The sequence below is a fragment of the Harpia harpyja genome, chromosome 1, assembly GCF_026419915.1.
Source record: "Harpia harpyja isolate bHarHar1 chromosome 1, bHarHar1 primary haplotype, whole genome shotgun sequence".
Taxonomy (NCBI): Eukaryota; Metazoa; Chordata; class Aves; order Accipitriformes; family Accipitridae; genus Harpia; species Harpia harpyja.
The window spans coordinates 19,407,342-19,479,430 of NC_068940.1; the positions used below are offsets into that span (position 1 = coordinate 19,407,342).

At 37.2% G+C, this 72,089-nt stretch overlaps 1 long non-coding RNA gene across 1 annotated transcript; it reads left to right on the forward strand.

Moving 5' to 3' along the window:
- Positions 1–13,348: 13,348 nt before the first annotated feature.
- Positions 13,349–46,542, forward strand: LOC128140161 (uncharacterized). Its single transcript, XR_008234640.1, has 4 exons — positions 13,349–13,430; positions 24,292–24,417; positions 39,976–40,131; positions 45,664–46,542. It is a non-coding gene; the product is annotated as an uncharacterized LOC128140161 (long non-coding RNA).
- The last annotated feature ends 25,547 nt before the right edge of the window (positions 46,543–72,089 follow it).

Consider the following 72,089-nt stretch of genomic DNA (forward strand, 5'->3'; position numbering starts at 1 on the left):
AAGCATTGCTAACCATGGTACTAATTATGAAGAAGGGTCATTTTGCTTCCTTCATTTTAGAGGCAGCTTTGTACAAGTTATTTGCAATGACAGCAAATGAATTCTTAATACAGCAAAATTTTTGCAGGATTATTCATAGAAGCAATGATTAATAAATATGGCACTTGTTTTTATGGAGTCTCTTTTCAGATCAGAATTGTATTTCATACTGTTAAAGAAAACTCAAGGACTATGATCTACTAATTAAGCTAGGGTGAGGATTTGACTGTCATTTGTATTGATACCCTGTTTGAACTTAGACAAATCACTTACAATCTTTGTCCTTCAGAGTATTCACTTTGAAGATATTTATAACAATTCATAGCTGCTCTACAAAGGTTTTGTAAACTTTAATTCATGTTTGTAAAGCAGTTTGATGTCATTGCAAGAGAAATCACTGTAATCATTTTAAAAGTGCGAAGTATTTTTAGCTACAGTACACACATTTTCACAGGACATACCTTCATAAAAAGTGAGCTTGATGAAATGAATACTAACCATTGACATTCAATAAATCAGAAAGTGTATATGAATATTTAGTGACAAAAATGTACTAGCAGAGAGAAATCTTTGAAGCTGTCGATCTATCACTGTGCAGAGAATATCCAGCCAAGTTTAAAATCAACAAATAATCAACATGATAGAATATGTACCTTAGTAAAATGACACTTCTCTTTTGGGGGAAGAAAAGAAAGAGAATTGATTAAGTATTGTTCAGCACATCCATTCTAATATAACCACATACTTTGCAATCATATTAACTAAAGCTAAAATTAAAAGTTTAGCTGCATTGGAGCAAATCACATAAGGAAAGATGACTTTTAAGTCATTAACATAAAATCAGTCAGTTTAATGAAAGGAGGCCAGATAATTCAATATTATTCTATTTATTACTTTTTAACCTTGTTAGCTTTTCTAAGGATAAAATACACTGAACTTCCTGAAACCAGCTACTCAATTTCAGAAGATCCTAAGATTTTCTTTTGGCAGCCATTATAATTCAGGCTACCAACAGTAAAATCTAAATAAGCTCAGGAATTTTAAAGGCATTATCAGATGTCAAGCATTCTATACTTAACTGACCTCAAATCCTTTATAAAACTTAGACCAGCAATGTGTCCCAAACAGTAAAATATATCCCAATATTTAATTAAGCCTGGAATTAGGCTGTGGCGAAGACCATGGTGAGGCAGGCTGTCCCCCTGCAGCCCAGGGAGGTCCACAGTGGAGCAGATACCCACCTGCAGCCCGGAGAGGACCCCACGCCGGAGCAGGGGGATGCCGGAAGGAGGCTGTGACCCTGTGGGAAGCCCGCGCTGGAGCAGGCTCCTGGCAGGACCTGTGGCCCCATGGAGAGAGGAGCCCACACTGGAGCAGGTTTGCTGGCAGGACTTGTGACCCCACAGGGGACTCACGCTGGAGCAGTCTGTGCCTGAAGGACTGCAGCCCATGGGAGGGACCCACGCGGGAGCAGTTTGTGAAGAACTGCAGCCCATGGGAAGGATTCATGCTGGAGAAGTTTGTGGAGGACTGCCTCCTGTGGGAGGGACCCCATGGTGGAGCAGTGGAAGAGTGAGGAGTCCTCCCCCTGAGGAGGAAGGAATGGCAGAGACATGTGAGGAACCAACCACAAGCCCCATTCCCCATCTCCCTGTGCCACCAGGGAGGAGGAGGTAGAGAAAATCGGGAGTGGAGTTGAGCCTGGGAAGAAGGGAGAGGTGGGGGGAAGGTGTTTTTAAGATTTGTCTTTCTTTCTCATTACCCTACTCTGATTTCATTGGTTATAAATGAAACTAATTTCACAAGGTTGGGTCTGTTTTGCCTGTGACGGTAATTGGTGAGTGATCTCTCCCTGTCCTCATCTCAACCGACGAGCTTTTCATTATATGTTCTCTCCCCTGTCCAGTTGAGGAGGGAGAGTGATAGAGCGGCTTTGGTGGGCACCAGGAGCGCCCACCACATTACATCAACCCACCACAATGATGATCAGGAGAGGGGCCGTGATACTTCTATGGTAAAGGTGAAAGAAAGAATGTTTGGCTGAAAGTCAACAGCATTGGCCAAGCAAAGAGAATTACTTTTTTACATCTTTCCTTCTGTAATTGAGTTTGGGCTTGTAATGTCATCTAACCACTTCTGACAACCTGCCAAAATGGGGATGGCAAGGTCTTATAATAAGTTGCTACAGAAATCATCCTTCATCTACTCAGTTCAACGCCACAGCAACTTTCAGTGTGCACAATATACCCTTCTTATTTTTCCTAAACAGCTGAGATAGACTTGATTGTTTCCACAAATAAATAAATAAATAAACAAACAAGCCAAGAAAAAAACACAGTTTTTTCAAACCACAAATAGGTATGTAATTGAAAGCTACGGGCAAGCCGCTGCCTATGAACTTCAATATTGCCTTCATGTGTTAAGAGAGCACAAAACACCTAGGAATCCTGTTATTCGTGTTACAACATGCCATAGGCTACCCAAATAAAAGAAGTCCTGGCTGGAGAACTGTTTGGAATTACCATCCAGTAATCAAGTAATTACAGTGTCTACTATAGAGGCAACCTCCAGAAGCAACTCTTAGCAGTAAGCATCTCAAAATTCTCTCAGTCAGGCTCCAGTCCAAAGCATGGAAGTAGGGCTGATTTTTCTTGTTTGTTCTGTTTGTTGTTCACTGGTAAGGGAAAGGAAATGCATCCATTTTCATCCCTGATTTTGATACTGTTGCTCATCCAGTACAACCCCATCTACAGGAAACTACAATGATGAGAAGAAACACCTTCCAGTGACTTGGATTATTCTTGTCAGACTGGATAAATTTTGCATAAGCAAAATGCTTCTTTCAATCCAGAAGTCTTATTTAAAAGAGCTTTTTTACACTTTCTACCATGATTCTTGAAGCTGAATATTTTCATTACTATTTTGTCTCATACCAGAGAACTTTCCTAGTTGCTACTCATCATTCCATGCCTATTCTTTGCTTGAAGTTTTTAAATAAGCCTGCTCACTGATACACAGACTTGCAACTTCAAGATGCTGGAAAAATAGGTTGTGGCACAGGGCACATGCTACAATCCTGATTTTTTAAGGATCATCATCCCCAAAGATACCTGTTGTTTGCTAGACTTCTTGAAATTATACACAGTTCAAATTAGATTATCATAATACAAATAAACTGGTCTATTTATAATTCCTGAAATAAACAACACAGTTATGAAACTTGTAAGAGATTAAGGTGAGAACATTTATTTACACAATGACTACGTATGTATATGTCTTTGTTCCTCCCTCTGTAGTTATTCAATCAGCTATGGACGCTAACTCAAAAACTGTGATTAGGGACTTTTTATCATCCTGCTTGCCTCTCAGTTTCCATTCATAGCTAGCTGTTACAGCCTTTTTTTCCCCTTGAATCCTCTCATTCTCTGCTCTGTACTCACTTTGTGTTTATTAACTCAAGCAAGAGGAGAACGACTGCTTCTCTCACAGACAAATGAAAGATATTTTCCATGTCTGTTGATTCACTGCATAAATTGTAGCATGAAATGTACCTTTCAGCTGAAACTTTTATTTTATACTCACCTGTATTTTGGGCATTAACACAGTGAAAGGGACAGAACAGTTGCCTCACAGGGTGACACTGAAAAGGTTCAGACTCTTCAATGTATGAATGAGAAGGCTGAGGGGATTTTGAGGCTGATAAAATCATGAGTGCATTGGAAAAGAAAGTGCAGAATTATTACCAAATTTCAATAAAACTACTAAGCAATTGGTTTAAAACAGATAACAGCAAGTTTTTCTTAAAGCAGTGAGTAGGTTTGGATTAGCAACTGGTTGCCCCAGGAAATAGTAGAAGCAGATAGTACTATCGGGTTTGAAAAATATAAGACAAATTCACGCACAATAGGTCCATTAAAAAGTACTGAATGGAATAGGTAGCTACCCTAATTCAACAATTGTGGATCCTGTGGTGCCACAAGGAGAACACTGCTCTGTTCACGTTGTTTAAACCAGATGAGAATGAAAGTCATTTATTGATTTACTAATGATATGTAATTAACCAGCAATCACTGAACTATACAGTCAAGATCAATCACAGCAATACAACAGATAAACCACAACACTAGGTACCTACAAAATGCATTTACATTCCTTACCTCAGACACTAGGACTTGCTAGAAGTTTCTACTTCTCTTTAGCACAAGAGGCAGCTGATTAAAGAAAATTCACAGCTGAATGTTCTAACTTGATTCTTTAAATTTTTTGTATTGAGGAATCTGCACTGTCATAAGCAGTTTTTCATCTTGGCATACCAAAAGGGCGTATCAAAGCTTAGGAATCCATCTAAAAATCAGTAATGTTTTGAGTTCTGTTTTAGGTTGGGCATTCAGCTTTTTTTATCATGATGCATCTTTAAAACTGTAAGTGATCAATAGTTAAGATAGATACACTTAATTAAAATTATCTCAATGAAGAGCCTTAAATGAACATTTAGCTTAGAAAGTCTAAGCCATTAAAGGCCTTAAAAAGGTAAAGCAATTCTACATGGTAACTGAAACTATTTATCTCCAGGTTGCAGGAAAAATATATGCAAGAGCTAATGCATATGGCATGAATTGAAAAGTTCCACAACTTCAAAGATATTGATCCCATCTTCTGAAATTTATTTTTCTTTGTCTGTGTGAATATATCAAAATTTTCATTTATAATTTACAGCACTAGCTGCTTTGTTTTATGCATGATATCAAAATGCAGCAAGACAGAAAATTGTGTCAGCTTTTGTATCCCAAAACCAAATAACTAAATTCTCAGATTTTATAAAACAAAAATACACCAAAATGAGCCTTAAACCGTGGAACAAAACTAGGAACTGCAAAAGGAAATACGTGTTAGAAAATTTTGATCAGCTGAGAAAGCAACTGCATTGTGGTGTGATGAAAATTAGAACTCACAGAAAACAATGTGTCTCTGATTTCAAATCTACTAAAATCAATGGCATTGCTCCCAATGAAATCCATCAGCTTATGGCAGGGGTATATAATGAAACAACCTTCTAGGTGTAAAGAAGCACTAAATCCCAAACTCCTGCATAAGGCTTCTGATCAGATTTCATTTTTATGATTGATAGTGCAAGTGAGAAAATGACTATTTCCTAACAGTACCAATACAGAAAGAATATAAATTCTCGTTTGCATTTTCACATTTTTAATGAATGAAATATGTTTCATAACTGTTACAAAAATTTATGTTTACACTAAAAGAGCCCATTAGCTTGGAGAAAAGATGCATAAATTGAGAACTTGCTCTACAGGCAGCTCTTCCCAAGCTTTCCTAGACTTGCTACAGATTATAACCTCATTATAAAGATACGTCAGTCCTGCAAGTCTTTCTGTTTCAGCCACTTGCAAATAATAAAAAGCTGTAAAACTGCTATTGTCACTTGATATTTAATTATTTATTTGGCCAACTCACCTTCCCTTCCCTTCCCTCTATACAATTTTTGCACTAGATACAGCCAAAAGAGTTATTTTAAAGGAAAATGAGTCTGCCCATAACACAGTGGTTACGAAAGAGCACATATGTTTAGTTCGGTCTGTTTCAAAGCGTCATTTACCCTCCAAAACTAATGTACCTCCCAAGCCTAGGTAGTTGCTGGGTTTTGGACATTTCACTAGAGCTGGAGCTTCTCATAAATTTAGAGCTAAGAAATGTCAAAATTGCTTTAAGGTAGTCAGAAACATTCAGTTTTTTCAGCTTAGCCTGATCTGCTTATTTCATATATTAATTGCAACTTTATGCAGAAGCCCCAAACCTGAAAATGCTTAAAAATTTGTATTATTATGCATAACTGACTATCTTGAAGTTAATGGGACTGTGATTTCCAAACATTAGGTGGCCGCATATATTAATATACTATTTTTCTTTATGATTTTTTAAAATATAAATTTTTCAAATAAACCAGACTTTCAAAGCAAACAAACAAGAACTTCCTAACAGCATGTAACCCAGGTTCCAAACAAATTTCCTATCTTGAATATGTAATTGGAAAAACAGATATAAGCGGTTGACATCAGATATAAAATATTAATTACAGATACTCATATATTTATATGCTATCCTTTGATAGAAAGTAAAAGTTTCAAAGTGAAGTAATCAGAGGGAAGTAAATTCAAAGTAAAGATACCCTTTAACAATTATATCACAAAACAGATATTTAACTGCATGTATGATCCCATACTACCTTCCACAGTAACTTTGCTCTATTTAGCTTATATCACTGATGATACTTTCTGGGTTTTTTCTCCCTTCCCTGCTGCAGGTGTATCTGCAGGTCTTGTTACTCCAGCTTACTGAAACTTTGCTGTAAGGACAGCATCATAAGATTCCTCAGAGCAACCATCTCATTCCTATCTGCTCCCTTGTACTGTGAACAGCTTCAGTCCTTCTCACAACTTCCTTGGGCCTCATGTCTCATTCTAGCTTACTTAACTCTGTGTAGAGTGGATGTCCAGAACTATATCAAAGTGAATACGTATTTTAGTTTTGCCCATCGCTTGTCCTTATCAGTCCACTTTGCCCAAGACTTACCTGAACACTCTAATCTAAAGCTACTAGAATAGCTGTCCTTTTTTAAAATCATCTAGAAATGAATTAAAAAAATCCCTCCTTCTATGAATGTCTAGAATTTCACTCCCTCCAAAAGTCAAGTCTGTCCTGTGTTCAAGAGGAATCTGATTTTTTTCTATATAAATCTTTTGGTTTATGGTTAATGGAAATTCAAATGTTGAAGGTTTTCTATCTTATGGCTTTGCTAGACTACAAAAAGGAATCTAGCATCTCTGAAACAAGAATTTGGCTTCTTAATGGTACAGGCAGTAACTGCTTCAAGGTCCCAGAAAACTTTGAAATCCTGTCATTAAAAATAGAAGAAGTAGATCTGACTTCTTGTTTTTCTTTTATATAGCACGGTGTAGATCTTTTTAATACATGCACGCCTACTACCAATTTTATTTTCTTAATGTCAGAGCCTGAATGATGTTGAAGTTTGATTGTGAGAAGTTGGATTTACATTAAAATATTGGATCTTTAAATGTCAGTGGTACACGTACATGTATGTATTTATTATTTGTTGTAACATACAGGTTGAAAGCATGTAATTCCAAGACTTTGATGATTACATTGAATTAGACCATATTTTCTGAATATTAATTTCATTTTGAAATACAAGCTGCTATAAACAGAGAAGTACTTTATCCTTTTGTTAATTTATAGTTTTGCTTATAGTGGACTGTCTATTGAATAAGCCTATATAAGTTGCTCCTCTAGCAGTGGGGAGAAGTGGTGTCAGACTGGACTGGGTAACAGTGAGGGTCATTGCAGGAGTCGGTCAGAAAATCAGCATTGTCTCAACATTGTCATCAGGAACATGAACAGTACATTTTCTGACAACGGCCTGTTTGGAGCGCAGTGACCGATCCCAAGAACGGAACGCGCGGTACAAGGCTCCTGGAAGGTACCTGGCTAGAGCCGTTAGAGATAACCGCATAGCTACTGTCAAAAAGGATGGATTGCAACTGTTGCCATAACATCGATGAAGAAATCATGAACTTTAGACGAACTTTGCTTCATTATAATACTAAAACACACCTCCTGGTCGAAGGCTACCCGCCTCCAAGACTTACCACGCCTCGGATACTGACCCTGCGCCTGTGTGATAGCCTCGCTCGAGAAGGGCGGAGACTCCTGAGGCAGAGGTGGAGCAAGGTGTGTTACTAAGCATAAAAGATGACTTCTGAACAAGGGAAATTTGAAGCTTCCCCACCAAGGACCACAACGATCGACGACGCAGCATTAGCTGGACCCGGGACCGTTAGGACGTCTTGAGATCAGCGGTGGTAGCTATAACTTCTCTTTCTCCTCTCTCTAAACTTAACTTTACTTTTCTCCTTTCTTTCACCCATCTCTAACTATTGCGTGCCTCTTCACAGGCAATACAATAAAGTTTTACTGTGTGATTATTGCTATCCCCTTTGGTGTTGGTCACCCTAATTTTGCACTTTTGAGATTGTAGCAAATGAACCATCACGAGTCCACCGAGTGGACCGTGACAGTCATGCAAAGGAGCAAGCTTTTCTCCCATCAGCCCAGCTGAAGTTCACATTCTTTAAAGAACTGGTAACTACGGAGTACTGGGAGTTGTTCCTAGAAAAATAAGGGTTCAAAGAAATGAAGACCAAGAAGGCCAGAGCAAGAAAATAAAGGAGCAAAAAGGAAGACAGACCCAGCTGAAAGCCCCTAAAAAGCTGCAATTCATTACAGTTCATGAAAAAGATCTAAGCAAAACCTTGACACCTATGTGGAAAGAACTCAACTGAGTGGTAAGGAGACTTGTGAAGAGTAACCATTTTCTTGAGTATTGTCAGACTTGAAGATAGAGATGTCTTAAATGGTTTGTAACTACACCTGGATAAAAGGGCAAGCTGCCAAACCATCATTAGGAAGTTGAAAAAGTATGGAATACCTATGAAAGGTAAAACTCCTAAAGGATGGAGAGTTTCATATGGAGCTACAAATACTGGGAAAAGACCTCAGAAAAAAACTGTGACTAATCTTAAATTAATGAGTCAGATATGTAATACGGAACAATAAAGTATGATCACAGATCATGCTGCTATTGACTCAAAGATCCAAATCCACAAAGAATCGTGGAAGGTACAGACTTGGGAAAAGCTACCAGACTATGCAAGGCTGAAGTCACCCAGGTCAGAAAGTAAATGCTTGGACACTGTGTTACTGTGCTTATACTGATCCACAAGAGAAGAAAAGGCACAAATAAATAAGTCAAAATACTCTGCAAAGGAAAGTGGGAAAAAAAAAATCAAATAAAAAGAAGATCATGATATATTGAAACGTTGCACAAATGCAAGCAGGACACATGTTTGGAAAGCACTGTAACTGCTGCAAAAAATATACCTACTTTGAAAGGACCTGATAACCAGGGGCAGTAGAAAGAAAGGTGACTCATTCTGATGCATTACAAGGGAAAAAATGATTGAGAGAAATGCTCTGTAGATTGTCAGCAAAAGCAAAAACAAAGGAATGGACATTTCTTTGGAAACCGTAGAAGTCATATACAAACATTTGGACACTGGTGCCCAGGCAAATACTGCCTCTGAAGATTCTGCAAAAATGTGAGAAAGAAACCACAATACACAGGGGAAAGCTGATTTAAATTGTGAATATATAATATTTAACTAATTCCTATTAAAAAAAAAAAGTATGATCTTGAAAGTTAAGAATAAAATGGAATTAGTTAGGTTTGTTATAGCTGAACGGAAAGAGTCAACACTGAATTTTAAAACAAGCTAAGCCTTATGTTTACTTCAGAGGATCCTTGTTTCACAGGGGAGTAGAAAACAGAAAAGGAGAGCCTGTGGCCACAAATGAATATAAAGATAGAAAAAAAAATGCAACCCCCCCCAAACTTCTAAAAAATCAGATTTAGATAAATGGAAGAACTATACTGATACTGTTGGTGTATGGACATTTCTGTCCTCTCCTGTATGAGGGGAACTTGTTTTTCCCAAAGTGGGAGATGGTGATCAGCAAATGGGTAATGCTCAGGAGATTGATGGCTGGCAAGCTATGAGAAACTGCATCTCCCTCTGCAGCTACCTGTCCCATAGACAGTGATTTATTGCAGAGGGAGAGAGAGTGAGGAAAAACATACAGGAGTAGGAACTGGGTGCTTTGGCACCCTGCCGAAATCAAGTGTCTATCTGCGACCATGTGTGGGGATCCCAGAGTCCAGGCACTTTCCCTTCACTGCTCCAGCCCCTAGAGAGAGTCTTCCCAGAGAAAGCAGAGGAAACGTTAGCTCCAGGACCAGCCTCCCCAGCCTGAGCTCACAGAGCTGGTCTTGGAGGACTCACCTCTCTGCTGATCTGCAGACTTAGCATTAAACAGGCATTTCCAAAGGAAAGCAAATACCGACATTAAGCAAGAAAGCAAATGCCTTCTTGCACAAAACCAGATGTTTTTCCCCTGGGTAACAGTGGCACATACCGCTCCAGTGACATGTATTTTGAGGAATACGTTTTCCCTGCTATTTCCCTTAGGCTAGCTGGTGGTCCTGCTGCTGAACATTGCTGTCAGAGTATCTTGCCCAATGCTCATTTTGGCTGAAATCTGAGTCTCTTCAAGACAGATTCAGAACATGAATAAAATCTGTCCTGTGGAAAGAGTAAAATGACACGTGTCATGTTACAACTGGCTCATCACACATGCTCAGCTGCTCACATAGCAGAGAACCTGTCTTGACTGACGTGGCCCTTGTGACAAAAAGCTGAAAAGCGCACTTGTTAAAAAGGTTTCCAAGCCAGCAGGTGAACTTAAATAGCAATTTCTTATATTTATTTTATGATCTTATGATTTAAAACGTTATTTCAGGACTTTGGATATGTCAGAGGGCTCAGCTTTCTCAGTCTAGGCAAATATTGTGGTAATCAGACTGGTCAGGTCTTTCCACTCAGGAATTTCAAAGGAATGACAAGTACAAATCCAACTTCAGGGAGAGGAAGGATGCAGGCGTGAGAAGCAGAGCAGGAAAAAGAGAGCATAAATCTTTTTTTCCTACTGTTGCACAGGAAGGGCAGAGAAGAGGGGCTTCTTCATAAGGTGGGTTTCTAAAAACACCAAGGAGACCACTGCAAAATAGCAGTAACTTCCTCATCATATGGACTAGAGGGACAATGCTTTTGCATGCAAAGGGCCTAAAATATTTTGTTTAGGCTTCAGCTGCAGGATGATATACATGCAAGGAAGGGTCAGTGGATTTGGTCAAGACATCAGACAGGGCTGCACCTGTGAAAATTGCCCCTCAGGTGCTTGCAATGAGGGCTCTCACCTGGATACCCCAGGAAAGCGGCCGGGATGCCTATAAGTAGCTTCCCGGGAGACAGGGAAGGCTTTTTCGGTTATGCTGCGGTGTGGTGTGGGAGAGCTGAGAGGTGCTGGAAGGGTTCCCGACGCGCTCAGGCTTAGCGCTTCAGAGGAACGGGCAGACACAGGTACTGGGCAGCAGACCGGGCGGATTGGTGTGAGGAGACGCTTTGCAGCGCCGAGATGCTGTGTCGCTTTGCGGGGGGCGGCTGTGTACCTGAGGGTCCCTGTGTGTCCCGGTGTCCCAGTGAGGGGGTCCGGGGGTGCCCTGCTCTCCCCGCGCAGCACCGCCACATCTCCCAGCGGCTGGCGCAGCCCCTCTGCTGTGAGGTGGGGGCGCGCGGCGTTTCCCGCCGCTGCTGGCCCGCGAGCCGCTCGTGCGCAGCTACTTGAAAGCCGCGCTCGCGCCCGCGCAGCTACGCCGGCGTTAAGCGAGAAGGAGCCCCCCGGGTGAAGTGAGCACCTGCGGCTAGGGCGCGCTTTGCGGGGTTCGGTAGTAACCTTTGGAGCAGTCCTGAGGCAGAGCTGATGCAGGGGAGGTGTACCGGGTAGGGACTGCGCAGTTACCATCATTTCAGGGGAATTGAGGGGGGAAAAGCTGAGGTAACTTAGAAGGGACACAGGTGATGTTTTGGGGGAAAAGCTGAGGTAACTTGGAGGTCACAAAAAGCATTTTTGAGGGAAAAGCTGAGGTAACTTAGAAGGGAGAGAGGTGATGTTTTGAGGGAAAAGTGGAGGTAATTTGGAGAGGACAGGTGATTTGGGGGGGAAGCTGATCTAACTTGGGGAGAGAGCTGATGTTTTGGGGGAAAAGCTGAGGTAACTTGGAGGTGACAAACCAAGCATTTTTGAGGGAAAAGCTGCAGCAACTTGGAGGGGACAGGTGATTCTTGGGGGGGAAAGCTGAGGTAACTTGGGGAGAGAGCTGATGTTTTTGGGGAAAAGCTGAGGTAACTTGGGGGGGACAGGTGTTGCTTTGAGGGCAAAAGCTGAGGTGACTTGCAGGTGACAAAAAGCATTTTTGAGAGAAAAGCTGAGGTAACTTAGAAGGGAGAGAGGTTATGTTTTGTGGGAAAAGCTGAGGTAACTTGGAGGGGACAGGTGATTTTGGGGTAAGCTGAGGTAACTTGGAGGTGGCAAAATGAGCATGTTTGAGGGAAAAGCTGAGGTAACTTGGGGGTGAGAGGTTTTGCTTTGAGGGGAAAAGCTGAGGTGACTTGGAGGGGACAGGTGATTTTTTGGGGGGGCAAAGCTGAGGTAACATGGATGCGAAAAAATGAGCATTTTTGAGGGAAAAGCTGAGGTAACTTGGGGGGGAGAGGTGTTGCTTTGAGGGGAAAGCTGAGGTGACTTGGATTTGACAAAATGAGCATTTTTGAGAGAACAGCTCAGGTAACCTGGGGGGAAAGGTGGTTTTTTGGGGGGAAAGCTGAGGTAACTTGGATGTGACAAATTGAGTATTTGTGAGGGAAAAGCTGAGCTCATTTGGAGGGGACAGGTGATTTTTTGGGGGAAAGCTGGTGTAACTTAGAAGGGAGAGAGCTGATGTTTTGGGGGAAAATCTGAGGTAACTTGGGGAGGAGAGGTGTTGCTTTGAGGGGAAAAGCTGAGGTGACTTGGAGGTGACAAAAAGCTTTTTTGAGAGAAAAGCTGAGGTATCTTAGAAGGGAGAGAGGTGATGTTTTGGGGGGAAAGCTGAGGTAACTTGGAATAAAATGATATTTTTGAGGGAAAAGCTGTGGAAATTTAGAGGGCTTAGTTGTGACAGAGAAAATCTGAGGTACTTGTGAGAAAATGAGCCTTTTTAGGGGGAGGAAATAGGAAGTAACAGGAGAGAGTGAGCAGGTTTTAGGAAAAGTCTGAAGTACTGTATAGGGATAGAGGATATGCTTTGGAGGGGAAATGTGAGGTAAATTAGAGGGGGGGAGAGTTTTCAAAGATGTGTTATCTCAGAGGGTACAGGGTAAGTATTTTGGAGAGAAAGCATTAGGTTTCTTAAAGGGGTAATCAGCATTTTGGAGGAGAGAGTTTGAGATAACTGAGGGGACTGACAATGCATTGGGAAAGAGTGCTGTCACTGATGAGAGTAGTTTTGAGGTTACTTAGGACAGGGTGAGCATTTTAAGGGTGAAATCCGAGGTACATTAGGGAATACATTAGAAGTGATGTTGCAAGATATGGAAAGGATGAAGCTTTAAGGAGGATATGCTGAACAAGTTGTCTGTGTGAGGATGTTCTGGCTCTAGGCATTAAAGTGCAGGAGGGATGAACAGAGGGTCATACAGTGGGATTTTAATGGGGAAACAAAAAAAGAATCTTTGTAGGGATTGGCTGAATTTAACAAAGCTATGGTATTTTACTTAATTTACAGTTCTGAAGCCCAGGTTCAAGAGAAAATCATGTACACATTGTCTACAGAAGGAGGCAGAAAAGAATCACCAGAACTCCTGGTGAGTTGAGCAAGATATTTTCATACAGTGAAGGGGTTAAGGGGTACGGAGTGAGAGTGACACTGGGGAAAAAACAGATGAGGAGGATGCCAGGATGGAAAATTACACTTGAGCCAGAAGAGGAGTGGAGGGCTGAGGAGAGGGCAGGAGTAAAGTGCCCTGGGCAAAGGGACCACTCTGCCCTCAGGGCTGGGGTCACTGAAGAGTACCACTGTCACCCTTGGTGCCCTGGCTTGCTTTGCACTGGGTGACCTCCCTGTCAGGGTTTGGGTCTTTGCTTGTGTTGGCCTTTTGTTGTGTTGTTCCTTTGGCTGCCTGGGGAGACTGACAACCCTGTAAGGAGGGTCACTGAGAGTCACCATCTCTGCACACAAGGGGGAAATGGAACTTTCTGGACCCCAAGCCCACCCTGTAAGCAGGGGAGGGCCATTTGCCTGCCCCCCTCCTTCTCTGGCCACAGTGGTGGCATCTTTCTGCCTGCTGGCAGCCTGGCCAGTGTGACCCCCTGTAGCTGATCTTTGCCCACCTGTGAAGCCCTGTGGTGTGTTGAGTGCTCTGGCCTCTATGCTGCCTGGGAGGCAGGTCTGAGGCTCTCCTTTCCAGCTTGTGGCTAGGGCTTGGTCCCCAGAGGTTGGCTGCATAGAGCTCTCTTTCTTCTCTAGAAAGTCATGTTTGCCCCCGTCCTTGTCTATGTCTTTGTCCCTGTGGGGTGAATGAGTGGGTTTGTCCTTTAGGCCTCCTAAACTTACTGCAGCTTAGCTTGAACTTCCCAGGAGAGCAAGAAGGGCTCTGTCCGGCAACAGGGGGGTCCCCTCTCAGACAGTGAGTGGAGGGAGAGTCCAGGCTTGCCCCTTTTTTCTCTGGATGAAGTGAAGCCACTTGGTAGTAGTGCAGGCAAGGTGACCTGCCTGTAGTCAGGGCCAGGGTCCCCGTCTGTGTGGCCACCTGTCCTGCTCGGAAGCTGCCAGTGTGACAGCCCCATATTTGGGATGTATCCACTGACCCAGAAGAGTTACTGATGGGTAGTCAGTACAATGCATTTTCAGACAATGTTCCATGTGTAGCAGCACTCCTACTCCACTTGGCTGTAGCTCCTGCCAATCAAATTGCATTGCACATGTTATTTTACCCTTGCAACAACTGCTGCAGTTCTTGCAGTGGTGAGGAGTTGTGTGTTTGACTAAGGGCTACCACGTGGAAGCTCAAGGATCATGGTTTTTTTTGTCCCCAAACTCCTGTCTGCAGTCCTGATCGGGGTTTGGTGACATTGCAGTATGACAGAGGAGGTTCTGTGGTAGGCAGGAGTCTGGTGGTACTGCAGTGTCTCTGGAGGGGAGGGGGAGCAGGGAGGTTTTCCAGTTCAAGTTTGGTGCTATTGCACTCTGCTAGGCATGAATTTGAAGTCAGGATGGGGGTCTGCAGGTGTGTTTGGCTCTGTGGGGCTGAAGGCAGGGGAGTTGGAAGCTGGACAGGGGCTCACAGCCCTGTGGGGCTGAAATGGGGGTTTGGGCTGTGGGCAGGGTGGGGACAGCCCCATGGGGGGCTTAAATTGGGTTCCATGTCATGGGACCAGGAGGAAATGTTATGGATTTCCCCATGCAAGATGCTATTGCAGGTGTTTTCAAGCTAATACAGAGTGCATTCTTGGGAATGGAGACAGGATGTTTAAAAGCTGATTGACAAAGAGTATAGAGTCTAGAATAATTCCATTTTTACCTCTGAAATTGAGATCAGCATCTACTAAACATTAACCAACACCACCTGAGTTGTAATTAGAAATTTCAGTTTCTGAATTTAGTCAGAACTTCAACAGGGAAAAGAGAAGTGAAAACTGAAATAAAAGGAAGAGGATGTTAATGAAACTTGAACACAAAAGTTTATGTGAATGAAGGCCTTTTGTGAGCTCAGACTGCTATACTTGTGTATTTAGTTGTTGCTTTTATATATCACATGCAACTTGTTACAGGAGGCAGTTGCAGCTTATTACCTTGAAAGGGATTTAGTGATGCAACTTGCAAAGGTAATGACTTGGGTGTACTTTGGAAATACAGGACTTTACACATCTACAACAATGATGAGACAGCAGCAGCTGTGGCAGAGAATGAAGTACTTCTTCAAAAGTCAATATGAGTATCAAAATATATACCATACCTAGCTTCATATATAATGGTTAAAACAGTTTATAAAGTTGAATGTGATTTAGCACTATAAAATATGTTGTGTAGTTTTCAATTTGTAAAAAAGGGAGATGTGAGTGTTTGGCTTTTAAAAGCTTATATAACTTTGATACTGGCAAACATTATTGACTGAGTAAGATAAGAAATATAGGTGCCCATGTAAACTATGTAACATAACCTTTTTATACAGTTATGATTAATTTTTTCTCCTATCTTGGCTATAATCACTTTCTTTAAGGATCTCATGTGCTACACCACACACTCTAAGAGGAATTCAATAATGCCAATTCACTCTTTCTTCACTGAATGAAAACCAAAGATGGAGTTAATTTCCCTCACTTGTGACTTGTCTCATGATCCTTCAAAGATGTGAGGGCAGCTGATGTATCTGTCTACACTGGACCTATAGAAGACAAGTGGTTTTCAAGAGCAGGTGCTGCAAGTGTAGAGTGATATGCTAGCTTGGCTGAAATGGCATCAGACTTGCATGTCTAGGAAACTGAATATCACTACATCCTAACTAAAAATGCTTCCCTGTTACTCTTCTATCACTAATAAACAAAACACAAAAAAAAGAAAGCCTACTCTTTTCTACAATTATAATAATCCTCTCAGTTTTCTTTATGTTCTGTTTTCATCTTGGGCCTTCTAAAATAAGGCTGAAAATGAACTTTCAGTTGTAAGGAAAGGAAAAAAAAAAGATCTGGTGCTGATCATTGAAAACCACTGGATCATTTAATAACAACTCAAACTGTGGGCTACCAGAAAGGGAAGGCAGTAAGTTGGATCACACTAAATTTGTTCAGTAATGATTTAACTTCTGTTGTGCCTCAAGAGAAAAATCTGAGACTGTATTTACCCTGAGTTTTAAGTCAAACAGAAGTAAATTAATTTTTAATATAAAATTATTATTGCTCTTTCTAATGAGGCACTCCTAGAAATCCACTGCATTAAATATTATCAAGCTGACTTTCTCTAAAATACTCCTGAGAATGTGTACTGAATATCCTTTATTCATGCAGAAATTAAGTAGAAAATAAGCAGCAAAAACTTTAGCATAATAATTTGTGCTGAAAGAGTCAGCAGGAAAATGGCTTTTGTTTGCAATTCTGACACTTTTTCCTCCTTCTGTACAATGTTTTGGTCCCAAACACATCACTATGTAGAAAACAGCTGCAGCTGGGGTGGTTCTGCCATCTACATGGGGGTCTCCTCTCCTGTGTCAAAAAACGTGAACGAAAGGAGCTTATTTGCCCCAAAGACTGTAAAGAGGGCAGCAGGTGCCAACAGAGAATCCCAGCACTTGGGGAAAGAAGAGTGGGGCCGTTCCCCTGGCACACTCCTGCTGCTCTCGCTGGGCTCATGGTGGCCCCTCCATGCTGTTTGCAGCCACCTTTTTGTTATGTCAGTGGCTCTTAGGACAGTAGCACCACTATCTAAACAACCGTATTATTAATGCTGCCTAGTAGCACTGATGTGTTGAGGAGAGGCAACGATGCTGGAGCAGTCGGGCCGGCGCGAGGAGGCAGCTTCTGCCAAAGCCTGTCGCAGCTGCCCCTCAGCCAACACCAGCAGCCTCTGGCTGGCATCTTCCTCTTCAGCCTTGGGCCCGCATGGGGTTCCCTTTATGCATTATCTTAATGGTCTGCTTCCTGTTCTGTTTTGGGGTTGGGTTTTTTCCCCATTAGTTCCCAGCTGAAGTTTGACTGTGCTCACCCATTAGCTATTATTTAAAGTTACACTTTTCCCTGGCCCCAGTAACTATAGGGAACAGAAAGGGATACTATTTGTTATGCAGCGATGACTGAGGTTGGTTGTCTGAGCTCTGGGACAAATAGGCTACCTGCTACTTGCCTGGTCCCTAGAAAGCTAAAACCAGCCCAGGTCAAGCCAAGCCTGGGCATGTCCCAAGGCCCTGCATCAGTGACAAGTTGCTGGCAACTGAAAAATGATACTGGGCTATGTTTCTTTGACCAATACCTTTCAAAACATATTCCATGAGACCTTAAAAATACACTATTGACATGTCTGGATAGCAGTGCTGCTACTCGTCTGATTTTGTTTTGCTGCATGGCCTGGGAGTCTGTTTGAGCAGTGGCATCAAATGCCCAGGCATGGTCCAAAGATTGTATTAGTCTCTGCACAAAAGAAATTCATATTTGAGTAGATGTGCCAAAGGAAACCAGGGATGGACATTGATGCTTGTGAAAGGCATAGGAAACTCTCCCCAGCTTTACCAAGCAAGTGTCAATAAAAGAAAAAAGAGGCTGTCTCTTAATGCCCAGTAGACAGCCAAAACTCTACTTTCTTTTCCCTTTCTAGTACCTCATGTCTCTCCTCTACCATACACAGTATTTTATTTTTAATGCAGTACTTTCATGGTTTGGCAAGTGCTCTGAGAAAAGTAGGAGTAGCATGTTAAAAATGAAATCACGTTGTGCCAGGGCAGAATCATACAGCAGCAGTGATAGTGTGTCTCACTACAGTAGCTTTTTAAGAGCACTAATAGAAAGGGATTGTCAGTAAGGATGATCTTAGGATTTGTAGTTCATCTGAATGATGGTTACCGTAATTAAACTTCAACCACAGATCTTACAGCATTGCTAGCATTGCTGCGTTAGCATGTTTGTTATTATTCTGACTGATCTTTTATTTCAATTGCAATAGATCTCAGGGGCCCAGCTATGAGAGTCCATTATACAAAGCATGGACAGACTTGCAAAATGAAATAGCCTGTGTTCTGAAGTGTTTAAAACTTGAGATGTGGCAGTAAAAGTTCCTTTTTAGGAAACAATTATGTGTGTTCTGCAATAGACTGCAAATAGGCAAAAAATTGTTAAAAAGTTATAGAAAAAAGATAGTATTTTTCTAAATCATTAAAAATTCATAAGTCTAGCCTAAAGAATAATGTTTTTAAAAGGATTGCATACTTGTACATGTATATGTCTATTAAAATACATGCATACTTACCTGCCCTTTTACAAATATTTATTGAAGTCTTTTATCCTTTTTCATTTTTTTTCTTGTCAATAGGGCTATAGCAGTTTCTTCAAGATTATCTTAATACGCCTGTTATTTCCTTTATCACACATGAATAATGCTGTTTTTCCAAACTCCAAATGAAATCATTCTCTACTGTAATGTGTTGGATAGTGCCAAGCGGGTACAGTAAATTAGATAATCCATCCCCTTGAGTCTGAATTGCTTCAGTCAGTTTGAAAATGTGACTTGAAAACACAGGAAAGGCTGTACAGTTTGATGTCCTTTCCAAAAACATTTGTAAACTGTAAAATGAAAAATTCCACATTATATGCAATTAATAGTATGGAAGTTTCCAGTGCCTTAAAACCAAACCTCTTTTTGAAAGTATTTTTCACCAATTTTTGGCTTGCTTTGCCCCCACTTTCAGTAGTTTTATGCTCCAGGGATATATAAAGGAGACATTCGTGCTTATGTATGGAGAGAGAAAGATTTTTATGAATATCAAACAAGCATAATTTATGCAGAAACTCTATTAAAAACTCTGTTTGGCACTTTTACTTGCATTAGTAATATGAGAACTCCATTAAAATGAATTCTCCAAAAATGTGTTGGACCCCAATTCTCTCAACTCATTCCCATAGTTAATCTTAGTTTTCATTGCCCAAGGACTGCTAATATATTAGTATTAACAATATCCTCTTTATTACCTTGCATAGAGCTTCTTACATATTCTCTTGTGTGAATATATTTACATTTATTTATACACATGCGTACTTGCAAATGCATTGGATGAAATCCTAGGCCCTCTGAAATCAATTGTAAAAATCCTACTGTCTTCAGCAAGAATCGGAATCTTATTCTGATTCCTGTATTTTAGCCTCAGTACTTTTAGCCTCAGAACAGCAGATTAACCTCTTACAGGTTTATAGGTAGCCTTTATGCACTTTGTGTCCTCTCCTTGCATACAACCATGCTAACTAGAATTTGGCCATATTAGTTTGACTTATTTTTATTCACTCATCATTATTCACTCTGCGTTTCTATTTAATACAATGTTGCATACATTATACTACTATGTTACGTATTCTTCATTGGCTTTATTCACAGAAATCATACTTTAGTTTTTATCACTCCTTCACATTTTTCCTACTCTGGAGAGGCATGTAAAAGAAGCTTTTGTATCTTTTTAGCCTACACAAACTGTTGCTAACAAGCTACTAGAATGATTTAGGAAGCTACATTAACTGATTAAGTTCCAGAGCTGCTCCATATTGAAAATAATTAAAGACTGTCAGCTTATTTTACTACTGTATAAAGTAAGATTTATCTTATCTTCTGCCTTAACAGCAGATTGATCTTGCCAGTTATCCTATTATCCATAATTTCAGATGCATTACTGAGCTATTTGAGTTCCTATCATTTAAATCTGTTACCAAGAAATGCTTAAAACAAAAAGGAATCAAAGTACATGAAGTGGTAAAGGTCATTTCAGACTAGTATGTGGAAACCTTGGAATAATTTAAGGATGGATTTAGGAAATACCCCATACATATTTGGCTAGATACTGAATGATTCCCATAGTGTATGATTCATAACTCACAGGAAGCAGATGCTGAACTGAATTATGTCCTCTATTACCTCCCTACTGTTTACTAGTGCAAGTTAGGAACACAGTTTATCTTTGTGACAATTCTAGTCCTGATACCGTATCTTCAGCTTCCCAAGCTTAGAAGGTTTCTGTATCTATTTTTATAAGGAAATTATAACATTATTATTCACAAATGACAAACTATTATGATTATAGTTATGCATTAAATAATCAGCTCACTGTTATTGGTCGCTACATTTATTTGTAGTCAAAGCAGTAACTTTGAAACACATACTTCAGTGGGTGTGTACAATACCAAAAAGAGAAAATTTATTTTCTTTTAGTCCCCTATTTGTTGTGCCAAACATTTTTTTTTCTTGGGTAAGCAAAGACTTTTTCAAAATAGCCACTGTATTACTCATTGACATATTTATTTTGAAATGTACAAACAATGGAATAAGCAAAAAGGGATGTTTTCTGCTAAGTAATGAATTATTCAAGCAGTTAATGATGGAAACAATAACTTCATTGAAGCTACAGCTCTCTAAGGCAACACTATGAAAAAAATGCACTGAAACAGAGCCATCCTTTAAGTTAAGAATCAGAGCAGGTGCAGGCCTGTTGTCTGAGGGTTGTTACTACCAGCTGAATGGACTGTGTCTCAGCTTTGACTGGCATGAGTAGGCAAAACTATTCATTTGCACCCCAGAAAAGAGCAACAGTGAAATGAGCTAATCCACATATCACAAAGCCTGTGAGTTGGATTTGGTTCTGCTGATACAACCATGGGCAAAAGAATGCCAAAGCATGCATGTGGAATCATTTCTAAAACACCCACGTGAAAGGCTGTCCACAGTGAAAGACATGCAAAAAGAGAATCCACACAGCCTTTAAGACACTATTCACTGTATTTATATGAAGCTAGACCCAGTATGATGCTGATGTTATGGGGAGAACTAGTTGATGAGCATAGATACTATTTCTTCCTTACTAATTATTTTTAAGTAAGACAAGCATGTGCCCATGAATCCTTTTAATTCTTTTTGCAAAGTGGTGTAGCTTTTCCAAGAAAAGTACCCCAGAACAGCCAACAGCCAGTTGATTAGGGCACTTCTCTGACAGATGAGACATGTAATTTTGTCTCATGTTGACAATTGCTCTAAACTGAACTCTCCCATGTTGCGAGTGAGTGCCCTAATAGCTAGGCTGTTGCCTCAAGTAACTGTTGCCCAGTTTTCCAGAAAATGTTTAGGCACTGAACTCCAGCTGAGGGTGTCAACACAGAATCCTTCTTTGACAGAGTTGCGCTCAAAATTCTGGGGATCTGTTGTGGTTTAACCCCAGCCAGCAGCTAAGCACCACACAGCTGCTCACTCGCTCCTCCCCACCCAGTGGGATGGGGGAGGGTATCAGAAGGAAAAAGGTAAAACTAGTAGGTTGAGATAAGAACAGTTTAATAGAACAGGATGGAAGAAACTAATAATGATGATAACAATAATAAAATGACAATAATAATAAAAGGATTGGAATATACGAAACGGGTGATGCACAATGCAATTGCTCACCACTCACCAACCGATGCCCAGTTAGTTCCTGAGCAGCAATCGGCCCCTGAGGCCAACTACCTCCAGTTTATATACTGGACATGACGTCACATGGTATGGAATACTCCGTTGGCCAGTTTGGGTCAGCTGCCCTGGCTGTGTCCCCCTGAGCTTCTTGTGCCCCTCCAGCCTTCTTGCTGGCTGGGCATCAGAAGCTGAAAAATCCTTGACTTAGTCTAAACACTACTTAGCAACAACTGAAAACACCAGGGTGTCATCAACATTCTTCTCCTACTAAATGCAAAACATAACACTGTACCAGCTACTAGAAAGAAAATTAACTTTATCCCAGCCAAAACCAGGACAGGATCATATGTTGAGAGCAGCAGCATTTAAGCTGCAACCTTTTATAGACATCACATTAGCTAATTTAGTCTAGTCCTGTTGTGAATCCTGGTATGAACTGATCAAGTGAGAGTGTTTACATCACCTAACTGTGGAATTTAACTTAGTCAATGTAAATCAGACACACTTAATGCAGACAGCTAACTCCTTCACAGAATGATTAGGAGCTCCAAAGTTTTCTTCTTGTTTTCTTTACTGTGTTTCAGAGAAGCCTGTCTCTTGCAGTTGACAATATATAAGAAGCCTAACTTAGTAGCTTAATTATGTGATTACTGCCTTAGCATTTTCCATTCAATACAGGAAAATTATGTATTCAGTTCAGATTGTGTGTTTTGTTTCAGGAGTATGGAAGTTACTTACCACTGCAGTGTGTATCACAACTGGCATAACTCTGTATAGATCTATTGTTTGATGCCACACACTGAGTCTCATCTTGATATTACTTTTTACTCCTGATTTTTTAACAATAAGCAAATTAAACCAAAGTATTCTTCCCAAGATATCCTAACCTCAGCCAGACACACAGCTCGCTCTTTATCTATTTGTAGAACCTAGCTATACATTCTTGAGACTTATACCCTGGAGTTCTCCAGACATTTGCTTCAGTACATAAACTTCAGTTTGTACAGAATTCAATGGCTATGGTACTCTGTAAATGCAACCAGTATAAACACTGAATTGGTTACTAAAACTGGAACACTGCTTCCTGACAACTGCTGAACTGATTTAAAGATACTTGTAGTGTACAGGCTTATAAAATTGAAATGGTTGTGCCCTACACATTGAACTATTGATTGTAATACCCATTACATTTACTTGTGGTGTCACGGCTAAAGCTTCTGAATGTCCTCATAGTATGACTACAGTCATTTGCAAGTACTGCTAAAATATCTTCTTGCAGCCTAAAGCTTTTTCTTTTCCAAAATGCAGAAAATTTGAAATTCTTTGGAGATTTCAGTCATTATTAATAGCTGCATTAAATCTACTTTGTGTTACTCTTGTGGTTTAAAGCAGCCCTAAAGCTACTAGAGAATTCTCCAGTGAGACAGGGCTGAATAATTTTTTGTCACCCTGATGTATAGAGATTACACTCTCCCCTGCACTGTGGTGGTCCCAGCTTGTCCTGGAAGTCCCGCAGGGCAATAAACACCTAGAATAAACATATGTACAGCAAGTTCCATGTTTTTCCAACATTTGCTGAAGTTCTCGACCAGTGCACCTGAAATCTTACTAAATAAGACTGCACTTACTGATTATCCTGGCATCCCCATGCTACAAAATTTTAACTTTGTTCTTTAGCTTAATGTAGGATAAGGGGCTACTTGTTTGGGTGATCTCTTGTACTGTGTCTGTCTGGGATGGAGTTAATTTTCTTCACAGCAGCCAGTATGGTGCTGTGTTTTGCATTTGTGACTAAAACAGTGTTGATAACACAACTTCAGCTGTTGCTGAAAAATGTTTGCATAACATGGAGGCCTTTCTCTTTTTCCAACTCTGCCTCCCCAGTGAGTACATTGTGGGTGTGCAAGAAGTTGGAAGGGGCCACAGCCAGGACAGCTGATTCGAGCTCAACAAAGGGACATGCCATGCTATATAACATCATGGTCAGCAATAAAAAGAAGCAGTGGGGATTTTGGCAGGGGGGTGGGGAGGAAGGTAGTCATTGCTCAGAGGCTGTCTGGGAGGTGGTGAGTGATTGCCTTTGCATAACTTGCTTCAGGTTTTGTTTTTTTCTGTCTTTTTCCTCTTTCCTTTGCTTATTAAACTATCTTTATCTCAACCCATGAGTTTTCTGGCTTTTTCTCTTCTTCTTCTCTCTTCCAACCCGCTGGGGTGTGGGGGAGAGTGAGTGAGCAACTGTGTGGTCCTTAGCGGTGGGTTAACCCACAGCACCCCTACAAAATTAGTGCGTTATAAAAGACCAGTTGGAGATTCAACAATCAGTATGGCTCCCGCTAACACAGTACAGGAGGACTGTACTGAAGAAAAAGAATCTGCATATGGGGAATGTTTCTAAAATTTTTCTGTAGCTTCCTTATGGGAAGTAGAAAATGTGCCATTGATTAGGACATTTAAAACCAGACTGGCTTTAACAAGAAAATATCATCACAGTGAAATCTTTGGCAGTTTGACAATATGATTTTATATTTGTGTTTCTGTGACAGTTCTGATTCTGGAGTTCTACTGAATCATTGACAGCCATGGCAACATGATGGGAAAGGAGACAGGAGCACCATGCTATTGGAGCTGTGAAGCAGAGAGACTGTTGCTGCTTGAGTTGATTATAGCTGGTAAGAAAAGTGTTGTCACAGTAAAAATATGCTGACAACCAGAAACAAACCATCTTTTTAGTCCCTTTGGGCCAATCAGTTACATTGCTCATGACTAAAACACACTGACCATCTTGAAAGGAGCAGCACTGTTAACTTGAGTGTTTTGGACAAATTCTAACCAGTTTTGTTACTTTCATTCTCCTTAATAACTGCCTCTGTAATTTCATTTGGATGCCATATGTTTTTTCTGTTTTAAACTGTATCCGTCTTCATGATGTTTGAGGTCTTCACTTTACATTATATTGGATTATGTTTGTAATATATTTCAGAATCCTTCAAAATGAGAAATGTTACAGGATAACTATTGTTTATCCCAGTCTCAATGGCCGTACTATTATTAAAAAAAAAAAACAAACAAACCCCAAACCATAATCTGGGTGTTTTATTGGAATAAACAAAGTAACATTTTTGGAAAAAAAAAATCAAGCAGCTGTTTCTTAACTATACTGTGTGTATTTGTTTTTTCTATAATCTCCTTTTATGATTTTCACTGATTATAATCTAGCTACTAGTAATTAATTCTTAATGTTTTAATTTATGTTTTTTTAATAAACTTCCTCTGCAGTTTGAGCTTTTCCAAGATTCATATGTTCCATATGCTTTGTTTTGAACCTGAATGTGCTCTGGTCAGCACCAGTAGCTACTATATAGAGTTTAAAAAAAAAAGAAAAAAACACAAGCAAAACCAACCAACCAAAAAAACCCCCACTCTCAGAAAACTCAGCACCTCAGCATATGCATATACAAAGATTGTTCTAAACCTGTCTTTCTCACTGTAAGTTGTCATAGATTCTGCTACTGATAGAATACCAAATCTATTATTGAAAAAGAACATTTCCCACATCTCAGTAGAATATGTGGGGTTTATTGTTCTAGGATTTTTTTTTTCCCTTGTGATAGACAAGAGGGTGTTTCTTTTAGATCTATCTGCCTGTTCTCTGACTTATTTTTTTGTGTGTATATACTTCATCTTCAGTATTAGCTAGTGAATCCATCATATGTATTCTTTCAACTGTCAAATGCCTGGGTTTTTTCCTGTTCTATAATCCAGTATAATAAGGTTACCCACAAACAGTGATTTAAAATATGTATATGCATCTACCTACAAATCTGTCTGTGTCCCTCAAATCTATAGGAAATGAGGGAGGCTGTAAACTCCTGTAAGAAGACAGCAACATTTCAGATAGACAGTCTTATACACCAGAATAATACTCTACAGAACATTAAAATTAGCTAAAATGATCTTAGGACTATAATCTTCAACACAGAATAGTTAAATCTAATTGAGACCTCTGTTCTGAGAATATGGAGAAGGTATTAAATACAGTATCAGATAAAGACATGTCTTAAAAAACAGCAAGAACAAGTCCTCTGTTAAATTTTTTATTTGAAAACTGTGCAGAGTTCTGACAATGCTCAGATGTTATGTCTTATGAACATGACCATGAGCTAAGGCCCATCCTGACATGGGCAACAAAATCCTCAGGAATGCTCTGGTGAGTATCTCCTGCACTCCCTGCTAAGGACTTCCCAGCAGAACATTAATTCTGCTGGAATGTACAGATTTCTGTTGTACTTGTTATACATGCTTAATTATGTAAATTAGAAAAATAGTGTATGTAGAGCTCAGTAAATATGAATTTTATGCTAAAAAGTAGGAGTGAGTGAAAATACTCTAGAACTGGATTAAAGGCTTCCATGGCTAAGCAACAGGTTAGAAATAGTTTCATCTCTGTTGCACATTGGATGGCCTGGAGGAGTGGTACAAAGTCAGAACAGTAAATGGTCAGAGCATGTGAGAAAGACCAATGCAAGTTCCAGGATTTTTACAGTGTGAAACTGATGTAAGAAATGGGATTTCAAAACATTACTAAGAATGAAATAATGAGATCTGGGAAGGCTTTGGGAAAGAAAAGCAGAAAGCAAAAAATAACCACAAGATTGTGAGGTGAATGATAGGGTGACTGGTTAGTTGTGTGAGATGATAGAAAAGTGTCAAAGGAGAAGATTTTGGAAGAAAGATTCAAGACAAAAGAACAGACTAGCAGTATGATTTCCCTGAGGAGGATATATCATAGGCAGGGAGAAACAGGATACTGGGCACACTAGATGGTGAGAGCTAAGGAAGTACTATAGAGACTTGTTGGCACAGAAAATTCTAACAGAGACAAAACCCTTCAGTCAACATCCTGAGAGAAAGTGAATGGGAAGAGGATCTGCAGAAGATGTAATCAAGGGTTAATCATCAAAACAGGACATAAATGACATAGTAGAATTCAAAGGAGAGAAGCTCTCCAGACAAAGTGGATGGAAAAAGATAAAGATCAAGAGTGTGTGTCTGTGGAGAACTGACTCTTAGAGTTTAAAACAAAGAGATGATTAGCAGCCCTTGTAGGGACAATGTCATTGATGAATCTGTTTCAGGCTGGAGTGGCTAGTACAGAAAATCAAAGACCGTGAAAAAGACATCTCCAAAATATAACATGCCCTGTAAGAAAGAATATATGCAGCTAAAACCTTTACTGACTAGGCTGATGAAAAAATCAATAGAGCAGGTACTCATTTCAGGATGAGAAGTTGTGACTCATCTGACTTTAATGCCTGTATTTAGCAAGAACAGTTCACTTGAGTGCATTGAAAAAACAGAAGTCTCACCAGTAGGTTTTCTTCTAAAAATGTCTTGCAGCCACAATGGAGACATTGTTGATAGACCTCCCCAAAGCATTTTAATAACAGGCAACAGCGTGGAAAAGAAAAGCAAAGGTAATTGGAACAAACCATGTGAACAGAGTGAGCTAGATTTGACCCACCCTGCCAAAACATAATACAATGAGCTGCAGTACTATGCAAGAGGAAAAACTGGGTAAAAGTCAGCTCTGATGCTTAAAAAATATTTAAGGAGAGCAAGGAGGGGGAAGGGGGGAGAAAGAGAAAAACAAAAGGTTATCAAGATTCAAAAAAACGTAAAATCTAGAAGAGAACAAGAAAATCACAGAGAATCAGAACACCCCCTACCCCCAATAAGTTAAGGGAAAGGAAAAGAAAATGAACTGGTAAGAAAATGGGCCTACAAGGATGAGGTATACTTAGTTTTAAGTATGGTCTTAAGTATAAACTATGTTAAACTCCAGATCATGATATATTTGGTTGGGTCATGTAAAAAATATGGGTGCCCATGTTTGATATGAGTCCTTTATCTCTGAAATGTTACTTCTTTTGCACATGATGTACCAGTATGAGTGGTAAAAACACAAGAAAACACCTCCTTTGTCAGGGGAGGTAATACATGTCATCATTACATTCAGATGTAGCATGACCCTAAGTAAGTAATCTTTGTTGCCTATTATCTATGATGCAAATTTTGATGCCTGCCACAAGCCTTTCTCTTCCCTGGGCTGCAATAAACAGCTTTTGTCCTGCGTCAGGCTGCGTACACTCTGAAGGCATCAACCAGGTAAATCTTTAGCTTCTGTGTTTCAGTTCTCAGTCAAATGCAGCCAGGCTCTGAAAGAGAATGTTATATAGGATAATAATCTAATGAAATCTGTGCCACAAGAGGTCTAGGTGTACAGTCGATCAGAATTCAGGAACTGTTTTCTGCTTTGTAATAGTTGTGTTGTGTAGCCTTTGGGAATTATTTAATTTCTTTTACTGTTTATTTTATCTTCATTTTCCACGTATTCAGTCTTGCCAATTTATACTACAAATAGCTTGGGGCAGGGACTCTCTTTTATTATATGTTTACATAGATCCCAATAAAATGTGTTCCCAATATCACTCTGAGTTTCTGGGTGCTACTTTGTCATCAGTAACCACTATGAGAACTGTTGATAAGATTTCGACATTATAAAATGTGAATATGAATTATGATTCAATACCAACCTCAAAACTTAACTGCTGTTCACTGTGGATATTTTGCTGCCATTTCAGCCATTCCTTACTATGAGTAGGAACTTCAAATAGAAACAGATGCAAAATAAATGTCATTATTTTTATTAGCTTTTTTCTTTTTCTTCTATCCTGAAGGATTTTTAAGAAAAAAAATATTAGTAATACATGTGTGTATAAATAATGCACTGCCATTAAGCTCCTGTGGTTCTGTATTCAATTTTCAAACTCTTAAAGATAAAAACTTAACTAGGTAGTCCTTTCCCCCTCCTCCCCCTGGTAATAGCTGTAAGAAAAAGAAAGGGTCACCCCAAACCACCTGGCAAACAGAGCCCTAGATGTCTGTTTTACTAGCCTGTCGCTTGATTAGAAGCAGCTAGGTCCTTACTTATAAACTGAGTATATATCAGAAGTGTATTTCTATATAGTTCAGTAAAGCCATATTTTCATGGTTATAATTACACAACAATATATGCCTGCCCTGAGAGTTTTTATGCTTCTGCCAGTGTGCTGGGAGGAGTGATAATGTTTTTTTGGATCCATTCTTGGGAGCAGTGTGTTGTGGGATCAAATTGGTTTGGGTTATGGTTTTTCAGTGATCAAAGCACTTGGTCTGTATACTTAAACTGATGCCTTTGATTGTCTCAGCTTAACCCGCCATGGTGACAAACGTCTACATATGCTAACCTAAGGGGTTTTTTTCCCTTACGAAAAGTGTATTCGACAAAACATTAGTTTCTGGCATCCCAAAAACTTGGGATTAAACCTTGGGTTAAATATAACAAATTCATCTGGAAAGAGAAAGGATATGATGGAGGAAGTATTTCCTGTTGTCATTGTCAAAGCTAAACCACTGACTTTTCACTTCACTGGTTTTACTCTTAAATTACCCTGATATCTAAGTGAAAACAATCAATGAAAAAAAAATCTAAAAATGCAAGAAAGCAATTTAGCAAAAACACTTTTTATATAACTAAACTAAGAAAACCATGTCATACTTAAAAAAAAGCCCACTACTATTCACACACCACTGTGATAACTATATAACAGCTATTTGTTTACGATTATTTCTGATTTTAGATAATAGTAGCTCTGTAACTCATAAATTATATAGATGATGTAAAAAAAAAAAAAAAGAAAAAAAAGTACAACTTTAACCGAGGTACCCTGAAATCCCTCTGCAGCGCTGTGCAAACTCGCACTGTGAGGACATGCGCGATTCCAGGAACACTTTGGGCAGGGTGGGCATGCGTGTGCGTGTCCCCCAGCTTGTTTCCTGCCCTGCGGGTATTCATTCCCTTTTCCAGGGGGGATGGGGAGCCCGCGGCGGGCGGGCCGTGCCTGTCAGGTGGCTCACCGCGGCAGCCGAGGAGGTGGCGGCTGCGCCCTGCGCAGCGAGAGGAGGGGAGGGACGGCCGTGACCTTGGCCGAGCCCGAAGCGGCGGGGCCTGCGGCGGGGCTGACGGCGAGGCCGGGGCTCTCGGCCCTTACTGCCCCGCGGGGTCGGCCCCGCGCGCCGGGTGGCTTGGCGGAGCGTTGTCTGGCAGCAGACGCTTGGCGGCCCCTGGGCGCTGCGAACGGCCGCCGGGAGGCCGCGGCCCTCGGTGGCCGGGCCTGGAGCTAGGCGGGGTGCCGCCGGGCAGGAGGGCGGGTGGCTGGAGCGCTGCTGGGAAGGGCGGCGAGGTGCCTGGGACAGGTACGTGGGAGGCTGCCAGGCTCCATTAGGAAACCCTCCCCTCCCCTCCCCTGCCTTCGCGGGGAGGTGGCACCGTTACATGCTTCCTTTACACGTATTTAACAAAATAGCTAAGAATGAGTGCTAATTTGGGGAGGGGCGGGGACTCGGAGAGGAGTGTTTCTGTTGGCACTGCGTTTCCACCTGCTCCTCATCCACCTGCTGGGGTACTGAGGGTTTTTTATTCACACGTGAGAAAAAAGATGCCTTTCACCCCCTCATCTGCTGCAAGCCACTGAAGTAGCGTCGAGATAATAAAACTGGTGGACCATTCTTGACAAGAGCCGGCAGACTGATTGCTAATTTAATGCTTAGGCATAATTCACATTTCTTTAACCATAGTTGCGGCATAATGATACATCTCCATTGCTGTCTTGTTGCTTGATGAAAAGAGGCTAGAAGACAATGCATAAATGAATAACATTTTTAGAGGACAGTATCATGGAGAGTATTGAAGCATAACGTAAATATGGGATGATAGGAGGACTGACTAAATAAAACCCCATAATCGTACCCTATACCAAAGCAGTCCAAACCCACATTTTATTTAGCTTTCTTGCATTTTCTTCATTATTAAGAAACAGGAAGGACAAATCCTTCTTTGATGTATATGCTTTTAATTATTACAAAGGCTGTGCTCTGTTTCTAGTTTAGTTTGGAAGGTCATCTGTTCTTTTTGTTTATATATGTTTATATATGCATATATATGTTTATGTATATGTTTAGCTGGAAAAATTGTGTGACTAAATGAAAATCGTCCATTTAAAAGCCTCAGGAAAGAGGTACAGATGCAACATCTAAAATGCTATACCTGTAGCATTTTCAGTTAAAAGTCCTCTTGCTATAACACACTGAAGAGTTAAACAGATTTATCTGGTTCAATCTTCTTAAGTAAAACTTCTTTATAGTATTGTCTTAAACTAAAATGCTGTATTACTTTAATTTTGTTGGGTGAGTTTTGTGTTAGTTTCTGATGATAATTTATGAGATTTTTCTGATTAAATTATTACAATTACGCAATTGCAGTTTTATTTAAGAGATGAAAAAGGAATCTGTAAGTGAGCACTGTGTAAGGAACAATCAATTGTAAACAATCAGTTTTTGTGTATGGATGTAGCATTTTGGCCAAAAGGCTAGGAAATAATAATAATAGTGATGATGATCATGATAATAAACCACAAACAAAAAGCCTTAGAATTGCCACCTACTGTAGTTGATTCTACACTAGTTCAAGATTTATCAATAGCTTTCAGCTAAGGAAACTGTATTTAAATTCGTTTAATTAAATGGCTTTGTGTGTTTCAGTAAAGGCAATTTTTTCACTTGATTTTATGTCCATCAGAAAATAGGTTAAACTCATTGTTCTATACTATCAGCTGATAAACTGAATATCAACTGAATATTAACCAGTATATGAGAATATCAACTTATTAGATTGCTAACATATATAGTTAATTGTAAGAAAACTGTTTAACTGTTTTACCAGCCTTCCTTGTGTTCTGTAGAGATGGCACACCTTAGCAAACCTGTAGTGTAAATCGCTTTCTCCAAGGGTTGCCAAAGGTTTCTATGTGGCTATTTAATTTGATTTGACTAATGCATCCCACTCCAAATCTAGAAACGTGTTTGTAGAGATAGTGAGGTTGACCTCACTTCCTGACTCCAAACCTATATAAAACTCAGCATGAAAAAAGCAGCGCTCTTGCTGCAGCCAATCGATGGTGTCCTAGCTACAGTTGTACAGATTGTGAGATTTTTATCTTCCCAAGACTTAATAGAACAAGTTACATTAAAAAAAAAAAGAAAAAAACAGGAAAAGGTGTTTTCACAGAGTTGCCTCTTGTCCTGTCACTGGGCTCCACTGAAAAGAGCCTGGCACTGTCCTCTTTGCACCCTCCCTTCAGGTATTTATATACATTGATAAGACTCCCCCCTGAGCCTTCTCTAGGCGAAACACTCCCAGCTCTCTCAGCATTTCCTCACCTGTGAAGTGCTCCATCCAGTCCCTTCATCATCCTTGTGGCACTTCATTGAACTCTTCTAGTATGCCTATGTCTTTCTTGTATTGAGGAGCCCAAAACTGGACCCAATACTGCACGTGTGGTGTCACCAGTGCTGAATAAAGGCAAAGGATCCCCGCCCTCGAGCTGCAGGCAATACTTTGCCTAACATAGCCCAGAATACCAGTCACCGTCTTTGCAGCAAGGGCACGTTGCTGGCTCATGTTCATCCTGGTGTCCACCAGGACCCCCAGGTCCTTTTCTGCCAAGCTGGGTGGCCCCTGGCATATATTGGTGCATGGTATTGTTCCTCCCCAGGTGCAGGACTTTGCATTTCTCCTTTTGAGGTTCCAGTCGGCCCCTTTCTTCAGCCTGTTGAGGTCTCTCTGGACAGCAGCACGACCCTCAGCATATCAGCAATTCCTTCCGGTTTGGTGTCACCTGCAAACTTGCTGTGGGTATGCTCTGCCTGGTCATCCAGATCATTAATTAAGATGTTAACAGGACTGGACCTGGTATTGATCCCTGGTATACCACTAGTCACCGGTCTTCAACTAGACTTTTCTTTTTTACTGCTCTTTTTTGCTAGGCACTGTTTCTTTTGCCCCTTGGAGAGTCTTACAGATTTATTAGCTTATTCTGAAGGAATAAAATTGGGTTTACATTAAGAACAATATAAAGGAATAAAACAAAACCAGATGTCCAGTAATTATGAAGCCTAGGTATACCACCTTCTTGTGGTACAATGTAGTAGCAATGATGCATGTCAGTGACAAGAAGTAATTGGCTTAATGGCACAATGCCAGACCCAAGCTGATTGTAATTCTATTCTGTACTTATGGGCAGCCTCCGTCTCTGAACTCTCATGGCTTTCACGTGGTGTTTGCTCTGGGCCTCAGGTCTCTAGCTTTGACCTGTTTTTTGCTCTGGAATTATGTGATTCTTTTGTTCTTGGCTTAGATTCTGAACTGTAGGCATCTAGAACAAAGGTAGTCATAGTCAGCCACCAATCCTTCTCGAAGGAAGGTGCTGCTGCTTTAGAAAATTATTTAATTTATAATTTAAGAAGATAATCTTAAAAAAATAATAATGCAAGCAACAAAATAACTAACTCATCTCTCAGGTTTACTATTCCAAGGCTCTCGAAAAGCCCAACTTTTATATTTCTTCCTGAGAGCCCTAGGCAAGCCATCCTGTCATGGTAGGTAGCACTGTCCTACCAGGATTTTAATCCCTTTGCATACTTTTGACTGGCAGCCTTGTAAGTGTGCAAGGATGTGAAGATATTACATCTGTGTAGATATAAATATGAAAGCGCTCCCTTCTTTAAATTATAAGAGGTAGTGATGGACTAGTGGCAGTGAAGGGTCAAGACAACTTTTCCTGAATGGCAGAAGGCAAGTGGGAAGTTGATACAATGTGTTTTGTGTTGTTGTACACTGAATGTTCACAGAAGGGTATTCAAGAGTAGTGATGGTAGGTGGAGAAGTAAGTCATTACAAATGAAAGAAAACAGAAAAAAAATGCTTTTACAGCAATTTGGGTAATGAAAATGTACTTAGAATAGAGGATGGAAAGATTAAAGGCAAGTGCCTAGAACTTCCATTTGGAGCAGGAATTTTGCTTATATGTTGCCAGGTTTCCTCCCTCCCTCCCTCCCCCACCCCATTGCATTGCTATATCAAAATTAGTATTTTGTATGATTTCAATTATCAGATGCTATTTAGCAGAAATGGATGTTCATGACATGGATTTTGAGTGGTTAAAGGTAAAAAATCCATGTATTATTGTGTAAAATACAAAGTGGCAACTTCTAATACAGATACTGGTTCTATTATAGCTTATTTGTCTAGAAAGAAATGATGATTTTTTCCCCCCTACAGCATTTCATGAAAACAAATGTGTTTATTTTTCTATCACAGAACTAATTTACCACAAAAAAATTCAGAGTTCAAAAGTGAATTGTTTCTCAGGGATATACAATGGAGCACACAGACACCACTTCTTATCCTCTTGAGGCAGAAACTGTAAATTACATTTTAACAAGCCAGATGCAGGCAATATAAATTTGTATAACAAGCCTTAGCAATAAAAAGGAAAAAAAAAAAAATCTGATCATATGTAGTGTGGAAGTAGTGGTAGTTAATACTGAAGTAAATTCAGATTTGTTGTGGTCATTTATGGAAGAACACTATTGCATGACTTGTACTGTATGTGCAAATTTGAGATTATTAAATAATAAATGAGTAATAATGATTATTGAAATGATGCTTGCTGCAGATTAAGAATCACAAAGTCCAACATGAAATCTTCAATAAAGGAAAGAGCTGCCTGTCACACCGAGAAGAGTATGGTGCACTTTCAAAAACCACTTACAAACAAAATTTTCTCCCTGGAGCCACTGACACAGGATGTCACTCAAAGTACATTTGTTCAGATATGTGTCACAGTGCAGCAAGGGCCAGCTGCTCCCTAAGGGACTGGGAGCTGTGAGTCAAGGGTGACCCCAGGCCTGGCAGTGCTCTTGCCAGTGGGCACCACCACCATGGTGGGCAGAGCCAGGTGCTGTAACGGGGTCTATCAACTGTCCTGGGCAGACAAGTGACAAGCCGATGTCAGAATCCATCCAGAAGCAGGAGAAGGGGACAGGAATGGGGCTGGAGGCATGGCTACAGGCATGAGCCTGAGGTCCATTCTGGGGACAGGGCTGGAGACCAGCATTCCTATGGGGCAGGGACTGAGGGCCCCAGTCTGACCTGAAATGGGGCTCCTGGGTTCATGTGCAGGGGTGGGAGGAGTTCCTAGGAGAGGCTGGGCAGAGCCAGCAAGGGCTGGTAGTGCCCTCAGAGCCCTGACAATATGTAACTCTGTTTTCTTATGTGAAACAGCTAATGACAATAACATTTTAGGAATCATTACTTATCACCGAAATTAATCGGTAAACTAATTAATTAATCAAGGGAGATGACTAGTGGTTGTTAAACTCCTCAGAACTGTCTTACTCATTCTAGGTTTTTTGCAAATTGTCTCTGTTTTTAAGGCTGTCTGCTGAAATATAAAAGGGACTAAAAAATAAATCAATCAAGCAGCAATACCCACAACAACTTAGAAGAAAACAAAGAACCCATGACCATGAAGTACCAAAAAGTAGCTTCACAGATGTCATGCAGATATGTAAGTCAGTATGGCACATACATTGCTTAACTGTTTAGAAAATGTAAGAGAATTAGGTAGCAGGCTTTCTTTCCACCAACCAGAAAGAAGCTATTCTTCAAACCTGTATAGCACAAAGTTGCCAAGGGCAGAAATGCCCATGTCCCTGCTGATTTTTACTGTTTAATCCCTTTTACTGTTGCGTTTAAGGAATTTTCAAATTGATGTTCTCCAAAACCCTTCTGTATGTACAAAATGATTCAGACTTTTCAGTCCATTAAGGTCTATTTTTCAGTGTTGTAGGTCTAAAAATCAGGTCTCTCTCATCAGTGTAAATATCTTTACAGGATAGTTAGCAATGTAGAAGCATTGTAGGGTTTCTTTCAACCCTGCTCCCAGTATAACAGTAGCATGTCTGACAAAGAGAAAGAAGAATGGTCTATCCCGTAGTCCCCAGCTATGAAGAGCGAGCTTATGGAGGCTTGTTGCCACTCTGACTTGCCCCAGAAGGCTAAACTACACTGGTCTCCTTAGGCTGGGAGGCACAACATGGTTTAAAGTAGAGGGAATTATAAGGGCTGTGTGTTCTTTAAGAAATCTGTAGTATTTCTGGCTGTTAAAGGAAATAATATTTTCTTCATCCTTCTGTCCTCACTTTGCAAACTTGCTGAGGTATGAATGTGATGGAGTGACAAGCTGATACAGGGATGCATGAAAACTGTTGCACAGTGTTAGAATAATTTCAAAAGCTTTGCTGAAATTTTTTTTCTATTTTATTTTAATGCTTTATCACTAGTAACCAGCATGCTGTTACTACTTATGGATACAATCTTTGCATCATATGGAAGGACACTGAAGATCCTGAGTAATAGTCAGATATGTCTTATGGTGCTCATTACTCTGCAGTAGTAAAATCACCAGCCAGCAATCGAAAAAGAGAAATGATCACATCAAGAATAAAATATCCCAGGGAGAGAATTAATGTCACAATAATTACGTGGTTCACAGTGGAGGATGTGTGGTTATTAGCAGTTCTAGAGAAGCTAATTAAGCAAGTCAAAATTCTTTTTAAACCAGTTTAATCAAGAGAAAAGGTGTTCCCTTGGCTCTGAACAACTAACTAACATACAAGGATTGAGAATTCATGGGTACATCAAAAAGAAAGGAAAGCTGGTAATTGTACTGTACCGAGCTGAGCTACCTAGAATTAAAAAAGTGCTAGCTAATGGAAATAGAATTCATCAAATCGTTCCCTTTGGCAAAACATAGCAGAGTAAGACTACCGTCCATTAAGCCTCAGTGCTTTGTTACATAGTGTGTACGTATGTCTTTATCATGATTGACTACATTGTGCTTTTCCATCATATCAACAAAGTTATTTTGAGGCAACCTCTCTGCCTTGCCTGATTCACTCAGAGATATCACTAAAGTACAGGAGAATCTGTCATGAAATGGAGAGGAAAAAGGCACTTAAGCTCATACCCGTCACCAAAACCAAATTCAAAATGAATCATGTTGAAGTAAACAAAACCTTCTGAAATATTTGCAGAGTGTCGTGCAGTGTCATGTTCTACTGACCCCCCCCCCCCAACATGCTGGTGGTTTGCTAGTGGGACCACAGAAACACTGGCTGGCTCATGAATATCTGTCTGAATGACAGCATTGACTGTGCTTCATTGTGATTCAGGAGGTATAATGGAGCAACTGGATTTTCCTTTCTCCCTAGCCTCTTAGCACACACAGATATTGTGCCTTTGGAGACAGTATGGTTCTCAGCTATCTTACTCTGTTTATTGTGAAACCATAATCTGTCTGGAATCATAACTTTGAATTTGTTTCTTTTTAAAAGTGGGCAGTAGTTTGCCTAGCATGGAAGTTTGCTGTTAGATTCCATTTAAATAACCTTGTGATCATAGTGTTGTACAATAAAATAAATCCACTATCGTAAGAAATAATATTCTAGAATGTGATATAGACAGCACTCAGATTTTTTGTTATTCTTCTCTGTCCTGGTTTCAGCTGGAGTAAAGTTAATTTTCTTCCTAGTAGCTGGTACAGTGCTGTGTTTTGGATTGAGGATGAGAATAATGTTGATAACACACTGATGTTTTAGTTGTTGCTGAGCAGTGCTTACACTAAGTCAAGGACTTTTCAGCTTCTCATACTGCCCTGCCAGCAAGGAGGCTGGGGGTGCACAAGAAGCTGGGAGGGTACACAGCCAGGACAGCTGATGCAAACTGGCCAAAGGGGTATTCCGTACCATGTGACATCATGCTCAGTATATAAACTGGGGAAGTTGGCTGGGGGACACTGCAGTTTGGGGACTGGCTGGGCACCTGTCAGCGAGTGGTGAGCAGTTGTATTGTGCATCACTTGTTTTGTATATTGTTGTTGTTGTTATTATTATTATTTTAATTTTTTTTCTTGCTTTCTGTCCTATTAAACTGTCTTTATCTCAACCCACGAGTTTCACTTTTTTTCCTATTCTCCCCCATCCCACTGGTTGGGGGAAGTGAGTGAGTGGCTGTGTGGTGCTTAGTGGCCAGCTGGGGTTAAACCGTGACGTGCTTTCATAATGTCAGCCAGTGTCTCATTGTAACAGTCATAACAATTCAGTTCTGAAATTCATCACAAAATCTTTGCAGTTCTAATGCCTTAAATGATTTTTCAAAATGGAATTGTGGGTACTGTCTTTACTGAATCTCAAAATGAAAAGTCATCATTGCTAAAGAGTAAACACTAAAAGAGCTTAATGCATTAAGAATATCTTTAAGATTATGCACTTTGTCAATTCAAGAATCATATACAATGAAATTTAACTGATACAATATACTTCAAGGGTATATGGTTCTTACATGTAGTTTAAAATGCATGAAATTGTCAGAATATTACACAAAGTTAATAAAATTTCCTATGCTTAGCAATAAAGAAAAATGATAAATCAGAAAGATGAGTTTGAAACTAGATAAGATTTTGTGTATAGGTAAAATAAGAATAGTAGGTGTGGAGGAATGATGAAATGCAAAATGACATGAAGTTTTAAAGATGTTATTAGGCAGTGGATGGATGATACATATCTATAAACAAAGATAAGACACAGAAGGAATATATGACAGAACTTTCTGTGCTGCAAATGAGCCACATGCATGTGCAATGGAGCTGGTGTCAGTAATTAACAGGGATGCTTAATAATATAAGCTACATAAGACAATACCTATTCACCAAGGTATCTACAGTGGGCTCGTGTTATATGACTTTAAGCATCTAAAAACTAATAGTCTAGTCTAATCCAGTTTTTCAGGTTCTCTCTAAAATCAGTGGGGAAAGGATAATGACTCATTGCATTCTATCATAGGTTTATATTCTCCTGTGGAAACCCATCTCTTTATTGACCACAGAGGGAGCTAACGGCTCTGCCAAGGGGCTCAAGTTCAGTGGCATGTAACCTACTCAAATAAAAAGCAAATGAAATGAGAAGAAGCTTTAAAAAGGAAAATAAAAGGAAGAAAACAAAGACCAGCAGTTAGGTGATACCCCAATCTACATAATAAATAATGGAAGAAAAAAATTATACAGACTGATGTAAATTTTAAAAATAGTGCAACTATTTTTAGCATGATTTTTTTAAAGTGAATATTCAAACCAAGTGTCTCAGAAATGTCTAACTACATATCTTACTGCAAACCTTGCACAATGGTGTTGCTGGTCTGTGCATGGTTTCAGATATTATACTTCCAGTGCATTCAAACATATCCGAAAATGTATTTTATGCTGTAATTTTTTGTACTGGCACTCAACTACTCCTCTCAAATATGTTATCCTGTTTCCTTTCTTTTTGTCCTTGTTCTACAAAGGCCTGATCCAGCCTACTGAAGTTAAAAGGAATTTTTCCATTTACTTCAAAACAATTTGGATCAACGCCATATATCTCATCCCTCTTAGAAAAATGAATTTGAATGACCAAAAACTTGCAAAAATGTCATTATATAGTCAGTTGCCTAACAAATATCAAAATAAACCTTCTGCTATATATCTCAGAGGCATATTCTAATAAAATTTATCTTTTAAAGTAATTGATAAGTTACTGATTAAATAGTTCCTGTAGTATAAGGACCAAGTGATAAAATAGCTAATGTTCAGTTAATCAGTTCACTTAGCCATTTTAGATGCTTATACTACATGTTATTTAGGAGTTTATTTTTGTAATTAGTTATCAATTAATATTGCTAATGTAGTTTACAGTAGCCACCAAAAATTAGATCTGCTTGGCAATGAGAAAGCTGATCTACTCATCTATTTCTTTGTACTGTAAAAGTATGTGTCACTGTAAAGGTATCAGCAAAAAAAAGTGTCTGTATTTTTGTCTCATTGTTTTGAAAGATGCATGTACAATTCTTATAAATACTGCAAATAGGACTTTATATCAGCCAGACATATTTTAAACATGTAAATTGATAATGGTGAACTTGAGCAGAATTACTCTGAGCAGCCTGTTTCCTTTGTGTGAAGTTTCAAGAAAGTTTTTACTTTGATTCATCACAAAAGCTAGAAAAGTGGAAAATAAGTTACTTGTAAAGCATATTACAGAACAATGAGAACATATCTGTGCATTTTTTTCTGGTGCGCTTTTTTGGCTTTTTTTTTTTTTTTTAGTTTTGGCAAATGAAATGTAACAACTGATTGTAGCTTTCTTCAGAAGGCTATCAGCAGTTAAAGGCAGGTGTGTATGTTCTTATTTAGGCAAGAATATCTCCTCCTGTGGAGCAAGGGAACCTTGGAGTCCTGAGAGCTCTTTCTTCGTATAGAATGCTTACAACTTTTCCATTCTTTGCAAAGAGCCTGGAAGCCTGGAGTCGCCAAATCTTAGATATCAATAGGAATGCTTCTCAAGAGTTAGTAAGTCTGGAAACCTATATTACTTTCAATCTTTTTATATTAATTAATACTAAGTTTCGGAAAAATATTTGTTTACGTGAAATAGCACTTTCTTATAAGGAAGAGTCTTATAAGAAAGTCCATAATCAGCTTATTTGTTTTAAGGTAAGAAAGCATTTTAATACCTTTTTGAATTTTTAGGCTAAAAGGACTAAGGGTTTAAAGCTGGATTCTGGATTATGGTGTGTTAAACAGCAGGTGACCATTTTTAGCCATAAGTGCACAGGATTTAGGATGAATTGTCATCATGAAATAAAATGTCAAAGGACTTAAAGGGTTTAACAAAATCTTGAGTGCAGGTTGGGAGATTAGAAATGTTACTTTATTTCTGTTTAACAGAACTGTGTAGAATCCAGTAGTCATCCAGAAATTTTTTTCTGAAAATTGAAGACATTTTGAGTATTATAAAATCACTTTGATTTTATTCCTCATATAAAAGGTAATTTAAAATAATAAAATAACAGAACAATAACAAAATCTTAATATTTTTATAACTACTTTAGCAGTAGCATTTATTAATGTCATCTTTTTATGTAACAAATGACCTCTAAAGTAAAAATTAATGAAATAAGATATTTAACAGGAGCTTCTTTTCACATTCTTAAAATCATAAATAAATTTCACACTGCAAGAACATTACACAGCCCTCTCAGACCAAAGCAGATTCCAAAGACGCCAGTGTTTTTCCATAGTTAAAGTATTGGTGTTATTAGGAATTTTTAGCTTTACAATAAATTCTGATAATGAAATAATTTTCTTCCTCCATCACCTTCATCCTGTTCCTACCATATGTCTACAAAACTCCCTGTATTATCACTGTGTATAGTCAACTCTAAGGGAAATTAATGAAAGAAATAGGATATTATCAAAAATTCTGAAGATTGTATGCAATGAAAATTAATCTGATTAGTCTAGAACCAACAATCTGATCTTTCATGGCATGTTTTACTGTGGATTGTTGTTTAAAGGTCTATGTAAACTGATTAACTTTTTTGGAAGCAACATGTTATAATATTTTAATGATATTTTAATTAAATATGTTGATTATATTTCAATTATATAGTTATAATTATTTATTTATATTTAATTAATAGATTTTAATTCTTATTAATTATTATAATTGGGGGTGATGGTACAGCAATATACATCATTTACCCAGTTCTTTATAGCCAAAGAAATTCACCATCCATTTCACATACTTCCATAGTCTCTTACTATATAGACCAGCAGTGTTTCAAGATGCTTGCTATTTGTCAGGTTTTTAGACAACAGATGACAAGAGCAAACAATATACTGAGAGGAAAAAAAAAACAACAAACTGCTGAACTGGAGAAGATAGCAACTTTTCTACTTTATTTCTGAAACCTTTTCCAGTAAAAGCTATTGCTGCTGTGCTTGGGAAAAATCTTATGAGAAAAAGAACACATATGATTCTAAAAGACTGTCTCTTTCCTATCCCTGTATTGACAGATAACAAGATGGATAATAAGTGAACTCTGTTATAGAAGTCTGTCAAAAGCTTCCATAAAAGTTAGTGCAATTTAACTGATAAACTCTTGGAAAAAGGAATGAATAACAGAGGATGAGACCTGTTTTGAATGGAGTGCGTAACAACTTACTGCCTTGATACCTATTTTATTCTCGTCTCCGAATGGGATGCAGAGGAAAGAAGAAAATCCTCTTGATTGCAGTGGAAAACTGGAAAACCTGTGGCCCACAGACACAAATCTCTGCATTTGTCAATACAGCATATCCTTTGTTTGCAAATAAATTCCTCAAGCTAAGAGCTACCAGACAAAGCAGACGGGAGTTTCTAATCAAAGGAGCATACAGTCATCCTCAAGCAAATAACTTTACAAAAAACACAGAGTGGGAGAGACAGAAGACAAATACGCACAAAAGATTTCAGTCATTCAGTGACGAGAGGGAGGCATGGCTTAGACTGTTTAGAAATGTCGAACACATTTGATTGAGTAGAGCAGAGGAAAGACTGAAAAATGAAATAAAAACCCAAAACAGAACGGAGGAAAGAAAACCCCCACATTAAAATTCAGAGTGAAGGAAGCGTGACCAGGAAGTAGAATAACTAAAGGTGCTTTTAAAGAGACAACAGAAATTACATTTTTGAAGGGGAAGGGAGTGGTGATATTGTGAAAGCAGAATGCTGGTCTGTGACCTATTAGCTATTAGATGAAAGAAAACCAGCATATTATCTTTCTATTAGCAACATTGTCATGCTTGAAGAACACCACTTCCAAGTGCAATGCTGGCTAGGAAGAAGCTCTCAAGTCATTCTGAGTAAAAAGAATAACTTATGGATGTAGTTTTTACTTCATTAGGCTTTAATCGTGCACATTTTATTACTACTTGAGGGTTCTCAAGATGAAGGAAGCTGAAGGGGAGTGAGAGTAAGCTTGTGGGCAAGGCTTTCAGCTGGGACATAGAAGATCTGTGGTCAGTTTCTGAAGTGCCAGATACTCCCTCTGGGTCTGCCAATGTGCTTTGCCTCAGGACTATGAAAGTAAGAATGAGTATATAGCTGCAGGATATTATAATGATAGATGCAATGATGTTTGTGAGATTTTTATGTAGTGTAGTCAATCCTGTAAGAGTATGAAGACATCAGGTTTATAGTTATGAAATAAAAATGAAGGAATTTTTTTAAAATGGTGATGAGGCAAAGGTTCCTTTTCAGGAGGTATCAAGTAGCAAGCGTCTTGACTATTTCTGTGAGATTATCTCAATTTCCTCTTACCTGTCACCTTCCCTTCTTTCCTTCCTTTATATTACTCTTATAATATGAAAATACCCTTGAGTCTTTTCAAATTTAGGAAGGACAGATTTGTAGAAACTATAGGAACTGGTCCTCACACTGAACTGTAATTCAGAAAATCTTGATTTGGATAAATCTTAATTGGATAAATTATGGTTAGAAGTTAGGAAAATCTTTCTCATGGTATATGCAATAAAACTTCACAATATTTTGCTCAGGAATTTGTGGAATCCCCTTTCTTGGAGTTTTTGAAAGGCAGGTTAGCTTTCTCTCAGATATGATTGAAGTGTATTCAATTTTATCTGTAGCTTGGGCTAGATGATTTTTCAAGATTATCTGACAGGTCTGGGATTTTGTTTATTTGTTTGTTTGATATCTAGTATAAAAGGCAAAAATTAATTGAAGTAAATGGAGATAATGAAGTGCTGGCAAAGTAATTGCTTCTCATTATTTTTGTCTGCATATTTGCAGATACAGTAGCACTGCACTGTAGATACAGTTCCATTTACCATTAACCAAAAGGGAAAGATTCTGCAGACCTTTTAAAATAATCTACAATGGCATAAGAGAAAGTGATATAACAGAGACAGTGATAAGCAAAGATGGTTTTGTAGTATTTTCCAATAGTATGAATAAGCTGAAAGAGTTTGGAAGAAAAAAATAATCCACTTGTGCTCATAGTTATTATACCTCCTTCCCAAACCTAATCAAAGAAATTGAAAGGACTGCAAAGTGCTAATCTACCCATGGAATGGAGGGAAAAAAATGCAGTTGCTAAAAATAATTGGATGAATATTACAAATATCAGGTTAGTTTTACTAAATTTTCTCCTGGAATAACAGCAACAACTTTTTTTCAGATGTGAATCATTCGAAACATCCAAAGACTACACAAGGTCCTATGATAGAGAACAAAGAAACCTCCACTGGGGAAGTGGAAGAGTAATATCTCACTTCCAGTACCTTAGAAAGAAATAATTACAAGAGGAATATGGTTTCAGTAATTCAGAGAATTCCCTCTTTCAGCTTTCTGTTGATTTTAGTTGCTGTTTGGGGACTGCATCAGAATTAGAAAACAGAAGACACATGAGCTGATGGAACGCAAATTGACAAAGTTATATTGAATACATATATATGAAGACAAGACAAAGAACAATTCAGTCTTAATATTGAACAAAAATACAACTACAGACAAATAACTTCAAGAAGGCTAAATGGATTAATAACAAATTGATCTTGTCTGCTCTTTGGAAATTCTCTTCAGAGGAGGAGGGGGAAATCATTAGAAGCTGAACAATCTGAAATGTGTCCTTTTACAGTTCAGTGGAGAAGTCAGGACCTCCTACTGATTATTCCATGGGAAATAATATAGAATTATTAGATTATTAAAACTGAACACTTCATAGGATGGAGATCAAGTACTGTGTACTTTTAATGTATTGTCTATTATAAACAAATTCACCAAATTTTTCAACTAGAGTCATTCATTTGGTAAATTAATGAATACTTCTATACATTATACTTTAGAGGCTTTCTAATCTCTTTAAGGATCATAAAAAGGTGAGATTCAGTAGGTCACATGTACCCACTAGTGAAGTGCTGAAGATCCCAAAGGCAAAAGAGATCAAAATGGAAACTCAGGACTGTGTTTTTAAAAAGAGTTTAAGTGGGATTATTTTCTAGTGTTATCATCTCTGTTAAATTGTGAGCTGTACAGTCCTCAGAGTATAACCCAGTTGACAAAAAATGCAGGCTCCTGAATTTAAATATTTCTAAATAGAAACAAATATATTAAATAGCTGGGCAGGAATTCACTCTAATTTATTAATCCCTTTTATTTTACATAAAATTCATGATTTATGAGTTCCTAGCAAGTATAGGAAAAAAAAAAATCAAAATCCTCTCAAGTTGAGAGCTTCAATAATGGCTATATTAATGAAATATAATATAAAGGAATTTTTTTTAGTACCCAGAACTATTTTCTCATATGTAATTTATCTATCAAAGTGTCAGGAAAAAATGAATATGGAAATATTTTTTCTAGTTTTTTTGAAAAATAGTATTAAGCACTCAAGATGTAGGCTGCCATTTTTTGCTTTAGCTGTGCCTAAAAATAGCTACAGTTACAGAAATTGTTCAGCAAAACGGAAACTTAGCTTAACTTCAAAAAGAGGCAAAAGCTTTTTTTGGCTATTAAACGTGATTACTTCCTTCACAACCTACAAAAGATCTTCACAGGTCAGGATAGACTAGTGTAAACAAGGCACTGTAGATGTCTTGCCAGTAAAGAGATCTTTGACCTCAAGAACTCTGAAACACGTATTATACAGGAAAAAAAACCAGTTTTAATCAAAACTAAAAGGGAGAAGGGCTTTTCTTCATTCACTATTATTTTTAATCTTTTCTATAGCAGTTTTCTCTAATAGTTTCAGCATGCAAACTAATTCATCTGTCCCATTACAACAGTTCTTCATTTTGGCTTTGATAAATGCAATATTGACTCATTTATTCCTGTAGGAGCAACTGTCCTTTGGAAGACTGCAAGTGTCAGGTATGATGCAGTTATTCATGAGGAGGGTGTCATGGTGGCCCCTGACGGGCCAAGAGTGCTGTGGAATTTAGATCTATTCCAGGTATTCCCAACAGATCTATGAAATTCTTGTTTGCCCTAAACTTTAGTAATAGAATAAAGAAAAATTATTGAATATTCTTTTCATCTAGGACATGGAAATTTCCCTGACTCCTCTGAGTGATGGTGGTTGAGCTACAGCAGTACAGTGGAAAAGCAGGACACTGTTTTAACACCTGTATAAGATCATGTAACCATCATCTCATGAACTGCTTTATGTTTTCAGTTGGTTTGGGTTTTGCTGGGTTTTTTTGGTTTGTTTTTCTTTAGCTCACATTTTCGTAAAGGTAGAATATAGAGATTGCTTTCTTACTTTCCCCATTCCTTTTGCCACTGCTGACATAAACTGTTTCATTAAAGACATGGATTAGGTATAAATTTTGGCTTGGTGCCCTTTGTAGTGCTCAAAAATATCCAGAATGCTGCTGCACAATTTATTCCTGTAGCTTGTTCCCGTTTTGACATCAGCCTTTATTTTCTCTCTCTTTTCTGATTCCTTTTCTTCTGTCACATCAAATATAAGCTAGTAGTCTTTACTGTCTCTGAGCGTGATGCCAGCCAAAAAAATCCAACAACAAAAAAAAGCACTTGACAGTCATTATTATGCTGTTGTGCTAAGTCTACTGCTTAGTACACTGACAATATTAGCTCATCATTTCCTTTAACTCTCTGTCTGTTTGCTTATATCCATCTAGTTGTCTTTTGCCCTGTACTTAATTTGAAAGCCCTTTGGAGCCATCTGAAGATCAGTAAAGTTCAGCCATGGGCATTACAGCAATGAAATTAATAACTATTAATATTAATCTCTAGAATCAGATAGCATGAGACTATGAAAGGAGCTTTTAGATCTAGATGGAATTACAACACTTCTAATACTGCTGATGAAGCAATACTGATTGTATAAAAGCTGTGAAAACTGTACAGATTTCATAGAAATGTATGTAAAAATAAAATTAATTCCAGTCTTCTTTCCCTTTTTTTTTGGACTTATGTCAGCAGTAGTGTTGTAAATAAAAAAATAGTCTTGAAATTAAAGCATTTGAGCATGTGCTAAACTTGAGACTCATGGCTAAAATCATGCTTAAATCATCATATAACTAAGCATGTGCTTAAGCAAGTTCCCAGCGCAACAATGAGATGTAACCACAGTGAGAACTATTCAAGCACATGGAAGTACACACAAGCACAGTAGGTTTGGGGTTTTTTTTTGTTAAAACTAATGTCTGAAAGTCCTCTGTTTCAAGATATTTATTAACATTGATATATTTAATTAATATATATGAAAACTACATGTGGATTTCCATAGTGATGTGGTTGAAATTTACAAGTCTGTGTAGGCAAAGTTATGTTCCAAAACTGCTGAGGCTACTTTTTAACATCTTTTAGAACCTTTGTGAGTTTGGCCTCAGAGAGGTAATGATCTTTACAATGAAAATATGCAGTCTTAGCATATTTGATGAAAAATGTTTGCTAATCTGAAAGTCATATTTTACATGTCTTGTGCCTGAAACTGGATACAGCCCCTTTTCTATTTGTGGCTTCTTTATAAGAATAATTTGCATTACAAAGGAAGGAACTATTCAGTCATCAAGCTGTTCCTCATAAATGTTTTCATTTCATAGGGATAACAGTTCCCTTCTGAAAAGAATTCTTCAATGATACTTCAATTAAGTTGAATACTGTAACTAGGAAAAGTTCCATTTTTATACAAGAAGATGAAATTGCAATTTAGACTTCTTCGTTATTGATTATAATGTGTTATCTGGAGAGTTTGTTCGGTGAAGCTTAAGAGTGTACCAGTATTAATCTTTTCCACTTGTTTCCATGGCTGACACCATATCATTGTGGTTCAAAAAGCTGTGCTCCATCATCCTTTAATATGTCTTTAAAAATGCTTTAAGATTTGAAATGGATTTGGTATCTTATCTGCCAAAAGCTCATGTACTGGTGAACATGTATTTTAATGACAATACAGAGCTGATCGAGTTTGATTTTTAATATTTGGGTAGAGCAAAAGACAGAGGAAGAATATTTTCGTGCTTTCCAGTCAATGAACTGGACCTGAAAAAAAAACGCAGAGTATTCTTAACACCCGTTGAAGACACTGACAGATGATGCTGCTTAACTCCATAGGAAGAACCAACAATCATCAGCTGGATTCTCTATTCTCATCTCTTTTTTTTCCTTCCCAGGTTACTGCTCGATGAATACCTGACCTTCTTTTGGCATTTCTTAGCCCACATCTTCAAAAATTATTAGAATAAAATCTCTCCTACTTCCTCAGAATAATATAGATCAAGCAAATCTTCATTAAAGAGCTACATTCTGATTAAAGAAACTAAAAAAGTCTTCATTTCTTATCCTTATAAATTCAGAAAATAATTGTTCCTGCATTTATAGGATGTTCAAACTTCATATAGGCTTTGAATGAATTGTTTGAAGTATTCTTCTCACTCTTCTGATATATTTCTTTTTACTACTGTTTCACCTAACCTAGTGTTTTCAATATAGTCCATGACCTTTCTAGCCAGTTTTTTTCTTGATAGAAAAATAAATAATTATGTAACGAAACATTTGCAGTGGGCTGTACAATCTTCATGAGGAACTGCATAGGCTCCAGACACTTTCTTTGCTGATTATATGACATTGTGCTATGTTTGTTGTGTTTACAGGGTAGGAATAATGAAAGATAACAGCAGTTATTCCCAGTTTTATTAAAAAGGATGATTTTTTTTTTTTTGTAAGTGGGAAGAGAGTGAATTTATCTAATCTTCATAGGGGTTTGATAATCTAAAATTGTTGAGAACATTGTAATTTTTTTTCCTTTCCTGCTTCTATTAATTTCTTATTTATATTGCAAATTTACACATTTGTTGCTAAGATGATGAGAGTGTAGTGTGTAAAGAGAGAATGCAGGTTCGGCAGAGTGCTCATGTGGGAAAAATAAATTTAAGTGGGTATTTTATGATGAAGAGGGAGTATCATTGTTCCAAAGCCTAGCACAATTGGACTGTAATAAATACATTTTAAAGATACCATACTTCCTGACAAGATGGAAAAAAGTGAACAGTAATGGTACTTTTCCAAAAAGCATAACTGAAAAATCTAACCATAAATTATTTTGCCATATATTTACAAATCAATTCATAATGAAGTTGATCAAAACATACTTTCTGAGGAGAATAACCTAAATCAGCATAAGAGAACTGAACAGGAAAATCAGACATCAAATGAGATTAAAAAAAAATGAATCCGCCTAGTAGTAAGTTCTCCAGAGTAATTTTAAGACAGCAGGGAGTATACCCTTTCGATACCTTGTGGAAACTATTTCCCTCACATTATTTGTAAAACTGCTTCTAATTACCTGCAAAAATTTAATGTAACAAAGCCTGACTTAATAATCAGGACTATTAGCTTTCCTCAATTTATGCCATTTCAGGAGCCTTGAAAATAACACACCCACCTGAAAATCAATTTGTTCTCCTACAGCTTGTCTCAAAACATATTAAAACATATATAGATATTGTTCTTATACATCAGAGAAAAATATTACCTTTGCTATATCACTGTCACTAAGAATATAGTTTAACAGACCAAACAGAAAAATAAACAAATTTTCCTGATTCCAAAGGCCTAAATCCAGATGTTGAAAAATTAAACATTTGGCTTAGTAGCCTTATTTTAAGGCCTGGTTGGGCTATTAAAAAAATCAGTTAATTTGAAACATTTCAAGTTTTAGCTAGTGAAATAAGAAGCGGGGGGTGGGGGGGGGAATCCTAAAATACCTGCACACATTCACACGTTCCTCCCACTCAGGAAAACACTGGTTTTCATATGTGGTCTGCTTCCTGTGAAGTGCCTTTGACATTGCAAAAATACTTCTTCAAAAAGCTGTCATGAACCATGCTGATAATTCCAGAACTATATATAAACATTTAGGAAAAAATAGACCTATCATCCCCTAAGAAGACCCTAACTGATACGCTACAATTAAGGAAAAACGAAGCATTATCAATTTCCTTCCTTTTGCAAAGACACTACACAAATGTTATTCACTTGATCCAGAATGCAACATTCAATCACTAAACCCTGAATGTATACAAATAAAACTGGCTTTTTTTTTTTTTTTTAAATTTTTAAACAAAGATAATTAATTATGTACCAAGAAAGGGAATCTCTATCCTTTTACAAAACTTTAAGTCTTTGTATCAAGTTTAGATATCTTTAGCTTCCTCAAACACATAGTGTAATTTAGGCAGAAATAAGAGGTATTCATATAGGAAGGATTAAATCATATAGGAAGGATTACATCATATAGGAAGGATTACATGACAATAATTTTTGTCTAACACCGGTTGAAATATTTGGAATTTAAGAAGGTCACTGAAGACTTTTTTTTTCATCTGGGTGGAAAAGTGGTGCATTTACAATGTGAAATTAAAAAAAACCCAATTAAATAAAAATACTGATATTTTTTAAATTATTTCAATTTTATGTAAGGAGTGTTTTTTAACTTTAAAAACTTGTATCATTTTGTGCTTGTGCTTTGATGCTCACACCTATAGAATGAACAAGGTGAGGACCTGAGTTGTTATAATTTTTTACATGTTTTTTTTCTCTTTTCTTTTGCCTTTTTTCTCATAAAGTTATGAAATGGCATAAAAGAGAAGGAGAAAAAGCTAAAATCTAATGCAATCTAATTAAGACAATTCTCTGTATTGCCAAAAGAAAGAAAGAAAAATGTAGACACAAGAAACTAATTTAGAATACAATAAAAAATAACAAACTGAAAATTTACATTTATGATGTTAATACTGCTTTGCGGTTCTGGGAAAATAATACTAAGTGTGAAAACTGCAATTTGCATTTCGAGGTTTTCAGGGCGAGCAGCTCATTTTTACTCAAGTATCCAGCCTTTAGTTCTGAAGATTTCTTATTCCTGGTCAGAATTTATTTTACTAATCATTCCAAGCAATTACTGTGTATTGAAAGGAAGAGAAAGTCTGTGGATGAGAATGTAAGGCAAACTCAGAATCTTATGTTACACCCATTATGTTCTAATTTTTACTTTTTAATTACAGAGCTCAAGCCCTCTCTATTTTCTCTAGTCTTTCGGCTTTTGTTCTCCTTGTGATCTTCCCCCTATAACTTGATATAGTCTTTCCCATCTAACAGAAGTGATTTCAGAAACTTTATATTAAACTCTATAATCTTTCAAATAATTGTATCTTATTTTCTTTTTCATTTCTGGACACGGCAGACATGTCCTTTAATACGCTGGTCTTCTCTCTTGCATTGTGGCTATGCACCCTTTCAATGTCAATAGACCCTTGGTTTACTGTCTTTCCCATACCATGTCTCCCGCTGGTGGTCTCTCTCAAAGTTAGTATCTGTTCTTGTTCTGTTTGCAATAGCAATATTGCAGCCATAGTACTCCCACGTTAGACACTTCCATTGTCTTAGCGAAGGTCCATATTAGAGAAACTTTCCAAAAACATTTCTCTTGAATTACGGGCTTGAAATCATGAGGCATTAAAGCATCTTGGTACACCTACTATTTTGTACAGTTCATGGTTTATTGGTCCTTCCTCCAACAATGGGTTCTCGGTTCTGAATTAGGATGCATTTGGTTCATGGGATAATTCGGGTTGGAAGGAACCTCAGGACATCTGTAGTCTAACCTTCTGCTCAAAACAGGGTCAAGTTGCACAACTGCATTCTGCATAGCCTGCTTGATGTCCTGATGGTGAAAAATTTTCTCCTGAACTGCTTCTTAAATCCAATTATTTCTATCTGTATTGGGTCTGGCTGAGATGGGGTTAATTTTCGCCATAGCAGCCCACATAACACTGTGCTTTGTATTGGTAGCTAGAAAGGTGTTGATAACACACCAATGTTTTGGCTACTGCTGAGCAGTGCTTGCACAGCATCAAGGCTGTCTTTCCAACATTCCCCCTCACCGGCAGGCTGGGGCTGGGCAAGATCTTGGGAGGGGACATAGCCAGGACAGCTGACTCAAACTGACCAAAGGGGTATTCCATACCATATGACATCTCCTCAGCTATAAAAGCTAAGAGAAAGGAGGAGGAGCGGGGGGGGGGGCATTCGTTATTACAATATTTGTCTTCTGAAGCAACTGCTAGGCGTACTGAAGCCCTACTTCCTGGGAAGTGACTGGACATCACCTGCTGATGGGAAGTAGATAATAAGTCTTTTGTTTTCCTTTGCTTCCACATGTGACCTTTGCTTTTGCTTTATTAAACTGCCTTTATCTTGACCCATGAGTTCTTTTCCATCTTATTTTCTTCCCACCTGTCCTACTGAGGAGGGGAATGATAGAGCAGCTTGGTGGGCACCCAGCATCCAGCCAGAGTCAACCCACCACACTATCCCACTTGGTTTTCCCTGCTGTTGACTGACCATTCCTAGAACCACTTGCCATTAGAATTGCCACAGAATTTCTGAAGTTTGTTGGGCTTCAGTTCTAGATACTGATTCCAAATGAAGTAATTCAAGCCTATGGTAGCCATCTGGAAGAGAAAATGTAGAAGAGATCCATTTCCTCCTTTTCAATAACAACACAGTAAAATTAAGCTTTTTGACATTATGTGAACTCCATGTGTCAGTATCTGAATCAATACTTGTTTTCTCTTCTCAGAAGAAGATTATTAATTATACTTGTGAATTGGTGTGGGAATCAGGGAAACATTATCTCCATGAATGCTTGTCACTGTGGATAGTAGTAGGTCATGTCAAGACACACTACAAGACAAGGCAGAATTTCCATCTGTGGGCCAAGAGTATTCCACCAGAGCTCAAAGTGCATCACTGGCCACAGGAATTTTTTTTTTAATGTTTTTATTTTTTTGTTGTTGCTGTTCCTCATAGCTGCAAAGCTCTGAACCTTCACTGAGAGGTATGTGGAGCTAAAGTTTTTTCGAGAATCTGTGTCCATTCAGAAGAGTATAAGGTCCATTGCGACAGAGCTGATTCATGTGGGATACTGTTCAAAAGCCCATTATAAAGCTATTTACACAAATATTATTGGGGTTAAAAATACCAGCTGACTTGAGGGAGTAGACCTTCAGAATGAAAAAGTAGGCTTAGATTAGATAACATAAAGATATCTAAGTACTGGTAAATTAGCTGTTTCCTGATTCACATTTTTCAGGTTCTCATCTAAATTACCTTTCATCTATCCTTTTCTCTCATCTCACCTTAGTGAGGGGAATCTTATTAACAAATACAAGTTAAATTATCATTGCTTACCAGATTTTCAGACAGGTATCTGTGTCTGCATGAACATATCTATATCTACATCTATATCTATTTCTAAAGTCAATTTCCCCACCCAGTCAAGAAGCCCCAATAGACATCTTCAGATCTTCATTATAATTCCTCAGAACCCCAATTAAAATTTTATTTTTTCATGCTGTCTTCAAAGCATCTGACAATCATTAACTCATAGAGTTTTAAAACCACTGCCTAATATTTTCTCTGGGCTTTATTTTACCACCCCCAGCTTCCAACCATCTGTCTCACTCCATCTGTTGTCTCGTCTTCTACTTAGTTTGAAAATTCTTTGGATGGGGATTGTCTTCTTGGCTCGCATTTGTGCATAGGGATCCTGACCTCTAATAGACTTCTAAGTATTATGGTAATATACATAATAGTAAGCAACAACTTCAGTTTTCAGACAAGGAAGTACATTGCAATACAGTTTGACCGACCAAACAGAAGGCAACAGAACATTTACAGTGTCTGAAAGACTTTATTCTTGGGGCAATTTTTAATGCCTTACGTTCAACATATTTCTGTAACAGTAATTTTCAAATGTCTGTATATAAGCAGTAAGCATTATTACAACTGACTGCACTGAAACTGTAATTTAGTTAGTGTGGCAATGCAAGTTAAATCTCCATCAGTTCTCTGAGATTTTAAAGGTTTATTTTCTTCCTTAAGTTTAGAGCTGCTGATTCTTCTGGAAATTCTGTTTGTATGAGTATTGATAATCTAGTCTGTGGGAATACACTATACTATTAGCCTGAGCTAATCGCTGGAAAAAAATCTGGACTGAAGTTTGCTTTATATTTACCTTACTGCCCTTATTTATACTGTCTGTTTATATGGTTTCTTTTATTTTGGTCAAAAAAACTATTAAACATTAAGAAAATAGAGTACTGCATCCCTCCACAGTTAAAGCCTGGTCAGATGTATCTCCATTACCATTTCCTCCAGAGAGAGGCTGTCAGATTTCACTTTAATTCCAAGACTTCTATGAAAGATCACCCTAATTATAGGATTCTTGGCATGGCATTTATATTGTCATTCAACTTGGTTGATGCATATTGCTGAGTTGTCAGTCTAAAAATGTATTAAATTTATTTTCAAAAGATATTTTCATTAACTATTTACTTGTTATGCAACTGGAATATAAGATAAGCCTTTTAAAAAACTTTCTTAAAAATAACTATACATTTTTCATTACAGATTTTGAGCTTGGGTCTCACTGAGAACCTCTCTATGTCAAAATGCTGAACCTAAGGAAATTGCTGCAAATTTATTCTTAGGTTTGGCCTCACAATCAGTGCATATATTCCCAGCTCAGCCTTCAACACAGGCTATGTGAAAATTATAAGGAAATAAATAGAGTGTATTATCTTCTGAAGTATATTCTTATGTTCTAGCTCATTAGAAAATATAAAACTTTGGTATAGGGTAAGAAGTTTCCCTTAACCATACGACACTACTATTTTAGAAGAGTTTTACACAGATCTGCATATGAAAGTAACAGCATTCAAGGTTTATAGTAATTGATGAAAAGAAAGTAAATAATGAAAAAATGCGAACAAATAACATTTTGGGTGGAAAAAAATTACATACCTGTTGCTGCATTCTGGAGATGGATTCAGATGATAGTATGATGATCTTTGCTTTTACCATGCAACTCCAAAAATACTTATGTACATTTTAGTTTTCTTTCCTGCCAGAAATATTCATATATAAAACCAGGTAAAAAAAAAATCCTATAGAATATTACTGTTGGAAAGAAATAAAAAAGAAAGTAAAACTGCTGAGCTAATATATGCTTATATAAATATAAAATATATTTTCAATAGATAATGTGTTAAAATAACACATCCCAAGCCATCAGTTACACCAGTTAAGTAACCAAAGTAGATCAGGCAATTATCTTTCTGAAAAATTTCCAGCCCCCTCAAAAGCTGTGCTAAACCTGCAACCTGCAATAATATGCTGGTGGTGAAATGCTTTCTGTCTCATGAGTTGAACATTTGACTCAAATGATTGCCTCCTGCTCTTTCAGAAGCCTGGTGCAATGAGGAAGATGGCAGTGAATACCAGCAAATAGAATTTACTTAGTCCTGATTTCAAATAAACCAGTGAGCTTGTGGCTACTTCATGTCCAATTCTCTGTGGTAAAAGAGGGAAGGCCAAAGACCAAAGGATTAAAAATTTTTGGTAATATGATGAAATGCTAGCCACAGTTGAGTGTAGAACAAGTATATAAACATGTGAATGAGTGCCACTGCATTGGTTTTGTTATCTTTCAATTCACAGTAGTGCATCTGATTTTTTCTTTCTGTTTTCCTTGGTTTAATAGATGCCATGTCAAAACACTTTAGTAGACTGTAAAAAATATTTAGAGACTTCTGAGTGCCAACAATATTACTGTAATTATCATAGAAGTGATGTACAGCATTAAAAAACCATTCTTATTTAAGAATTTATTATTTAAATAGTGCAGTTGAAAGGCACGATCAAGTAACTGCATAACAGAGTCAAGGGAAGCGGAGAATCTACTTCATTGTGTAGGACAGTTAATTTATCTTCTTTACTCTGGAATCCTGCTTGTCACATAGAACTGTGAGGGCAGAGCTGAAGCTCAATAGCATAAGGCTTATTAAAAAATAAAATACATTTCAACCCCACTTTTAAAGTAGTAGAATACAAATTAATTAGGATGCTGCCAAATGAATTATGCAGCTTATGTTTCAGAATTGCACAACAATTTTATGTGGACTGAGGTTTAAGTACCCAGCTTGAATTAAACATGCAGTTTACAGTTATTATTTGTATAGAAACAGCACACGAGTTCAGTCACAGAAACAGAACAAAATTAAGAGTTTGCACCCGAAGGGTAGCTATTTTAAACATCCCCCCAGCATCTTAAAAGTTCAGGCACAAAGTATTTGATCACCTGTTCTAACTTCAGGTATCTATAACGTATATACAAGTCAGTCATCGTGATTTCCTTTACAGGAAGTGGAGAAAAAACAAGTATCGTTAGAGTGAGTGTCCTCAACCTAAGACACATGGGGTAGATCATGTTATTTCTCTACAAAAAAATGGAAAGACACTCTAATTGACTACTCTGATGTGATCTCTAAAGTAGTCTCACCCAAAATATTTCAAAATACGACATCCCAAAATAATTCATAAAAGATGAGCAAATATTCCTGAAAATCCTTGTAATAAGATCATTTATCTTTAAGCTGTAATTCAAATTATCATCTGCAGTAGTTTATGATTAATTACATTATTCTCTTAAAAGGAACTTGCAATCTAGTCAAAAGGTTTACTTGAACTTTTTAAATTTTTTTGCAGGTTATTAAAGGGATAATAACTTTTTTAGCCTACCCTCCTGCACCTCTAATCCTCAGAAGTCCAACTGAGAGTAAGCTAAGCAATGCAAAAAAGCCCCCTGTTTCTAACTCAATATTTAAGATAAATTCCCTTGTCATATTAATATATATTATAGAATATAAATCTTCAGTGACAATAATCTTCAGCTTTTGAGGCAAGATTAAATGAAGTTCATATTTGTTCTTCTAATTACATATTCCCAAAACATTTAGAGGTATAGACAAGTATGTATATAGGCTTTTGACATTTTTTTTTCCTTTAGATAATAAAATCCTGTCAGTTTTCATTGATATATATGTCAGTCTTCAACCTGTCATCTAAATACTCTTATGTTAGATTTATTTTAATCTCTGTTGATGATTAACTACATTATTTAGTTTTACCTATGATTTAAGAGCAAATATTGTTCTTTTTCCTAATGGATGAGAAATAAAAAAAAAAAAGAAGAAAGAAATTAAAAATCTTTCTAGGATGTTCACTTCCCCTATGTTCTGGAAAGTAGGAGAGTGGTTACGCTGCAAAATGTAACAAAAAATGGTCTTTCATTTTAAGCAAAATTTAAGTAGAGTAAATTGGTTACCAAACCATGTTACTGAGTGATACATAAAGAACAGAAGACCCTTGCACAAGAACATGCATGGGACTGGTGGAAGGAGGAGTTACAGATCTGGTAGCTTATAATGTTGACCTGCAGACCCATGGTCTTAGATGCAGAGCTGTCCTTTGACACAGAAATACAATTGGAGAATGCTTAAAACAAAAGTTTCTGAGAGGCTCGACTGTTCTGTTCTTCATTTCAGAAGAACCAGGAGACATAGAGGCATGACAGTTTACTAATTTTGAACTTTCCACTTCTTTAAGACTGGAAAACACCTAACAATTAATTTTCACATTACAGGTACATGTTTTTTCTGTTAGTTTATCTAATTCATGTTTAGTTTATGATAGAAGATATTTTTCGAAGGCAAAGGCTGTAAACTTGTGGGTTGTATTTTGTTGGACTTTTTTTTTTTTCTCTCAAAAAACATATCTTAGTTTAGAGTTTCATATGGGTATTAATTCCTTCCCAGATCCCATGAGCTGGCACCTTGTTGTTGTAAATCATGGTAAAGAAGCAACATCCCAGAAGACATTTTACAAGGGTAGTGTATCTGTTTGATGGTAGTGTGCAAGTGCAGAACCCTGAAGGTTAATAGATGCACTATGTTTCTCAGAGTCATTCCTGATGCCTCATCCACCATGTATCCAGCTGTTTATCTTGATACAATATTGGGGCTCTGTGCATTCAGGAGACTGAAAAATGTAATGGGTAGGATTACGATCCAAAGTGCACTGGTGAGTTTATGACATATTTGTATTCCAGGTTTTACATGAAATTGTGAAATTACTTCTGATCTACTTGTGTAGGTATGACAGGACTTTTAAAGAAGAAGGAATTGATTGTTCCTGCTGGGCATAGTTTCTTCACAATTTTTCATGCACTTCATTGGCTGCTAAGAGCCCAAAATATACATCAAAGGACATTTTCGGGAATTGAAATAAATCAGAGTCCTTCAGTCTCCTCTCTTTTCCCAGTCATTTATAATGAACAGTTAAAATTGGTAACTTTATTTCCAAGTGTCCCAGCTTCTCCAGCTAACAACACAGTTTCAAAATTAAATGTTGTGTTTGGTAGATCTTAGTTTGCCCAGACCACTTGGTTTTTCTTTAAGCAACAATCATATGGTGAGAATCTCTTCGCATCAAACTCTTCTCCCCCAGTTTGGACATCATAAAATCATTCATATTCTAATCTCTGCTTTTTCTGTTTGGGTCAACTGTTAATTTATTCTGTTAGTTACAGCACTTCTCATTAATCTGGAAAATTCTATGTTTATTTAGAATGCAGGATGAGTGAAGCTTCATTTGAAAAAAAAATCTAAATCTTTGCTTAAAGTGTAAATGCTGAATTTGCAAATAAATTATTAGATTGCACAAAGTGAAATGGAAGTTCATACTACAATACGAAAACTTGTTGTGTTGTGCTGCGGTTACCCTAATTTAAAGAAGACTATTGCAAAAATGGAATGTCTTTGAGTTATTTTAAAAAAGTTTTAGAGGAGATAAAAGTGCACTGGGGGAGACACTGGAAAGTTCAGGACAGGCAACAAAGAGAAGTAGGTAAAAGATTGAGCCTTAATTGAATATCATGGAAATAAAACCCCCAATTATTATTAAAAATGGAGATAGCAAAAAAAATAGAATAGATAAAGAGATTTTTTTTTTTTTTCTGTATCAAAAGACACAACCTTTGGAATTCACTGTTACAAGATATTAGAGTCCTATTGCTTACAAGGCTCATAAAACAAGACTTTTATACTGTACAGTTCTGTGACATCCTAGTTGATAGCAACCTAAGCAAAATACCGTATCAGAAGAAATTTCCACAGTGTTTACAAGGAAAAACTAAGGCACAGTAGCAAAAGAAAGGGACTGTTAAAATATATTTTCATAGTTCACACCTCAGGTCAGAAGAGGTGACATGAATGTTTACAATGAAGGAGTTCACTGTAACTGAGCTTTTTTTCCTATGATTACATTCAAATAGCCACTTTTTTAGGTAACCGGAGAGGGAAAATCCGTGTTTTGCCAAAGCCAGTTGGACTTTTGTCATTGGCTCTGGTGGGAGCAGACTTTCATGTTCATTGCTTTTACTGGAAGTTTTCATGAAAATTAAACCATAGTGATAATGAAAGACTAAAAAAAATAAAAAGAAAGGGATTCTTTTCTATTTTCCATATATTATTTAGTTATTAGACTTCAATTAGAATGTTTTGGTTTATCCATTTGACATGATTATGTACATATTAAATTTAGAAAAGGAGGAAAGTTTATTACATTTCAGTAAGATTGCCTGCTGCTTATAACTTTTTTTAAATTAAGATCAAACCTATCATATATGTAATCATGCCACATAGTACTCAGCTAGCCTCATTCAACCAAAAGTAGATAATATACTTATTTATCTTGCTAGACACCGGATGTTAAGCTTGAATGTTTTTTCCTTGCAGTTTAAATACTCTCCATCATGTTTCGTTCCAGTAAGCGACTGCTTTCTACATGAACTTTACATTGTTTTCCTAAAGAAGCAAAGGTCTTTCATAAACAGATATTTTTTACATGGGGGATGAAAGTATCAATCATATGTTTGTTCTTTTTTTTTTTTTTTAAATTAATCTTTTTAGTACAAGCACTCCAGATTTTAAAACAGTGTTTTTGAAGATAGCTTTTTATGGTGTTAATGGGTAAGGAAAATAACAATCAACTAGTATGTAAATTAGGCAGACTGAACAAGTGCATGAAATCAAACTACCTGGAACGAGGTCCCAAGTTTCAGGAGCATTGAGTAATCTATTTGATTACTCCAGCATATAAGTCATCTTTAATTTTACCTCTGATAAAGAAATAGCAAATCTATAGCAAGTTTAAAATAGTGAAAAATTAACTGAACTGATTTGGAAATTAAGGAAGCATTTTGTCAAGTGTCTTTGGAAGGTGGCAGAAAAAAGAAATTAATTTTCTTACAGAATTTTTTTACTTGTTTCTAGATAACAAATAATTTAAAAAGTTACAGTTTAAATGTCATAGATTTTCTCCTTTGATCTATTTACAGTAATATAAAACCCAGTTATTTTTAAAATTTTAAAAAGGATTTTCCACTTAAAGCTGCTTTAATAACATGAAGCCTTTAGGAGTCTTTTAAATGCAGGTAGGACAAGGCTTCATCTACAATTGCTGTCTAAGAGACCATATAAATTTGATTCTATGTTCTCAGTTTTTCCCAAATTAAACTTCTCCATCAGTTAGTGGGTTTGACTGCACATCCAGTGAAGTCATGGGTAAAGTCATTACCTTAAAAAAGCCCTTATTTTGTTAATTGCTTTTAGCTGTATTTGTTGAGTTCCTGCCAAGATACTGACATAGATCCCAGTCAAACAAAGAATTTAAGTCTGTGCTTAAGTCTAAGCACATAGTTTTATCTAATTAAAATTCTGGATGGATGTGGCAGGCTTCCAGCCTTCAGTCTTAATACAGTTGGAACACACAATTGGATCAGAAGGAATCATGCTTTCAATAACAAAAATATCAGTCCTGAGGGATGGAGGTTTGATGTTATCCTAGTAACAAAGAAACGGAAAGCTTTGACCACACCGTAAAAATATGTTTTACTCCTGCAAAGAAACTTTTCTGCAATATGAGGAAGTCCAGTCATGTATTCTGAAATCCTGTCTATATTGCACTCAGCGATCCTTCGACAACTTCAGTGAAACAAGAATACAATTCTTTTTTGAATAAGAATCTGTTACATAATGATTCTGGTGTAGGGCTATTACATACTACGGAATACATAAAATCCAAATTTTCACTAAGGTAGTATAAATGGGTGCCTATCATTCTCTCACATAAATACTTCTGAAGACCACAAAGAAGTTTCTCAGAAGCTTCTTTGTTTCTTAGGGATTTCCTTGTGTAGTTTTCTTTTTTCTTTCAGGGCATATGGATGTTTTTCACATTGAATTCTGATGAATTTATGGTTAAGTAAGAGATAATGCATATTCTGATCTTTTATAATCACCAATAAAAGTAGAAATAATATATGTCAGATGACCTAGGATTTAGGTTACCCCTACATTCTAGATCAGCTGTCCTTAACACACCATCTGAAATGAGAGTCTGTCATGAAAAAGGGTGCTGAATAGCAAAGCAGACTTCAAGACCTTCTCAGTTCTACTCTGCTCTGATACTGGTATCTGTGTAAGCCTGGATAATCCATCTGCATATTCAGCCCTTCCTGTAAAAAGTAAGAAGCCTAATTTATTCACAAGGGCTGGATTATAACATTGTTTTACAAAATACTATGTAAGAAGAACTGTCTGTTTTAAATTTAAGCACTTTAAAGTATTGTATATGCAAAACATTAAATAAGAGTTGAGCTGGCAGCCAGCACTGTTGTATGGATTTATCCTAAATTCCCATAAGTATGCCATAACTGGGTACATGTGTTTTATTTCTGTTATAAGAATTATTAGAAGAGGCTTTTGGTCAATAAACAGTAAAGTAGCAGTGTCATCCAGCAGACACCTTTAATGAAATTTTGCCTGGTGCTAGGCAGCAGGTAGAATTACTTACAATAAATATCTTACAACTTTCTCTCTCTCTGTCCTTTTAATGACACTCACCTAATAAAGATAACACCAAGTATTGAATGCTGTTTAGTAGAATAAATATCCTAGAAAGTGTTCACTGTAGAAAGTAAAAGCCTGATATAAACTTCAATGAACTAATGGGAAGAACCTGCTTAGAAGGCTGGATTGGCATTACAGTTCTAAGAGAGCATTGCCTTATTCTGCAATAGTAGAATTTTGGATCCTGAAGGTTGGGAAAACAGCCTCTCCTAAATGTAACTTAATTTTTAAAGGTTTTCTGAAGGTTCAATATAGATTTAAGATGAAGAATTTCAAGCCTACATGGACATAAATAAAATATATCTTTGAATGTTTGATCCAAGAATATTTTTTCTTATCAGCAGAAAAAAATTTACCATGATTCAAAGAAAATAAAATGACTGGTATGTCCAAACTAGTCTTCATTTAAATCATACTGTTTTATCACCACAAGTCAGAGTATTTACTGTATTTCTGTACCTCTTTTTTTCTTTTATATGAGATTATCTAACACTGATTAAGCAGCTTCATTTATAAATTCTGCTTGGAATCTAGTATTTAGAGGGAGGCTACCTTAAATGGCTGTAAATTTAATGTTTCACATTTCAAGCTCTTATTTTTCTTTTAAGCGTTCAAAATTGAATTATTTAAAAGAGCTGTTGATGCATAGCATCAAATTTAATTCTACCTAGTCAAGTACAAACAAACAAACTTAACACGGAAATAAAATAAGAACACTTACCAGCTAAGAAAAAAATGTAGGTGAAATGAAATAATGGCCAAAGATTTAAAGTCCCTCTCTGCAACTGGAAAGGAACAGAGAATCCCACAAGGTGTTGCCAATCTATAAATAAGCAATTAAATTCATTGGCTATAGCAGAAGAACTTTCATGTTTACATGTTCACCTGTGTGAATACAGGCTACACAGTTTGGCCTTGAGTGAATACTTCTGAATAAAGAATCCAATAACATAAAGCAGTATTGAGGTGCAAGCTAAAAAGAGCTAAACCTTGAACGAATTTCAGGGATTCTTTTTTCCAAAGAGTGTCTGTTTCATACTAGTTATGCCTTTAAAAAAAAAAAAAAAAGTTTTTGGTGATAATCATCATTATGGAAAGAAAACGTTTTTTCTATGAAGTATTATTTTTAATGGTTATTTTGAAATCCACCTCCTTCTTGCCCCATCCAATCTTTGACCTTGTCAGGTTTAATAGTTTTTAACTTTTATTCAGCTGTCATGTTCTTGCCTCTCATTTTCCTTGCTAAAAAAAATTACCATCTGTCTGAATCAACAATATTTTCATTCTTAAGGCATCTTCTCCCATAACATATGTCTTCAATTTCTAATGCGAATCAGAATACTTGAAGAATGTTGTCAACGATTATGCCACCAATCTGATTGAATAAGCCTTGACATTTTGCCAATTAAACTACACTTTAAAGAAAAATATAAATAGCACTTTCTTTATTGCAAAATTCAGTAAGGCTCACTAGGATAATGAAACATAGAATATCCTATATTTTTCGTGAGATTCATGGAATAACAGGAGATTCAATCTTGTGGTACACTTATTAAATTACTTTTGTAGTAATGGCTTTTTTAGAAATTAGATATATCTGTAGAGGGTTTTTTTTACATGTAATTGATCAAGTGAATTAAACCAATGAAACATACATTTGCATAACTCTGGAAGCATGTTGTAGTATAAAAAGTGTTCAGGCCATGGAATCTACATCAAATTATATTGTTGCCTACTTTTTGCACTCTAACTGCTGATTCTAAAGGATTCACAATCTTTTATTACCTTCACAGATGCATTAATTTGACATTTTTTTGGCACTAACAGAATTGCTAAAATATATTTTGCCATTAGAAAAAAAGAACTTTTAAGGACTTGAAAGGAAGTGGAAAAGAATAGAAAATTCAAATGTGGATGGAAAGACTCTTTAATGAGATTTACTTTTGAGAGTATGTTATAAGGAAAACTGGTTTCAGTTGGAAGAAATTAGGAGCCTTTGGAGCCCTCAGTATTACTGCCTATACACAGCATACTCCGCACTGGCTTTTTTTCATAGAACTTTGAATAGTTTAGTCCTGCAAGGTACTGTATGTCTTGTGTCCTCCATATTCAAGTGTTTTCAGTAAGGCTAGTTTAAAGTTTTCCATCAGAGTTATTCTGCAGTGTAAAATTATGTTTTGACCACACAGGTTTCTTCCTAAGAAAAAGCCTGCTTTATAAACTGTTTCTTTGGGTTTTTTTGTCCTTAAAAGCTAGGTGGTCCAACCTTCATAAATCCTAAATGTCAAGAAAAGATAGATTATGATTGCCTAAAATCTCTGTTTTTTGCAGTTTTCACATATAGTTACATCACATATAGACATCACATCATCTGGATATGCAACAGAATGCCAGATTCAATGTGCACACCTCAGCATGCAGAAAGAAGTGTAAAAGGACCTTACCCACACTAAAAGTCTGAATTTCTGTGTGTGAAGTGTTAATTGCTGACAAAGACTAATGCAATCTTCTCCATCCAGAGTGGGAAGGAAGAACTATTGCTCTAGGCAACTGATAATTTCTCTGCAAAACCTTCCTACCAGCTGAACAGCAGAACTGGGATAACTGACTTGATGAAGGTGTTTTTCTTCTTTAAACCCTAACTCTGTTTTCCTCCCAGTTTTTAAGCTGCTTTGGACTGCTCCATTACTTGTTCTCTGTATTTCCATAAGGAGTATGCGGAGCCTTTGGTTTAGCTTGTAAAAAGAGACCTATTTGGCTTCAGAAAGGGTAAATGTCATTGAATGTGCAGCAAAGATCCTATGTACATCCCCTGGGAAAGAACTTATATCTTGCAAAATATTTGCATATATATTTGCAGTGGGGAAGCCTTAAGTAGGGCCGTGGAAAAACAACACAGTTATTTTATATTGTTTGAGACAACAAATGGAGTTGTGTTACTGAGTCATAGTTCCTTTCATGAGACAGTGCAGTAGACCTGACCTGCCTATCACGCAAAGCTTCAATTTATCTCAAAGCTGTAATTTTCTTACATTACTTGAAGCCTTGTACAATGCCCTGAGCATTGCAGTGGCATAGTCTTTAATAACTGAAGGATGATTACAATACTTCTGCATATACACACAAAGACTTTCAATAAATGTAAACAGGTAAAACTGAAAAGAAAAAAGGAAAAAAAAAATCACAAATATACACAGAAAAAAGAAGTCAGGCTTAGTATAGAACAAAAGATGACAGAGAATATACTTTTATTTCCATCTGACAGGGACAAATTGGCCTTTGATTTCTGTAGCTGGGACACACAAAGTAAAAGCTTGTTTCCATGACCAGTGTAATGAGTATTTGTTAAGGTTTCACATTCTTTAAATCTGAATCTCATCTATTTTAAGATTGTACTGATTTTGGCACAACTATCAAGCAAGGACATATAATTTCAAAGAACATTTTTAAAACTCAACAGCAGTTTACGTGAGGAAACCTTTATTTCTTGTATCACTATTTACCCAAATTGAGGTTATCGCCAGTCTTTATTATGTTCCTTATTTCAGTTTAAGACAGATACTGAAAAAGAAAAAATAAAAGTACAGCAGATTATGATAAGATACTTTATCCCATGGTGAGAATAACAACCAAGATGAGACTTACGTAGAATGAAATTTGCATTCCAGTCAATGTTCATGTGTATAATCAAGTACTGTGTGCAGCTAAATGAGTCTGTTGTCTTGCTATAATGAATATCTACATCCATCCTAACAGTTAATGAGGAATAAATGACTTATTATCAGTGAATGGCAGTATCTAAATAGCTCTGCAACAAAAACAGAATATTAATATGTGTAGCTAAAATAGATCTTAAATGATAATGAACTCACTCAGACTATTAATTATTTTAAAAGCCTCTAGTAAGGTTTACTGCTTCTGGATGGAATTCGAGCTCAGCTGGTTCAAGTGCCCTAATATGTTTGCGGACAGAGTTAACAAATGACCCTTTAAAATTGTATCATCTCAGAACTGAAAGGAAAAGGGCTTTTATGAAATACAGGGGCTGCCATGAAAGATCAGACCATGGATGTCTCTAGTTCAGCATTTTATTCTCACCAGAAATTAGGCTTACTGACATCAGTGGAAGAAGCAAGAATTGTCTGTAGCTGATTGTGCATTAACCAACTCACTTCCTAATCATCAGCTGAGGGTGACCCTGTGCCCTGAGGCACAAAGGCTTATGCCTTTTACTTTCTTTTTAAAAAAAAATATTTTCTACTACAACAGAAAGATCTCTTTGCCACATGAATGTCAAATTCATTTCTGAATATTTCTAAGCTCTTGGTCTCAGTGATACCACATTCAAACAATGAAATTGCAACTATTGCAGAAATTTGGCTTCTTGTTCAAGTATTCCTAGCAGTGAGTAGACGAGATGACTGCTTATCTACATGGACTAACAAATTCTGGATGAAGAATTAGTTGTGGACTTTCATTTAATTCTTCCTAACTTTAAGCAAGTTCTCAGCTATTATTTACATCTAGGAAGCTATTCCCAGAGCTTTGCTTGATTCAGGAAAATTAAATATCTCAGGTAGCCTTAGTAAAATAGTAGAACACTAAGCAAGTTTTGATTTCACCATCTGGCACCACAAAGTTCACATAAAACTTTGCCTAGATTTCATAATCTCCAGGACACTGTTCTAGGCATATTTATTTTCAGATTCTTCCACTGAACACAGGAAATGAGCATGGAGAAAATGGTTTAAGAGGAATAATTTTGGGGTGGGAATCATTATTACAGATATTTTTAATGGATTTTCCCTTTTCCCTTAGATATTATGTGAGCATTATATATTAATATTGTTGTGTTTCTAGAATAAAAACAGGTTCCACTCTGATGCTGTAAGTGAAATTTCATACAATACAGCAACACAAGAAAAACATTAAACTTCACTGTAAATTCATATAAGTACAAGGGTGAACAAGTCTAAATGTAAATTGTTGTATAACAAACAGTACTCTTTGTAATCTGATCTAAACACACAATGTTATGTATCTATGCAGCTAATTAATGTGTATGTTTGAGTGTTATACTGGACTTGAAAGAATCAGTATTGAATTTCAGATAATGGATGCTGCCAAATCTAACTAGTTGCCATGAGAGATTTTCAGACCATTTCCAGAATAATTTTTTGTTATACTTCTTTTCCTGATTCAGAGAAACTCTCAAACAAAAGTAAGCGTAGAAAAGAATTAGAAATATATTGTTTCCCTCTATGTATTCCTACATGCTTTCATTTCACCTGAAATTCAATCTTCTTAATCCTATGTTGTTTTAAGATAGGCCTACTTACGGGTATTATTCAGATAAATCACAAAGACTGACCTGAAGCCTAAACCAAGGTCATATAAGTCTGTGTACGTTAACTACAGTTTTAGCTCAGCTCTGTGTTCAGTCTGGTGTCTGTTAGAGAAAAAAGCCTCTCTGTTACTGATTTTCTATGATCTCTTCAAAGATTCTGCCTTTCTGTAATACATTCTGGCAGTTAGGTTGACAAATACACTTTCACTTTTGCATATTTCCATTTTGCATTTTCTCCTTAACTGAGCTAAAACAAACTGGTATTTCTACTTCAGAGTACCTGATGACTTAAATACCATTAACAAACAAGTAAGGTGAATTAAAATGCATCCAGACACCTGGTGTCAAGATATTTGAGTAGTTTCTGTTACACACAATATCTCCTTATAGGTTGAAAGGAAATACCTGATGTGTAAAGCCAGTAATTTATTAGTGTAACTGAAATAGTAAGTGTCTAATCAAAGACTTATTATAAGTTTAGAACTTAATATTACAAAAATTAAAAATTAAATAAAAATGAATATATATATTCATGTATGTATTTATGCATATTAATTTATATACCCATATATTATATATCGTATATTATACACATTATTTATTTAATATAATATACTCATTTATTTATACACAGAAAAATCTTTAAAAAAAATAATGCAGTTAAAAATAATATACTACCGGACTAAGGGCTTTATTTCTCCAGATACTTTGCTCCAGGATATTCAGACACCAAATCTTTTCTAAGAAACATCAGCAACATATGCTTCATGTCTTCTTCCTTACATATTTTAAAGTTAGAAATTAAATCCAAATTACAGAGACAATTGACAAATGACTCGAGTTTATACAATAGATCAGTCAAAGACTAACCAACTTCTGATTCAGCAGAAACACCCAATTCAGTAAGAAAGCTATTTCCTTGGATATGTCACTGCTGCACTGACACTCGTACAAGGTTTTCCTTGAAATACCAAGGACTGAAGCATTTGTTAGAAAATGAGAATCCAAATATATTTCATGAGGAGATGGTGCACTCCCAAGATTTGAGGATTTTCTGAGAAGAATGCTTAAGCTGTTCAGAAAGTATTCTGCACCTAAGAAAATTTCACCTTAAATAAAACACCTATCAATGTGAGCACTTAATCAAAGTAAAAGAGTTTCTGTCTCCAGTAAAGAATTTGAATTGATCTCCAGACAGCATGTGGGAATAAAGAGAACAGGGGAACTGGAATAGTGGAAATCCCAATTTTCTACCGCATCTTATCCTAAATAAAAATGGTTTAAGATACCATTAAAAACATGTGGTAGAACATTTGAAATCAGGAAGCCACAGTTTGTTCAGCTGAATGCACCACACCCTGAATGCTTTCTGAAAATGATATGCTACTTTTTCATGAATAGCATGATGAAATTTCTTCAAACATACCAAAAAGGCTTCCCCTTTGGCCTGTGCAAAAAATATGAGAATTTTCAAGATCAAACAAGCAGTGGAAGCATTGCTGAGGGAAGGATAGGCAGTTTGGATGATACTAAGAAATAAAAAAAAAGGGTAGGTACTAGAATGGTGGGAGCAGCCCTTAATGTAGGAAGCATTGGTTATGCTGTAATAAATCAGATTCAAATTTTAGAATGTACTGGTTTGATGTTAGGAGTAAACAAACTGAAAACATTTGATATCAATGTTTTACAAATTTTCCACATCATAAATTGTCTTTACACTGACTGTATATTAGACTGAAAGGGTGTATTATCATGCTAGTAAGGGAAAACATCATGGTTAAAACAAACTTCAAGCTCAACAGTGCTTTGACTGTTAACCTGAAAGCAATTTTCAAGGGAAGTGTTAAAGTATATTACTTAAAAAGTGATTTAAGTGTAAAGATATGCTTTTATCTTCATTTAAGTAAGAGAAATAATATGCAGTGTTGATTTTGTTATATAAAGTGTTCAAGATGCTGTGTCCATCTGTTAGTTGTAGGTAAATTATACTACTGGAGTTTCCTGGATAAAGTCTTTGATATTGCTGAAACATTAGGGAGAAAACTCTTGGTACAATAATAGCTTTGTTCAATCATATCTTTGCTATGTAAGATTAATAAACTTATTTTATTTATGATTTATAGTAGCACCAGGGTATCTAACTTTCTTGCTTAAGTAAAGTTGTAGATCTCTTTTTTTTTATTTTTATGATGAAATCAATTTTAAAGTTTCATTTTAGTATCTGGTTGTCAGTTACTATCCATCAACTATTCTTTTCTACTTTATTCTAAAAAGGTTTTCCCTGGTACACTCTATTTCATAGCTTTTTTCAAAGAAATCATATGAAAAGTGTGAAAGCATTCAATGAGCCATACATGCCTACATAAATTTAAATATACTTTTTATCGCAGTTGCATATTTATTTTATGCAGTATGTCACTTGATTTGCAGTGAGTTGAAAATCTAAGTGTTGCTTTTCATATCAAGTCACACATTAAAAATATTATCTGGTTGCTAGAACTATTCTACTGTGATTGAAGCCATCCCCAGCCCCTTTAATTTTGCATGTTTCTGCTGTGGGCAGCTGTCCTCAGGTATACTGTGTAAATACAGAGCAATGGGTTTGACATCAATACAGTTATTCAACCTTTCTGTAGCAAACCAGAACCCACCATTAATTCATTTATGTTTCATTGATAGAGCACATCCATTTTCTAAATTGTTGCAGGGCTGTGCACTATCATTAAGATTGTCAAATGTTGTCTTGTATAAAACTTTGAAGTAATTAAGATCTTTTGTGAGCAAGAATCTTGGTGAGCTGGTATATATTTGTTCACAGAATTACAGTCAGTTCTGTGTTTTGCAGGCAGGTGGATGGTAACGTGGTGGTCAAATCCTCTCAACCATACTGAGGACAAAATACCTACCAATACATAGCATAAGCTCTACTGGATTATACTATGTAATTTTGAGTCTTTCATAATAGTCGTAGAGAGAACATCGACTTTACTGAAGGAGAAAGAAACATGAGGGACACATTACAGGGTGGGAACAGAGAAAACCTTAAAAAGGTTTTGCTTTTTAATGAAAGACAATGGAAGCTATACTCCAAAGGGTAAATTTTCTAAAGGACTTAACTGAAGTAGAAAATTAAACTAATGATTGCCAGTGAAGCAAACTTTGGAGGGAGTGAACTGCTTTCAAAAATTTGATTTCCATGTATTTGATAAAACGTTCCCATGTTAAAATTGTTGAACAATTTGACAAATGGCAAAAACTATCTGAAATAAAGTAAATAGACTGCTTCTGAAATCTGTAAGAAGCAAAATAATGCTAGCAATGTGCCCAGAGTCAGGATTCCAGCACAATCTTCTTTACTTCTTTCCTTGCATATCTTTCACTACATCACAAAAAGCAAGACAAAAAATGCTCATTCCAGAAACAATTTGACTCTGGTAAACTGGAAAACTATGAAAATCTGATGTTAAACAGGCATTCCAGAGGCCATTTTTTCTGAGATGTTTTTTCAAGAGACACCTAACTTGCAGCAAAATTAAATGAGAGCTACTTCCAAGTAGCTGTATCCTTATGTAAAAATATGGATACCTACTCCTTACAGCTGAGAAACTGACTTTCAAGTTCAGCGGCCCAAACCCAAGAATGCACAGCATTTGGGATCAAGCAGCTGATCAATCTGAAACAAAAGATCAGTTTTGCCTTATTTTTTAATGTGTGCAAATATAGTCTTGAACTCTTTCTTTGAAATGAAAATGAAAGCTTTTCATTTGGAGTTAAATATTTTGATTTTCAAATTTTCTTCTTTTCAGGACAATTTCACACAAAGTCAGGGTATCAGTTGTATTTTTTCATAAATAACTACTCAAAACACTTCCAAACACATTTTAACTTTTATTTAAACTAAGGCAGTTCATCATAAGTTGGTGGGGCCAGTCTACGTTTATAAAATCATATCATATTTATAAGTCAGCAAAGCATGTCCAAGAGGTTTTTTTAGCCTATTTCTGAACCAGAAAAAGTGTTAAATGCACCTGTGATGAGACCTCGAGTCAGCCAGAGCTTCTAGATAGGTCTAACATTGCTGTTTTGCTTAAACTGAACACAACAGCAGCCACATGAAAAGCTTACAGACTCTAAAGATAGGCTTTAATAAAAGACAGAATCAAAATTGAAGCTTTTTTTAAGTGGAGCAGCCCTGCTAAGGTGGGTGTTAAAAATGTAAGTAAAAAGGTTTCTTAAAGAAACCTCCCCAGTCCTTTCTGTCCTTACAGAACTGGCTCTCTCCTCCAGCCTGGCTTTCGGTTTAGAACTTAGAACTTGGTGCCTATGACAAGTATTTTTCTCACTACCACCTTCGAGTCCTGCCTACATGTCTGCTTCTTGCTTGCTACCAGAGGGATCATGGAAATTTTTGCTGCTCATTTGGGTTTCTAACTTTCTTAGTTTCTCCCATGCTGCTTATCTAGCAGCAGCCTTGTCCAGCTGACTATGGTCAGTTGCTCTCTGGGAAGGAATAACGTATTCCTGACAGTAACCGAGGCACAGCGTCAAGGGAATCATCTCACCCAGCCCCAGATTATTGGCAGAAAATAGCACAGGCTACTCAACAATGGACACTATTAATCGTATTTCATCACTATATGTGTACAAATATATCTATTGCAATGGAATTATTTTCTTAGAATTTATTGTTTTCAGAATTTAACCCAATGTTGTCTATACTCCAAAAGGAAGAAAATAAGTGATGGTTAAAGTAGTCATAGATGTTCAACTTGATCAGCTTCACAGATTTTCCATGACAGAATAATCTGAGTACGTAGTTAAACTTGGTTTGATAATTCCCTATTTACAATTTTACTCTTTACCCCATACTTCGTCAGACCATTGGGTCTACCTGCTACATGAAATGACCCGGTTCATTGTATGGGCAAATATATACATTAGCAAGTCTTCTGCTCAGTTACTAAATACTAATATAGTAAATATTGACATCTAATTTCACCAGTCATCAGAGCCATTATAAATGTATAACATATCCTCTAGTCATCTGCAAGTATCACCTCTACATTTCTGTTAACTGTTTTCATTAAAAAAACCCAAACACAAAACAAATCTCAGCAGTAAAGTCAGGTTTGTTATAAAAGTTAAGAGCTTTTTATAAGTACATCAATAATAAATAACCTAACATGTAAGACAGATACAAGTATTACCATTAGAATAGCTGTAATGGTGGTTGCTTATTTGTTTGTTGTTTGGCAAGAAATTATAGCTCTTTCTGATAAAA